At 39.5% G+C, this 72,089-nt stretch overlaps 2 protein-coding genes across 2 annotated transcripts; one reads left to right on the plus strand and one right to left on the minus strand.

The window, feature by feature from the left end:
• The first annotated feature begins 16,285 nt into the window (after nucleotides 1-16,285).
• On the plus strand, nucleotides 16,286-19,234 carry LOC104427511 (leucine-rich repeat receptor-like tyrosine-protein kinase PXC3). The gene is given in 5 exon segments (XM_039305189.1): nucleotides 16,286-16,362; nucleotides 16,488-17,167; nucleotides 17,170-18,024; nucleotides 18,643-18,754; nucleotides 18,991-19,234. Coding segments are annotated over 5 exon segments (1,968 nt in total).
• Nucleotides 19,235-42,821: 23,587 nt separating this feature from the next.
• Nucleotides 42,822-47,630, minus strand: LOC104427489 (disease resistance protein RGA2). The gene is made up of 2 exons (XM_018864872.2): nucleotides 45,121-47,630; nucleotides 42,822-42,982 (listed from the first exon to the last, which is right to left on the minus strand). The coding sequence occupies exon 1, from the start codon at nucleotides 47,569-47,571 to the stop codon at nucleotides 46,477-46,479; it is 1,095 nt and encodes a 364-aa protein (XP_018720417.2). The 5' UTR covers nucleotides 47,572-47,630; the 3' UTR covers nucleotides 42,822-42,982; nucleotides 45,121-46,476.
• Nucleotides 47,631-72,089: the final 24,459 nt, after the last annotated feature.

The following is a 72,089-nucleotide window of genomic DNA, read 5'->3' on the forward strand; positions in this document are numbered from 1 at the left end:
TATCAATATCTTATGTCAAGTCAAATTTGTGTATCCACCTAACTCAAGTTCCTGGTCTCAAAACTGAATTTCAAATTGTAAGTTTCCAAAAAAAAACCTCATGATCAACTTTACTGCATTCCAATACTTTCTACCTGAATTTCACATGTAACAGCCAACACCAACTGCATGTGCCAAGTTTGGCCATACACATATCATCGTATACATCAAACTTCCTACAGCTGAAACATATGGAACATTTTCCATATCTTTCTTCTATTTATTAGTGTAGAACTTTACTTCTATTCAACTTAAAGTGGGTAGCAAGAAGAATACTAACCACTAAAGCTCTGTCCATGTAAAATTTCTGAAAAAAACTTCTCGATGTACTTCTCTTGTGATAAGAACAACTTCTTAGCATCTTTGTCTCGAGAAATTTTAATACTAAGAATCTGCTTCATCAAGCCCAAGTCTTTCATGACAAAAGACTTGCTCAATTATTTATTTGATAACTCGATTTGTGAAACATTCTTACTAACAATTAGCATATCGTCAACATAAAGTAAGAATAATAAGGTCATCATTAGAAAATTTTTAGAGAAACACACAGTTATCCGAGTAAGTTTTCTTAAAACACTACTTCGTCATAAGTGACATAAACTTTTTGCACCAATGTCTCAAGCTTTAGGCCACAAAGACTCTTCTTCAACTTCCACACATGGTCTTCTTTCCCTTTCACTTTGAAATCATCTTATTGTTAAATATATATCTCTCTTCCTCCAATTCATCATCTATGAAGTTTGTTTTGATATCCATATGCTCAATTTCCACGTCTAGGCTAGCCACCAAGCCTAGTACCACACGGATAATACATTTTCACTATTAAAGAAAATATATCATCAAAGTCAACACCATTATTCTAATCGAATCCCTTAATAACCAATCTAGTTTTATATCATGGTTGTGAAATACGTTCATCTTGCTTCAACCTGTATATCCACTTGTTCTTCAAAACTCTTTTGCCTTTAAGCAATTTGATCAGTTCAAAAGTATAATTATCATAAAATGATATTTCATTTTACATAGCAACAAGCCATTTGCTTTTGCACTCATCTTCTATTACTTCTGCATAGCACTCTAGTTCACCTGCATTAGTCAATAATACATACTAATCTTCTAGATATCTAGTGGAAGGTCATCAATCTCTAACGAATCTTCGGACTAGAACATCTACTAGAGCTTCTGGTTGAGGAATGGTATTATTAGTTTCAATATTTTCAGGGACCTATGCATTGTCTAGCACATTCACTTCTTACTGCTCCTCATCAACCTGTGCAAGAATATATGTGAGAAGAACTAATCCAAGTCAACTAAATCAACTCTGATTTCTCAATATTTTGTGTTGTCTGATCTTCCATAAACACATCTTTGTTGCTTACAATTTTCTTCTCAATTGGCTCATAAAACTTGTCATCAAACATATCATATCTATAGCCAATAAATATGCACTGTCGTGGTTTCACATCAAGTTTAGACCTCATTTTTTGGAATATGCACAAATGTTTTACACCCAAAGGCACGCAAATAATCATAAAAAACATTTTTGTTTTTTCAAACTCTACTAGGAACATTAAACTGTAAAAGAACGCATAGAGTAAGATTTAATATGTATGCAATTGTAGTGAAAGTCTCACTCCAAAAGGATTCTAGTAGCTTTAGCTATGAAAGTAAGCAACTTAACTTTTCAACCAGTATCCTATCATTCTCTTAGTTAAACCATTTAATTGAGTTGTCTTGGGAGACGTCTTTTGATGTCAAATGCCCTATCGTTTGCAATATTTATCAAAAAGTCCAATATACTCCCCACATTATTAGTTCTGACGCATTTCAACTTCTTTGCAGTTTGTCTTTTAACTTAAGCTTGAAATTGCTTAAAAACGGCAATGGGTAGATGATAATGTTTTGAATCATATCATTGAGTAAAACAAATGCACGCAATTTAGGGAATAAGCTCGAATAGTTATATGCTCAAAAGATTAGGAATAATAAGTTATTTATGATAAAAATAGATGATGATTTTGAGATATCAAGACAATATTCGTTTGACTTATTATTAAAATTATTTTCAAGAAATTATCAATCAGTTGGCTATGATGAAAATTAAGTTTGATGATGAAATACAAGCACTATGGTTGCTTGATACTTTACTGGACTTATGAGAGATGTTTCAAACGTTTGTGTCTAATTCAGCCTTGCATGGTACGATTACCATGGATTTAACTAGGAGTAGTATTTTGAATAAAGAGATGAGAAGAAAGGCACATGAATCATTCTCTTCACATTATGATACCTTAGTTGTTGAGAAAAGGGGAAGAAATGAGTTTCGAGATTCGATATATAGAGATAAAAGCATAGGCAAATACAATACATTTGGCGATGGTGAGTGCCAATATTGTCATCAAAAGAGACATGCTGTCGGTATAAAATGGAGAAACATAAAGAAAAAGGTAAAGAGAAAAAAAAAAGATAATGACAGCGATTACAATCATGTTATTGCACTTAGAGAAGACTTTTTCATTATCTTTGATGTTGCTACATTGAATTTTCTATGTTATGAGATCATTTAGGCAATTGATAGTAGTGTATCTATTCATGCTACATCTAGTAGAATTTCTTTTCATCGTATAGGTTAGGTGACTTTTGATCTATGAAGATGGGAAATGATAGGCTGGCTAAACTTGTAGGCATTGGTGATGTGTAACTAGAGACCACTAAAAGCATGAGGTTGGAATTGAATAATGTTAAGCATATATCGAATATTCGTTTGAATTTGATTTCCATAGGCAAGTTGGATGATGAGAGGTATTGTAACACCTTTAGTGATAGTTGATGGAAGCTCACTAAAGATTCTTTGGTTATGTTTAGAGGTGCAAAAACATTTTTGTTGTGCATTATGTGGGTAAAGTTATCAATAGACAAAATTAATATAGTAGATAACGAAAAGAAAATTGAATTATGGCACCAGAGACTCAGTCACATCAGTGAGAAAAGGTTTGTCAATATTAGCCAAAAAGAAGCTCCTTCTAGTAATGAAAAGTTCAAAGTTAAAGAAGTATGCTTACTATTTAGTAGGAAGATAAAATAGAGTTGATTATTCAAGCATAATGAGTTTATAATTTGAAAATGAAAGATCCAGAATTTTTCAGCATCAGCTTTATTTCCCAGTTTCTCTTCATCAAGTACGGCAAATAATAATCATTCACATATAAGGTCTTTTATTTTATCTTTCCAAATATGATAATTCAAACCATTCAATGTAAACATTATATTTGTATTCGCTTCAATTGTTTAACACAAGGCAAAAATAAGCAAAGCTTTTATATCACTTTGATGGGAAAACAGTAACAACCAGAACATTATTGGATTAATGCAATGGAATAAAATAATCTCATCATTTGTGTAAACCTAATAGGAACTGATATAGTAGAAAAAATAAATATCAAACACGCAAACACCGGGCGATTTTTTCACATGAAAAACCTCCTCAATGTAAGAAGATAAAAAACCAGGGACTAGAGTCCATAAAAAAATCTCACTATTAACAAAATTGGGTGAACATAGTTCTTCTCTAGTAAATACTAGATGTACATAGTAGCAAAGGCTTCAAGAACATCATTTTTGACAATATGCATAAATTTTACAAGCGATCAATGATAAATCTCACAAAAACGTAGGTTTTGTTCAACCTTTGAAAAACCTTATATGGGGAGCTTTAAACAAAAACCAAACTGTTTGGATTCAAAAGGAGTGTGCCACGGACACGCTAACAAAATTTCAGCTTAATTGAATTACGAATTGACCTCCGATACCAATTTGATGAAAATCAGACTTTACCCTTAACCCAAATTTTTTGCTCTTTCTTTCTCTCTTCTTTCTACATCTCTACTAACATTCTTTGTGGCTACCACATAGAAAACAATGAGAAATCATATTTTTCCATATGATGGTTATATGGAAAAACAGGATTTCTCACTATCGAGTCAAGCCCTTGGGCTTGCAATTTGTTGGGCTTCCTCCACATGGAAGTAAACCTAGCCCACACCTTGTTGTAATGAGAACAACCGCAATGATGAATCAAGAACAATAGCAGCTCAGTGATGCAAATGGGTAGGCAAGTGTAAGATGGAATAGGCATCAAATGGCCAGGGAACGGCATCGTTCATCTCAGGTAAGGAACTTCGCAATGTCATCAAAAGTAGCAGCACGATTGATGGCAAATTTGCTAGCCGCGTCGAAGGAGCTCACGGCCAAGGAGTGCAGATCATGATGGGGGCTCGGCCTTTGGCTAGTTCGGCTGCAGCAACACTCAATCTGAACCGATGTACGCTTGAGCGGAATTTCGCTAATTTGGTGTACCGCCTAGTACGGCCACTATTGCAACTTAAACTTTCAAGGCAAGAACACTTTCCTCTAGTGAGTAGGTTTTGGGGCATTTATTCGTAAAATGATCCGAGCAAGCATCCTCAAAAGAAACAGCTTCAAGAGCGACATCTAGTTGGTGGGTCATGCTTGGTCCATTAATTTTGAACTTGGGTTCTCCCAAACCGATGCCTTGTGCAACATTGGGCATTCGATTTTAATCAATTAAACCTATAAGAATTCTAATTAAGGAGCCACCATTATCCTCTATAGGTTGGTGAGAAACCAAGTACAATGCGGGAGAATATCTTACTATTTATGCAACCAAATACTTTAGACTCGGGGACTTGGTTACATTAGTCCTAAAACTAATGTCATTTCGGTACCTAACTTGATTAAATGCTAACTAACGCCATAGTAGCCTACACCCTAACTATTCTAAGACAAAGGAAATAACATCCAAAATATTAAGGTGCACAACCAAGTATAATCACAAAGAAAAACATGTAAACATCCTAATATTATCCCTAAAAGAAGATGACAATTCAAAATAAAGAATCCATGGTAAAGCTCTTGAAGCTTATCCAATTTTAGATTTAAATTCTTAAGAATTTTCCATTTTCTAATTTTTTTATTCTCTAGAATTTTTTGAATTTTTCATGATTTTTCTGAATTTTTAATATTTCTGATTTTGTAATGAATTTCTGAATTTTCTAAAAATTTATTGATTTTCAGATTTTCTAAATTTTTACTGACTTTTTTTTCAAATTTAAATTATTTTATTAATTTTTAAAGGATTTTATAAATTTTGAGAAATTTTTAGAATTTTTAATGATTTTTATTTTTATTATATCATATTTTTATTTGTTTTTTTTTTTTTTTTTGGTCAAAGTGAAAACGCTTTGATTGATACTAAGTAGGTGGAATACAAGTAGTAGGAAAATCAACACATAGGATAAGAAAAAGTTCGTGCGGAGGATTAGTAACCCAATTACCCGTCAAGGAACCGGAATTGTGTGATTTGGCAATCCAGTCCGCGGCTCGGTTGGACTCACGCGGTTCAAACTGCAAGAAGGCATCCTTCATTTGGCCCGGCCCAGGCTGTCGTGATCAAGGACAAAGGGCCGCGAGGCCCATGGAATTTCTGTGCGGCCCGGAATAGACTCAACAGCGGGGAGGCAATCACTTGAGATGTAGAAAGTTGCTTCAGTTCGTGCGGTTGAAACTGATTATGTCAGACCAGTTCACTTCTCCTTCAGCCACTCGAGCGAACGATGGATGGCTAGGGTTTCGCCCATGTGAGCCGATTGAGCTTGGATTTTCTGCACAAAACCAGCAGTACACACCCCATCAGCTCCTCTACAAATCCCGGCTATGGATCCCTCCGATCTGTTCTCCTGCCATGAACAGTCCACGTTAATCTTCCACGTGCCTGGATCTGGAGGCACCCATGAGTATCGTTCCGAGGTAATTGCTGTCCTTTGTGGTTGCCACTTCTCAAATAGTTGTTGAGCTAGGTGAGCTTCACTGATTATCTTGTTTTGTTCTATTTTCCGGCCTTGAAAGATCAGGCCGTTTCGTGCTTTCCATATGTACCACAGAGTGGTCGCGAAGGTCGCCTTTTGACTTGCTGAGTTGCCGGAGAAGAGGTAATTGCATACCCACTAATCTATTCTTGTAATTGATGTTGGGGAGGTGTTGATTTGATCATTGAAGTTCAGCCATAGTGCGTTTGTCCACCGCACGGGATAAATAGATGCTTGAAGGACTCGGATGCTCGTGACGAAAAAGGCAAGTAGGCTCGGGTAAGATTTTCCTCCCACGGGTTGAGTCTCGTAGGAAGGCCTTCGGTACATAAGCTCTACATGAAGTGCCTGATTACGGGATTAGTATGTAGGTGCCATGTTTCCTTCCATAGTCGGTTGGGGACTTGAAAAGAAGATGATGCCTGTTCTCTGTGTTTGTTTTGGTTGTTGTTAAGTAGTCATGGTACCCATGTTTGATTTTATAGTTCCCAGTGATGCCTGTCCATATTAAGTAGTCGGTCCTGGTGTTTATACGAGTGTTGTTTGCTTTGGATCTCCTCGAGATGTTCTTGTCAAAAAGCTCATTGATGAGTTGATTTTTCCATGTACGCGAGTGTGGATCAATAATCTCGCAACTAGCTTTGGGTCATTTTGATTCGCCGGTCCTCAATTTTGCACGACATGAGCCAACGATCTTCTCTTAAGTTTATAGATTTGCCATCCCCAACCTCCCATTTCAAATCAGGTTCAAGAGCATCTCGGCCAAGTAGGAGGCTCTGCCAACCCCATGATGGTCTGGCGCCCTTAGTAGCAGTCCATAGGCTACCATTAGGAAAGTAGAGGCCTTTAAATATTCTGCTCCATAAGGCCTCTGGAGTTTGATAGAGTCTTCCGGCTTGTTTCCCTAGCATTGCCTTGTTAAGTTCCATTAAATCTCTAAATCCCAATCCACCTTGGTCCTTTCTCATCTTTAAGACATCCAAACTCTTCCAGTGAATACCTCTCTGTACTGCATTCTTCCTCCACCAGAAATCTGAAATTTTCCTTTCAATCGCTCGGCAAATGGATAAAGGTATTTTGAATATATTCATGGCATATTGGGGAAGAGCCTGAACAATAATTTTTATTAGTACTTCTTTCCCGCCTTGAAATTAACTGCTCCTTCCAGCCCTCCAGGTTTCTGTCCACCCGTGCCATAATCCAATTGAACATCTGTTTTTTTGTTGGACCCCAATCTGATGGTATCTCTAAGTATTTTCCAGTTTTTTTCTAAGATAGGAACCCTCAATTCAGATGCTATGTTTCTTTTTAAAACCTGTGGACAACTTTCCCCAAAGAACACCCCAGATTTGTTACGATTAACTGACTGGCCCGTCGCAAAGCAATAGCAATTCAGTAAGTTTGCAAGATTCTGAGCTTCTCTAAGTGTTCCATCCAGAAAGAAAATAGCATCATCCGCAAAAAATAGGTGGGAAAGAGTGGGCCAATGAGAGTTTAATTGATACCTTTTAGGCTACCATCACTAACAGCATTTTGCACCATGTGGGAGAGGACGTTGGCCAAAAGTATGAATAGATAAGGTGAGAGCGGATCGCCTTGTCGTATACCTCTCAATGGAATAAAGGTTTCCCCTACTTCACCATTGATTAAGATTCGAAATTGGGCTAAGGAGATGCAAAATCTAATCAGCTGCACCCATCTATCACAGAAACCCATCTTCTTCATGCAATCACATAGAAAGTCCCACTCTACTCTATCGTATGCGTTCTGCATATCTAGTTTCAGCACAGCCTGAAATTTTCTTCGCCTTTTTCTAACTCGTAGCTGATGGATGACTTCTTGGACTATAAAAATGTTATCTTGTATCTGTCGATTGCTAACAAAAGTACTTTGTTCAGGAGAAATAATAAGATGGAGCCAAGGTTTGAGTCGATTCGCCATGACTTTTGTGATAACTTTATAGCTAAAATTACACAAGCTGATGGGCCTGAATTTTGTTATGCTTTCAGGGTTTGCCACCTTGGGGATGAGTGTAATATGGGTTACGTTTAGTTCTGGATCAAAGGTTCCTTCTCTGAAAAAAGAGTTTACAAGCCGGAATATGTCTTCATGAGTGATATGCCACTACTTTGATAGAATAAGCCACTTAAACCATCTGGTCCTAGGGCTTTAGTTGCCCCCATCTGAAAAACAGCCTGTTGCACTTCTTCCTTTGTGACTAGTCCTATGAGCGCCGCATTCATTTCCTCGGTTACTATGCGTGGACATTGCTCTAAGACTGGCTGATAGTATCGGTACCCCACAGATTGGTATAGATTCTTGTAGTAGCTTGTGATGTGTTGTTTGATAACTCGAGGCTCACGGCTCCATACATTCTCATCAAGTTTAAGCATGTTGATTTTATTTCTTTGTCGCCTCTGAATGGTTGTTGCATGGAAGAATTTCGAGTTCCGATCACCCCACTTCAACCAATTAATTTTGGATCTAATGCCCCAATACATTTCTTCTTGGCGCCATAATGTGCCAATTTTCTAGTTAAATTATAGTATTCCTCTCCCATACTTGTCTGGTCTGCCCTGTTCATTATCTGGATGAGCTGGTTTCTGAGCTAATCAATTTGTTTGGATGCATTTTAAAAAGATCTCATACTCCAATTGCTCAAATCTTGAGTTACTTGCTTTGTTTTTCCTTACCAAGTTTTGGTGCTGCCCGTTTACTGCCTTCCAAGCCTAATCTACTACAACTGCACACTCAGGATGATATACCCAATAAGGCTCAAAGTTGAACAATTTTTTTCTTTTCTGTACAACTGAATTTAAACAAAGCATTAGAGGACCATGATCAGAACCTATGGCTGGATATACAAAAGCTTTAGCATTAGGAAATAGGAGCCTCCATTCTAGGTTGCAAGATGCTTGATCAAGCCTCTTCTTGACTAATTCCTCGCCTTCCCTGTTATTTGTCCACGTAAATGCACACCCCTTACTTTCAATGTCTATTAACGAGCATGAATCAACAAACTCTCGAAACGCTGTCATTCGAACCTTTCACTTTGATCTTCGACCCACCTTCTCCCAATGGTATAATACCTCATTGAAATCTCCTATACATAGCCAAGGTTGTGAGGTGTTTCCATTTCTTGCTCGAAGATAGTTCCAAAGAGAGACTCTTTCTTGGAAATTTGTTAACGCATGCAGCATCGAAATCTTCATTTTAATTCCATTTCCAGCATCTGTGCATGAAATTTCGATCATCTCTTGGCAACTATATTCATTAGAGATTTGCACCGACTCATCCCATAAGAGTACTAGTCCTCCCGCAATACCGATAGGATTAATAGCAAACATAGAAGTAAATCTTAGTCTTTTTTTGATATTTTCCACCACTGGGTATTGATTCTTTGTCTCCATAAGAAAAACCAAATTAGGTCTCTCACGAGCCACTAAGGCTTGTAGGTCTTTGGACTGTCAAGGGAGAGCCTAGACCTTGGCAGTTCCAGCTTAAAACTTTCATGGCTCCTTTGGTGGCTTGTTAGGGCTAGCCACCAAAGCCCCTACGATTCACCTTCCCATACTTGAATTGGTGTATCCATAAGTTGGTCCAGATCCACTAGGGTTGTCAGTGAAACCCTCTTCTCATAGGGAGCAAACCGTTTCAATTATTTGGGTATTGGTTTCATTGGACCAAGTTTCACTACCCCCTGAGTCGCTACACCTGCATCCTATATTTGATATGTCTTTAGAAGATTTGAAGGCTGTTGTGTCCTTTTCCCTTTCTTTTGTGCAATAAGCTCTGTTGAATCTGGTCCTTCTGGTGTTGTTTGTGTCACAGGTTAATAAAGCACAAGGGCTTGACTCTCATCACAAGAACTTTTCCTGTTTGATTCATCACAAGAGGGGATAATAGGGGTTTCGGGAGCCATATCATCTTCTATTAAGGTAAAATCGATGTCGCCGTAGAAAGTATTCTAGCAAGGGCTAAGAGTTTTCACCTCTGCCTTTAACCAAGAACCATAGCGGCCTGGTTTGTCCTGAGGAAGTCTAGATTCTTCATAGGGATATGTTGGACAATAGTTAGCATAGTGGCCTATATAATCGTAGGAATAGCAATAATGTGGGAGTCTCTCGTATTTAAAGTCAATCCACCAGTTGCGATCTCCCATGTGAATGATTGTTCCAGTTTTAAGGGGCTGCATTAGATTCAGCCTCACTTTTGCTTTGCCTATCTTTCGAGAATCATTGTTCCGAGCATCAATTCTAAGTTCCTCTACCTCTCCCATTTTTCCAGCAATCATGCTAATACACTTCTCCGACATTGCAGCCCTTGGAAGCCCCATCAAATGCACCCAGAACAAGCAGGAGTTGAATTCATAACAATGCTTGGGAACGGTAGGGTCTCCTTCCTGTAAGATTAACAGATTATTGGAGTATTCTCTTCTTATCTGCCTCCGATTTAAATATGAAAACAAAGAAACCCTATTCTATCGCCTCGCATCTGACTTCTTCTACCTTCCAAGACTTTTTCATTGTAGCCCAGAATGCTGGAAAATTAGCATTTGGTTTCGAGAACAATTTTCCATATAATAGATGCACATCAGCCTTTTGGTTTACCTCAGGGATGTGATTATTCAACTCCGTGATATCATCCGCAGCCCAGAGATCTCCCATACGTTTACAGAGGGTCAACAAATGGAGCTGGTTTTCACGGCTGCCCTCCATTGCTTCAGCAAGTCTTTCTAGAGAAGAGGGTTTTCGTTGACGACAAGATGGGGGTTCCAAAGATGAGCGGGTTTTGGTTCAGACGATGGTTTTATGGGGAATGAAGGGAGCTCTGTAGATTACACGATCATTGACTGATAAATCTGAGTTATGACAAGTTAGGGTTTGAGGAAGCAATTTGTTCGTTCATTTTTTGTTGTTTTTTTGGGTTGAAAGGAGTAAATGATTGATCAATCAAGTGGGGAAAGTGTAGCAATATCCATTGCGAAGACAGATTCCAAGACTGGAAAGGAAAAAGGATCTATCCCAGGAAGGAGAGAAGGAGACTCACCGTCGGCGAGAGAAGAGGCCACTATCGGGCAGAGAGGACGTAGAGCTTTGCGAGCACATTTATTTATTTATCATCATCGTCGTCATTGTCATATTCGGGAACGGGTTCGACCGGTTTACCCTATTCAACTCGCTGACCCAACCCGTCTACCTAGAGTCGGATTAAAATCGATTTTTAAAAAAAAAAAAAATTAGATTGATTTTTTCTATTTTTTTCTTTCTTTTTCTTTGCTCTCTCTTTTTTTGTCTTTTCCCTATTTTGTCTTTTTCCCCTGCATTTCTTCTCCTTCACCGAATCTTTTTGTTTCTGCAATCTAACGGCACCAAAGTTAACGGTGACGGGCCATCCTCCGCAAGCATCATCGCCGGCACATGCACTGACGCCAAGCCACCACCAATTGGCGGTCACTTGTTCTGAACGACGGCCACCAACTCCGGCTGGTCACTCTGGCAACCTCAAAATTTAACGAAATAAAAACTTACCGATCCTAAATTTCTAAGACCAGCCACCCAGCAAACAAACAGGCATGAAAAATGTTAATATGAGGAAAGAATAGCAGGATGGCCTCAAACCACTGGCTTCGCCGGCGAGGGGGAGGTCTCCGGCAAAGAGCTTTCCTTCTCCAGTGACTTGAAAATATAATAAATATGCCATAACATAGAGAGAAACATGATATCAGACGTAATTCAACAGAATAGGAACAATCAAGCATTAAACTAAACTTCAACATCATGGATCTCGGTACTTCATTCAAGCATTTCGTCAAGCAGCTGATATGCAATTTTAAAGATGTATTCCAGAGCGCTATTTAATGCAATTTTCGAGTCAGGAATGATGTTAAAAGGTTTGAATCAACATATTTCACGTTAAATCGCCTAAGATTATCACCGTCACTTGAAACTTTCAATTCGACTTTGGTGTCCTTGAGTATGACATAATTCATTCAGGCACTATGTCGAACAAATGCCACGCATTGAAGAACACGAGCTTCAGACTTAGATTTGCGACATTCGTTAGTCTAAACATGATATATTAACATCCAAACTATCAGGGATACATCATGGACATAACTCGACTTCGCTTGATTCGTTAGATCCATTGATTCAATTCGGTAATTTGACGCCGCTAGGATAGAACAGAACAGGGCTTGAGCGAGGGGATTTACCTGGTTCAGGAATGGGTCTTAGACGTCGCGCAGTCACTGGCGAAGCTTCGACGGACGACGGACAACTTCTTTCACGTCTAGGGATCGGGTCTACGATCTCCGCTCAGTAGTGGACAGTGTGATGACTGGCGGTCCCGCAAGAGGTTCTCCAATGGCCAAAGCTTCCTCCTCGCGCTGAAGCTCTTCCCGCTCAAAGGAGACGCCACGAGTTTCCAAGAGTCTCCATTGCAAAGCCCTACGAAAAAGAGCTCGTCAGGTATTCTTTGAGGACGAGGCCAGCGACGTCGATGAATGGTTATGAGCGGATGGCGTTCAGGGGTGGCTGAATTTCAGAGGAGAGATCAAAGGTGGACAGGCAGAGGGACGATCGGGAGGACTGTGAGGCGAGAAGAGATGAACAGAGAAGGTGAGATCGTGCTTCGTCTCCAGAGGGCTTCCTCTCAAGCCAGCCTTCTGCCTACCAAAAACCAGTATGGGGCTGGGCTTTCTTTTGTTTGACTCTATGATGGGCCAAGGAGATCCAAAAAGATATGGGCTAAAAAAGAAATAAAGAGATGGGCCAAGGGAATTAAAAGAAATGGATTGGACTAATGGAGGGAGGGGGCTTAGAAGGCTGAAATTGCCAAATGGGCTGGAGAGACCAGCCCACTCGATTTTATTTTGATATCTTTTTTTTTATTAAACTTTTGTTATCTCTTTTTCGCTTTTATTTTTTTATTTTTTATTTTTGCCAAAAAGGACGGTTAACTGGTCGACGTAATTCGGATGTTAACAGTCACGTCGTCCGGAATTCTGCTTGCGCCACAATGGGGGCTTAGCGGACGTAAATTGAAGGGGTAGAGCGACGAAGTGCAGCAGGCTGAAGCAAACGAGACACCAAGGAAGAAGGAGACCACTTTTTTACTTTTTCTTTTCTTTTCCAAGTCAATATTCTCCCTTGTCCTTTCTGTAAGAGATGTCCCCTCTCGACTTCTTATCAAGGTGTCAGAGAGAACAAGCTCTCACTTTTCCTCTGAACACTCTCTTCTCCCTTCCGAGAAACTCGTCTCTCCATATGGCCGAACTCTCCTTCTGTCGATGAATTCTCCCTCTCCGATTATGTGTGCCGCTCACTTCGAAAAAGAACCCCAGGTCAAGTCAAATTCTTTTCTCTCTCTTCTCTACGTGGTTGAATTCTCCCTGTTTATTTTTCTTTCTTTCTTCCCGGGCGCCGAGTCCTCCTCTCTATTTATAGGGGCATATTGATAAGAAATTGTTTTTAAACCTTGTTTTCTGTTTCTTATTTGGACCCCACGACCAGACTTCTTGCTTGAAATATCTTTTGAATCGGTGAATGAATGAGTGAGAGAGTTTCGACATCCGATCTTTGCCTGGGTCCCTAAAATCCACTATATTATTTATAGCCAAACCACGTCTGTACGTGTCAATATCTAGAAGTTCGAACAAAGATAATCCCTGCCCTCTTCTTCAATTTCAGTGAGACATCACTCCCGTTTGAAACTCTAGTCTACAGACCCAATCTTTAGTACTTATGAGAAAGTAATTTGATCTACACTCATCCGCAATATGAATTCTAAATACAATGCAAGTATGGATCATGTGAATGATATTTATATTTGGAGATCAAACAACCCCTAATTTTTTATGCAATTATTGATTAAATATGACAGCCAAAACTTAGGCATCAACAAATTTCCTCTTTTACCGTTGCAAATCTTGTTAGTGATTGTTCAATTGTCCCGATCATTGCGATTATATTGACCTATTGGTCTATAACTATCCAATCTACACTATAATCTTTAGAAAAGGACTTGCTATTTCTTCGCTTCCACTTACGGGAAAGTAGGAAGCAACTATTTGTGTCAATCTTGCTTTTACTCCCCATTACAAGAAAATAGTGCATGTTTAGCATTGCTGCTCGTAGGGGTGTCAATGGGTCGGGTCGAGTTAGGTTTTGTTATTACTCGACTCGACCCGAAACACATTAGATGGTCTAACGTGTTTCGGGTCGGTTCAAGTCGCGTCGGGTCATGTTGCTGGGTTTCCCGCCTTTTTTTTTTTTTTTTTCACCTTTCTTTTCTCTGGGTTCGGGTTGGGATGGTATATAGGTGAGGAAGAGAAGCCATCCCGAACAAATGGCCACCCATTTCCATCAGATGGAAATCTCAACCCATATTCCAAACCAGAGAAGGAATTAGGAAACCTTTAAAAATTAATTTTCAATAATCCAATCAACAACAGATACTTTTTTTTTTGGTCGAACAACAACAGATACTTTGATGTGTTAAAAAATGCAGAGGAATCTGGACGCGAACACAGCTTAAGCGCCTGCAAGGAGTTGACCTCGAAGGAGGTGGCGGTGCAGCACTTGCCTGAGCCGGGCAAGGAACACCAGATCCTTGCCGATGTCAATAACTGCGGCGGAAGTTTTAGCCAAGCAATGGCACGTTCAAATGGCTACCCATTTCCATCAGATGAAAATCTCAACTCATATTCCAAACCAGAGAAGGAATTAGAGACAATTAGAGCCGTGACAGAAGAATCACTGGAAGATGCGGAGTTGCCATGATTGCCACAATTAGAGACTTCTTCTTTGAGAAACAGAGAGCATGTTGAGAGCCCATCTTCTTCTTTGCTCTCTCTCTCCATGTCTCTTTATTTCTGATGAGCAACACGGCCGCGAACGATTGACACGAAAAGGTCTTGGGCCAAGCTGACCACCCCTTGTTTCCCCTTGCAAACGCTACCCCTCCACGACCCTGTCATGGCATGAACAAAGGATGCACGAAACAACCAATATTTCCAGAAGCATATCAAATTTAAGAAGATGTCCCCAGATCTAGTTGAGGCATTTTATCGAACAGTTGGAGCATGCTACCGGAACGAGAGATTTCCGCCTAGACCGAGACTCAAACCTGGACCGGGACTCATGACAAACAGCAAGCATGGACAGGATAGCATCACGTATAAAAGCGAGGCTGGAACTCGCACAAACTGGAGAACGCTAGCCCGGTCTTATGAATTAGAACGTGTTTATGTTTGTTGACTTGTTTGGATTTGGAGTTAACCTGTTTCGGGTCGAACAATGTTCCAACCCTACCCTAAACATATATTCTTTGCTTGTTTTATATCTGTCTCTTAAATAGTATCAAGACCCGAAACAAGTATAATATTTGTTTCATGTTCAGGTCGTGTTCGGATCGGGTCGGGTCGGGTTTTTTTGACACCCCTAGCTGCTTGTCAATTCCATTTTTGGTTCGGGGGCTAGGTGTTTAGGGTTTGGGGTTTGGTTTGATTTACATTATGGCGCCTTGCAAAAGAACTGGATTTTACGTGGGCTACTAATTTTTCGCTGCCCTAGTAATGGGATTTGACTGTGAGCTCTAATTCGTAGCATGACAGCCTGTGCATCAGAAGCAGGGAGAATACACCTCATTTCAGTTCAACGAAGCGACTTCACTTTGAATAAGTTTTTGAAACCAATTTCGTAAGAACAAGCCCAAAAGGCCCAGCCCATCTCTCTCTCGTGCGCTCCGATTGAAACAAAGAACGTCACAAGAGATCCAAAATAATCACGAGCTTTCCCTCTCTAGTTCCACGGCCACTCATTCTCCGGTCACCATCACCTCCGTTGCAGTTCCTCCTCATCGGCCACAGCTCGGTTCACTTCCTAAAAATCCATTTTGGCTTGTTGGTATGGTGTTGAGATATGCCTTTTGAGAATGCTTGATGAGGGAATTCCTTTATATAAGTTTTCTCGAAAAGTCCTTTTTAGTTTTTATGTCCGTGTCCCCATTTATTTTTATTTTTTTTGTTGGAATTTATTTATTTGTTCATGCTCCTTATTATTGTGTAATTTTTGTATTTTTGCGATTTTTCTATCTTTCATATTTTTACAAAAATGGACATTTAGATAGATGGCATTTCAAGTGTCAACACTAAGTTACCCACTTAGGTCTTGAAATGCTAAATGTTCTGCACCTAGGATTCAAAAGGTCTAAGATTCCTCGTCTAAGAATTTGGGATGTTTAAGATTTCTCATCTTGAACTTTGAAATGCCTAAGGTTCCACACGTAGAACTTAAAATGCCCAAGACTACTAATTTTGGACCTTGAAATGTTTAAGGTTCCACATCTAGGACTTAGGAATGAAAGCCGAGCGCTTAAAATCTTCGATAGCACTTGTCATGGGCGAACACTTAAGATTAGATCGTGCAGTACTTAGGCAAGTGTTTAGAGTGAAGTTTTAAGGGAGAAGGTATACTATTGCTCAATTATTGAATAATAAACACTAACACACACGCTCGCGCTTTACACCACAATTAAAACAACGATAACTTTCAAGAAAAGAGACATTCAATGGGCGATTGGAAATGCGAGCAGCCTTACTTATTTTGAAGCAGAAAACAACAATCTATCTGGCAAGATTGTTTCCGACTTTGCTCAATGCAAAAATCTTACCCTTTTAAATTTAGCTTCTAATGGTTTTACAGGATCAGTCCCCGCGCAGCTTGGGATTCTTGGGAATTTGCAGGAATTGATTCTTTCCAGTAACTATCTCTTCGGTGATATTCCCTTGTCGATTCTTGCATGCAAGAACCTAAACAAACTCGATCTTAGTAACAACAGATTTAATGGCACCATTCCTATGGAAATTTGCAACGTGTCAAGGTTGCAGTACTTAGTTCTAGGTCAGAATTCTCTAAAGGGGGAGATACCTCATGAGATTGGAAATTGCGTGAAGCTACTTCAGTTGCATATCGGTAGCAATTATTTGACCGGCAGCATTCCTCCGGAGATCGGTCACCTCAAGAACTTACAGATATCTCTGAATTTAAGCTTTAATCGTCTTCATGGACCACTTCCCACTGAGTTAGGGAAACTGGATAAGCTTGTCTCTCTAGATGTCTCCAACAATCAGCTCTCTAGTGCTATCCCACCTGATTTTAGGGGAATGTTGAGCTTGATAGAGGTAAATTTCTCTAATAATCTTCTCACTGGCCCAGTACCTAATTTCGGGCCTTTCCAGAAGATGCCAATTCGAGCTTTCTTGGAAACAAAGGGCTTTGTGGAGAGCCGTTGACCTTCTCATGTGGAAGCTCTAGTGGGCCTGACCATGAAGGTTACCGTCACAGGGTTTCTTACAGAGTCATACTAGCCGTTGTTGGCTCTGGAATGGCAGTTTTCGTGTCCGTTACTGTAGTTGTTCTTTTATTTATGATGAGGGAGAGGCAAGAAAAGGTGGCTAAAGCTGCAGGGGTTCCAGAGAATGAAACCAGTGATCTCCCAACAATAGTGGCAGGGAATGTCTTTGTCGATAACCTCAAACAGGCCATAGATCTTGATGCCGTCGTCAAAGCCACAATGAAAGATGCCAATAAGCTCAGTTGCGGTACTTTTAGCACAGTTTATAAGGCAATTATGCCTTCGGGGCGGATTCTGTTGGTGAAGAGACTGAAATCTGTTGATCGATCCATAATTCATCATCAAAACAAGATGATTAGAGAGCTAGAAAGGCTTAGCAGACTCTGTCATGATAACCTAATGCAGCCTATTGGGTTTGTGATTTACGAAGATGTTGCCCTTTTGCTGCATCACTACTTACCAAATGGGACTTTAGGGCAGTTACTGCATGAATATACCAAGAAACCTGAGTATGAACCCGACTGGCCTCAAAGACTATCAATTGCTATAGGGGTAGCTGAGGGTTTGGCTTTCCTTCATCATGTTGCAGTGATTCACCTCGATATATCTTCCGGAAATGTATTCTTAGATGCAAATTTCAATGCCGTGGTTGGGGAGGTTGAGATATCTAAGCTCTTAGATCCATCTCGAGGCACTGCAAGTATTAGTGCAGTGGCGGGATCCTTCGGGTATATTTCTCCAGGTATGTTTCTCTGAAAACACTAATGATGTTTGCTTTTTCCTTCTGAATATATATTTCTTGCCCGTGAGGCATGTGTTGTTTAGCCCCCTTTTTGAACTATCTCCATGTTTTATCTATAAGAGTTTTCATAATGTGGACTACATTAATTGATATTGTAATTTACCGTTTTACGGTTACCGTTTTACCGGGTTTGGTCTAAGGTGAGATAGAATGTCTCTTACTTAGTCTAATATGAGACTAGCTAGTGTGGGCTGAGTTGAGCTTGGCCCGTAATGAGGTGTCCGTTGAAAACTCTGTAAATAGTGCTCAAGTCTCTCCTCTGACCCTAATTCTCACATGTATCATCACATAAAGGACGTTTATCTAACGCTAAATGTGAGGGGATCACCTCATTGAGCTGGTGATACGGAGGGCAATAGAGTAGAAGGATTTGATGCGTGAATCCCCTTGATGAGTGGGTAATCCCTTTTCTGCTTCCGCTTTAAGTATGATGGTTCCCAAAATAGGTGCGTTAATCTTTATATTCAATTATGCATGTTTTTCTTCTGGTTATGGAGATCTTGGGATTGCATAATTTGCATCCAACATTATCTACTGACTGTTCACTACAATGCTCAGAGTATGCATATACGATGCAAGTCACTGCACCTAGAAATGTGTATAGTTTTGGTGTAATTTTGCTCAAGATCCTTACGACAAGGGTGCCAATAGGGGTGTGCAATTGGACCAGGTCAACCCGATTCCCGGTTTGGCCCACCCAGAAAACAGGGTCGGGAACCGATTCCGGTTGAAACCGGTCCGAGATCTAGTTCCCAAAGTTCAAACCCTGTTTGAACCAGTCCGGGAATCGGATCGATCGGACCGGTTCGGGAACCGGTTTTTGGGCCCCAAAATTCCAAAAGACCAAAACCCTAGTCGTTTCTTTCTATCTTTAGTCTTTACTCTCACGCCGCTTGTCGCTCTCAGCCTCTCACCTCTGCCAATCCATCCGAGCGCTGCGCTGCTGACGCTGCCTTCACTCGCCCACCTGGTCCCGGCCATCCTCGCCACCCCAGCGCCGTCGGCCTCGGACATAAACGTGACAGCGTTCGATGAGTGTTCTGGATCTCCCTATTTCCACCTTGTTCAAAGATTCGAGCGGCTTTCGGATCCGCCGGAGAACCAATGTTGGCGATTCCTTGCTCTGCATGAGGGTTTTGTGATGGTTTAAACGGTTTTCTTTTCCCCTCTCCTCGTACCTTTCTCCAAACTGGGAATTACTTGTAATTCCGCTTTTCCGTTCTTGAATTTCAAGTCTTGACATTTTTTGACCGTCCATTGGTATTTTTCTTTGATGTTACCTTACGTGAGTCGTCAAAACCCAATCTTTTCCTCTTTTTTCTACAGTTTGCATATCCCTTAGAGTTTTCCCAAATTAATGTATTTTTTCCGAGTGTCAAGCTTGGCTAGATCTGCGAACTTCTGGACTTTGAACTCTTGTCATGGATAAATGTTTTTAAATTTTGTTAAATTGTGCATTAATTGTGGGAATTAGATCATAATGGCTGGAACGGGTTTATTAATTTGTCTTTTCACTTCTTGACAACTACCCTAAGCAGTGACATTGTTCTGAGTTTTTGTTGGGGAGAGTAATATTGCCGATCAAAACTGCTTCCTAATTGGAATTTCCACCAAATGTGATTTCGTGAATTGATTTTTACTATTTAAATGTTATGTCTTGTGATCATTGCGACACAAAAGATTGGAGTGGTATTCTGTGTGTGTGGGTGCCTGCTTTTGTGCATGCATGCGTGCAATCATGATAATTGCGAATTAATCAAGCAAGTTTTTTTCTTTGGATAGATATAATGTAGCAAATTATGTGTTTTTATTTTGGATCATAATGTTTGCTCTCCATTTAGTTTAATGCTGCAAACTTTTTATGCTTTCGTTACGTATGGTGTCTCAAGCATTGAATGATAGCTGAATTATAAGATGGATTGAAGAGAGTTTGTTCCTTGTATCTGGTTGATCTTATTTAGTATGATTTATGCGATATGGTGCCGAATAGGAGGTTAGAATATGGATTCAATGGCTATCAGGTGCCTGCCATGCCTCGGGGTGCCAGATCTGCTAGAGTAAGCTCATTTTGAGTTTCCAGTTGGTACTTCTAGAATTTGTATCCATCTCACACCATCATTCTTGGTTACTGATCTCCGTTAATTCTCTGTTCTTTAAATTCTTTTGTCTGTGTGCAGAGGGCAGTTATGGAAGCAGTTAGTGGTGTTCTTGGCAGTGAGTTATGTCACGCCCCGATCCTCGGGGACGCGCCCATCCTTCTCTCTAGTCGATTATTAAAGTGCGATATCCCAAGACTAATTATCGCCGACCCTTTTATTTTATTATGCATGCGGAAGCAGTTATAAATCCCCAGACAATAAAACAATAGGATAAAAAAGCAGGCCATATTTTTCATATTGAAATTCACAACCACACTTTGATTAACAGCACAATTTATAGTATATTTACAATACTATTTACAGCATAAAAGTCTCACACCTATCTATGCTAAGACAGGGTTTACAAAAGGGATGGGATCTCAGTCAACATCCGGGTTATATTCAAGATCCCTCTCTGGATCGTCTTCTTCTTCAAAAGTCTTTCTCCCCTTCGGGTTCCTCTTCCTTAGCTTCTCCTCGGGTCCCGAAATGGTTATTCAATAACCAATGAGACCACGTCTCGCGAGTCCTACCCCTAAGACTCGATTAGTAAACTAATACGTCATACGGTTGCCTAAGCACAACACGAGTCAGAGGACTTACCTTGGCCTCAGTTCCAACCTGCAATTCAAGGTTAAACATAGATATTCGAACAATTCACGACATCCGATCAAGCACTGGCCAATCGATTAAGTCGATTACATGTCAGTCAGACCCTCTCTAGGTCATTCCCACTCATACCATGATTTCCCAGTGGTGTACTCATTCACCAAATCACATGTGTTTCTCGGGCGTCGTTTTCGCCAATGACATATCGATCACCGACACCGTGCGTTCTTTAAGGCGCCGTTTTCACCAGTGATATCCTCGATCACCGAACCACATGTCCTTTCTAGGGCGCCGTTTTCGCCAAGGTGACATCGGCAATAGACAACATCGTGAGTTCTTTAAGGCGTCGTTTTCACCAGTGATATTTCCATAATCACCGAACCACGTTTGTCTATAAGTCATTTACGTGCATTCTTTAAGGCGTCGTTTTCGCCAGTGATACTTCCAATCACCGAACCACGTATGTCCAATAATATCGTACCTGATTGGTCTCAACCAATAATGTTCTCAGCTCACCATTCTCCCTACTATATAGCCCATTAATGTACTGGCGCTATATATCCATGCTCGGCCATTACCAATCAAATACTCAATAACAAACAATTTAGGACAATTCCTCAAATTTCACATTAATTCAATTCCACACAACGAAGAGCTCAAATAAATAAATGGGCTGCACCACGACAATCAGCACGAAATTCCGGTCACCGGCCATCCTGGTTGAATTTCCGGAAAAATAATTAATTAAATAATTAATTTCGAAAATTAAATAAATAAATAATAATAATCCAATTTAGGCTCGTATTGCCTTATTGGAGCCCGAAACGGGTCGGGTTTAATCCCGAGATGCATTCAATAAATAATAGAGGCTCTCTACTTGCTAATGACTAAGTCTAACCACCTAACATGCATCATTAAGTTACTAAATTAATTATTCTAACCTAATCTAACCACCTAATTGCACTTAATTAAATCTAACCAACCCTAAGCATAATTAGCAAACTAATAAAGCATTAGTGAGTAAAACTCACTTGATCAAAAGCGGGATCGAATCACCACGACGGCGCGACGGCGGCCGAATTCCAAACTTTCGGCGGCGTCGGTGGACACTGAGCCAGGCTCAAAGCCTCACAAGCCTGCAGAAATTTCTGGGCTTAGGCCTGCTGGAATCCTTGGACTGAGCCTGAACTTGGGCTTGAAACAAAGCTGAATTGGGCCTGCCTTTCAAACAACTTGGGCTGAAGCTTGGGCCAAAATTTGCTGGGCTTCAATTTTAATTGATGATGGGCTGAGTTCACAAGGAAATTGCTGGGCCTCAAGATGTCAAACTGCAGGCTGCTTGATGGACCAAAATGCTTATCATTTGGGCTGCGAAGTGGGCTGTTATTGGGCTGCTCGCTTGAGAAGCACGGAGTTCTTGGGTCCATAAAATTTCCATGGAACCGTGGCGTTGAAGCAGCGAGATGGAGTAGCTTCGACTGGGCCGTGAGGGAGTCAACGAAGAGGAGAGCTCCACCGTTCGTTGACGCAGGCGTGAGCTGAAGACGAAGACGCGTGGAGACTTCCTCCTTCGGTGATGTTGGCGAGTTGAAGAGAGGACGCGCGCCGACTTCAATCCCGTGGAGAGCAGGTCGACAAAACTAGCGTCTGCTGACCGAAGAAGTGGACGACGCCTAGCAGAAGACATGGATGGAGGAGAGTTCGCTGGCCTCACTTGACTGACTCGGTGGACGAAGACACGAAGATGGGTGGTCTTCGTTGATGGTCGAGTAGATGGGACGTGGCAGCAGCTGCAAGAAGAAATCGTGGCAGAGATGGAGAGAGCTGCTGCGGGGTCTTCGGTGGCCTAGCGTCGTACGCGTGCGGCTTCACTTCGGTGGGCTTCTTCGGGCGTTTGTTGGGTCAACAAACCGGTGGAGGTGCCCCATGGTTGACCAAACTTGGCAGCAAACGGTAGAGCTGAAGATGCGTGGAGCTGAGGGTTGGTGTTCGAGTGGGCTTGCGGGGCTGCTGAGTGATTTTTCTTCGTTCGGTGAGGGTTAGCGCACGAGCAAAGAGAGCAGATGGCGTGGGTTTCTTGTCTTCTTCAGCTGTGGTGATTGTGCGGCCGTAAACGTCCGAAGGAGGGGGTGGTGCTCGCGCAAAGGAGAAGCCAATGAAGCGTGGGGAGAGAATTAAAGTCAACAAAAATATCCACCTTCAATTAAGGCTTGGTCCCCTTAGTGCCCACACAAATATCTAATGCTCCCAATACTTTCTTGCACTAATATTTATCTAAATTATCCAATTTGAAGCCCCAATTTCTGCCCTTTTTTCCAATTTCGAATTTCACTCAAATAAACTAAATTTTCTTGCTCAATTTCCCAAATTGAGGTCCAATCTCAATGTGAAAAATCCCAAGTGATTTTCTATAAATCCCCGACACATAAAGCGCTCAACCCGAAAGCCCAATTTTCCATCAATTTAGCCAATCTGAATTTCCGCCAAATTTCGCGACGTCCGAAACGGTTTTAGTAAAAATTCCTAAATCTCAGAAAAATCTTTTGAGACAGAGATGACGTTCCTAAAACAGCTTGTGACATCACCGAACTTTCGATTTCTGAAATCGGACTTGAATTGGCGGTTAATTTTCATCCGACGCGTTTTTAGCGTGACCTAGACTATCGGGTAGTTTTCAGAACTTTTCAGGGCAATTGACTCGTGGTCGATTTTCTTCGAGCCACTATGAACCCACTCGACTCATTGTCAACTCTCGCTTGTCGTGAAAATCTCGAGGATCCAAATACGGACACATGGTACCAAAACAATAAGGAAATCAGTCTAAAGCCAATCGACGAGAATTTTCCAATTTAGTGGAGTCACCCACGATCGGCCACACATCTCAGTCGAAGAGACCTATCTCTGATCTCAAATCGATTTTTAAACGTGTCGTAATGGCCTCTAAAGATAGACACGGTCGAGGAAGCGATTCATGATCGAGTTCTCAAGTCTAATTGCTTTAAAATTCCTAATAATTTCCCCAGATAGTCTAGTTATCTCGAGAGTGATCGGCTCTGAGAATAACCCTATAGATGTGTCAATGAAATGCCCGATTTATTCAGTAGAAGACAGGGTTGAAAATTTGGGATGTCACAAGTTACGTGTTGGAGTTCTTCTCCAAGGAAAAAAAAGTCGGAGATGATAGAAATTTTTGCAAAACAGTTCCAATATAAACGGGGTTAACCTTGTTTCCTGGACTGGAAAAACAGGGTGGGCCGGGAACAGGGTCCAATGCAAACAAGGTAGGGAACATGGTCCAAAAAAAGAGAACCGGTTATAACAGGGTCGGGAACAGGGTCCAGATCTAGACCCTACCCACCCTGGACCCGATCACCCCTAGATGCCAATGGATGAGGTCTTCGATGAAGGGGTGGAATTGGTGAAGTGGGTTCACAGTGCTCCGGCAAGAGGGGATACCCCGGAGCAAATTCTCGATGCGAGGCTCAGCACGGTCAGTTTTACTTGGAGAAAGGAGATGCTGGCCGCTTTGAAGATTGCATTGCTCTGCACCGATGGCATCCCAGCGAAACGCCCAAAAATGAAGAAGGTTGTGGAAATGCTTCAAGAGGTAAAGCAGAACTGATCATCTCATACTTTTAATGCCATTGGATCTACGGTCCAGAGTTGGTAATCTTCAGGGCCTAGAAGATTGTAACCGGTGGACGCACAATGCATCTGCTGGAAAATGTATTATTTGAGGGACATGGCAAGTTCACTGCAATGCTCATCATCCATCGACGAGATTTGATCAGGTTTGGAGCTCATGTTGATAACATTCACCAGTAGTGGGAAAAAAAATTGCCTAGAAGGCATCGGTTTTACTGAGCTTCTTATTTTATAGTGGGCCTCCAAATGTAATTTTGATGTTCTCTAGTTGGAACTGTGTTGAGTTCTTTGCTATTATACAAATCATATCTACACTTCAATGGGAGTTTTCTGACCTTGAAGAGGGTTATTAGCTTATTCTGAGTTGAACTCCGAGCGCTTTTCATGGGAGGCATTGGATTTAAGATGCAAAAATGTTGTTTTCGTTCCGAGTTTTCGATCTAAAAGAAGTATTTCACCATTTAGTTCAATTACTAGTATTGAGCAGTCTTGGGCCAATCTTCGCCAGCTTCAGGCTGACATTGCCGACTCAATTCCCCATATCCTACCATACCTGACTCTCGTTTGTGGTGAATGTAATGCTATCACGAGCTTCAATTGCCGAGGTCCGTGACATCGCTACGTCACCCGACGGCAATGAAGTTAGCCTATTATAACAAGAAGCCGCTAAATGTATTGGGTGAGATAACCAGCAGCAGCAGTTGTTGCTGCAGCACTACCGTCGATCGAAGTTTCCAGATTTCCCATTGTCTCCGACGTCCAACTCTAAGAGAACCCGAGAACGGCACGCCACTCTCTCCTAGTCTCTCTTGTCTCATCGTTTAAGGACAGGTACCTCGCCGAACTCCTCAGCTTCTTGGAAGAAGGATCTTGACGATTAATCTTTGACATAATTTCTGCCAACTTATACGAGGGCTTGGTCTTCATTCGCCGGACGTATGAGTCCACATGCGCTCCAAAGATTACTCAAAAGAGAGCTGGGGTGCCAATGTTTGGGAAACCAACGAGTCTAGGGTCCTCTCAAGGGAAAATCTAGAAAATTTCTTTAGCTGATTGATTTCTTAAGTTATTGGAAAATTTCTGATACCGTTGGTAAAAATAGCATGAAAGGTAATTTGATTTTCAAGTAACCTGTTGATAATTTACCAGCTTTCAAATTATATAGTATTTGTAACATACGTATTGCACATGGATTGATTGAGTCACGATTTTAATGGACGACTTTTCATATAAATGAAAAAAGATTATCGATATTAACTTGTGGGCACATCATTTTGTTCCTATCTATTCAATTTATAATAAATAATCCATTGGAAATAAGGAATACATACATCAACAATGGGTAGAAATTTTTCCTTCGATATAGCAATTAAAAAATAATGGGGGCATAAAAAAGTCGAATCTTCAAATCTCATAATGTAAAGACTTGCAACAAAAAATTTGTCAGTACAAAGGTCGCTAAAGATCATGATTTATTTCGTTTGGTCTTGGGAAAATGTCACAAATGGTCCCTATACTATTACTTAATGTGCAATTTGGTCCCTAAACTTTCGATCGGCTCAATTTGGTCCCTAAACTATTGATGAATGCCCGATTTGGTTCCTGAATTTTTATATGCTCAATTTTTTTTTGGTAAGATTTTATATGCTCAATTTGGTCCCCGAACTATTGATAAATGTCCGATTTAGTCCTTCATTATTATTTTCCTCTTTTTTTTTGCTTATAGTAACGAAATTGAAAAAATAAAAAATAAAGTAACAAAAAAAAAGAAAAAATAGTAACGAAAAAAAGAAAAAATAACAAAAATAATAATAATAACGAAAAAAAAAGAAAAAGAAAAGAAAAAAAAGTAACGAAAAAAAATTGTAACGAAAAGGAAAAAAAGAAAAAAAATAGTAATGAAAAAAAGAAAAAAAAAAAGAAAAGTTCAATAGTAACGAAAAAAAGAAAAAAAAAAGAAGGAAAAATAGTAACGAATGACTAAATCGGATATTTATCAATAGTTCAGGGACCAAATTGAGTCGATCGAAAGTTCAGGGACCAAATTGCACATTAAGTAATAGTATAGGGACCATTTGTGACATTTTCCCTTTGATCTTTTTTAAAGTTAGCGTTGGCCGGCAATTGGACGGGACAAAAGTACTTGATATGGGTTCATCATCCTTATAAACTCATTGCAAACTATTCTTGGAATGAATACACCAATTTTGGAGTAATAGAGAGAAAGCTACATGATTGGTCATTGCCAAACTTTTCATAACCACGAATTCGAACAAATGTACATGCGAGACTAACGTTGAGTAGGCTTTGAGCAATTAGTCCTTGTGCATTCATATTCATAAGATCTAGTCTTAGGAGCAGTAGGGGGAATGACATAATTTTCCATGTAGAAATGAAGTACAACAAATTACAAACGGAAAAAATTAATGTGGTTCTTTAAGTACATTATTTCGATTAAATCCTTTAAATAGTCTAGTGAAATAATTATACAATGATCGAGTGACTGACACTAATTTACCAAAATAAGATTCGATAGTGCATCATGATTTCATACATTATCCATAAATGAAAATTAAACCTCGTTCGAAAAGACTTCAAACTCATGTAATGCGCAAGTATGACATTCTTTGTAGAGAAATTTGCATACTAACGCAAGCAAATACTAAAGAACAACACCCATTCAAGATAAAAAGGAAAAAATTACAATATCAATGGCCATCATTTTCATCATTGAAAAAGAAAGAGATTGACGAAGGAATTGGCAGAGTTCACGATCAAATCTTTGCGGAGATCCATAGAGAATGACAAATAGATCATGGAAATTCATCAGTGCAAAAGGAAAAAAAGAGAGAAGGAAATGAGCTTAAGAGCAACTATGCTATGGTATTATGGTTTTTATTGTTGTGTCCTACGAACTTGTAATTTTTTTTATATTCTATTTACCAAGTTATTTTTCATTGGTTAGCTAAATTTTTTTTTTTTTTTATGGATGTAAGATTTCTTTCAATAAAAACTGATGTACAATTTTTTTTTTGTATAACAAAAGATGTAAAGATTTTGGTTCTTATAAGTTTTTCCAATTTTTTTAAAAGAATAATAATAAGTGGGAGCCGTATAGTTTATATGTTGTGTACATACTGGGCAAGCAATTACAGCATATAACAATATTGTACCTTAATCTCCTTTTCTTTTAAAAAACTTCATAGCGAAGAATTAATCATTGTAGAGTGCATTGTGCTTTGCAGCTTGAAAATAATTTTTATGGTCCTCGCTTCATCCGCACGCTTCTTTTGAGCTATTATGCTAGTACATTTTAAAAGAGCATTGTTGATAACTTTTCACTTTCATGTATTGCAGTGTGAGAGTTATGCATTTTATTTGATCGTGGAAAGTAAAAAATTATTTATTAAGTTACTTACCTTTACCAAAAAAAAATTATTTATTAAGAAAGAGCGGTTATGTTGAAAAATATATTACAATTGGTCACAAGAAGTCAAAGTCACCTTCAACAATCGTGAACATATAGATATGTGCAACTAGTTTGATTTAACAAATTAATTGAAGACGTTTTGACATTCTTATAATAAGATTGAGAAAATAATTTTTCTTGGGTGGTAAAGGTAGGTTGAAGTGAATAGGTTTTGTTATGGATGATTTGATATATTATTGTTGTAGAATATTTTCCTAACCAGTTACAAATCACTTGTTTCTAGATATTTGGTGATTATTACAAATGCAGATTTTGAGATTCATCCGTGCCAAAAAACTATTGGCAATTGAGGTTGTAATCAAGGATTTTTTTTTTCTCGAGTTGTTATATCACAATTCAAAGCCCACAAAATTTGGCCGCCTGGGTCTCCTCCCACAGCCCATGTCCGACCAAATTGATTGATGGGTTTTGAAGAGAACGTCGGGGACAAATGAATAATTTCAAGATCCAGCAAAAACGACTAAGATATCGACATGAATTAAGCCTAAAGCGATCCGCCCTAAAAAATCATAACTACCAAAATTTCATCGCTCGATTAACCTCTGACAATTAGTAATATGCTGAAAAATTTAAGGATTTTTCTTCCTAATGGCGGTGTGACCATGCAGATCCATTATCGTGTGGTGGGTCGCTCGAATTTGGTTGGAATTTTAAATTCCGATCCAAGCCATAAAAATCCAAATTTACCCATACATAATTCAATGAAAATAAATAAAAATCCCAAAAATTTCACCAAGGTAGAGATTATAAACATGCTATTATACCAATTGTTAGATTAAATATAAAGTAAAACCTAACGATCCCGATTTATCAATCACGGATAAATTCGTACAAAATTTGGGATTGATTTGCGGAAACATAAAAATCGATATGCCTCTAGCCATTGATGAAAATTTGCAAAAGCGAAAACCTCAAAACCTTGGACGGATTCACGCAGCATGATCGATCTGCAGTATGGGGAACACTAGATCTGTACGTCCTGTTCTACTACCCAATACCCCGCAAACCTGATGGTACGATCAATCTGTAGTATGGGGAACACTAGATCTGTACATCCTATTCTACTAGCCAATACCCCGCAAACTTGATGGTATGATCGATCTGCAATATGGGGAACACTAGATCTATACGTCATGTTCTACTAGCCAATACCCCGCAAACCTGATGGTGTGTTTTATGTAGTGATGGGGTTTGATCTAGACGACCTGGCGTTTTATTCCATTTCTCACGTTACCAATATTTTCCATCAAGGCCGTTATGGTAATATATTAACGGGCAAATATCACGTAATAGATGTGGGTGATAAATTGGGCAATAAATCGAAACTAACTGGAAATACAATATTGGGATCATATTTAGTATAATAGATATATTACAACATCGATATCCCATCCCGATTATGGGAGGGCATGCCATCCAAGCGGGCTCAGTATACTCTGCTATGTCGAAAAATATTGTTTGGTCATTTTTTTTTACTTGCCATTGGAAAAACAGCAGGGGGTATCGAGAGAGCTCATGAACCGCAGATGACGAATGCCAACGTGGTCTTGTATTTGGTAGGTGATACATAATGGCTATAGTAAAAACGTTCCAGATCATTCTATTTTATAAGCAATTGACGGAATATTAAGGTTTTAATATGGTGTGAGTTGACCATCGGCTCTTCTAGTTCATATATGTTAATGGCCAACTTTTTGTTTCCTACTCTCAGGCCGAAAAATGATTTCAACTTCGAAAGATCCCAACTTGGCTAAAATTAAGGACTGAAACCCTCAACCTCATTCTCTTCTACATGATGTCCAATTTAGGCAGTTCTGTGCTCTCTAGAGTAGTCATCAAATCAGTTAAGGAGGTGTTGAACTTATGAGGAACTGCATATATAATCATGAGTTCAAACAAACGTACCTGGGAGACTACCACTGACAGAGGCTTTGAGCAGATAACAGAAACTTTATATTGTTCATGCAATTAACCTTTGTGCATTAATTTTTCATAAGGTCCAATCTTAACAGAAAAAGGAGAAAAAAACAATCCTCCTATTTAGATGTGAAGTATAACAAATTAAAAATTGGAAAATCAATGCGGTTTTCCAAATGCATTGTTTAGAGGAAACTCTTCAATAGTCTTGAGGAAAATTATAAAAAATCAAGTAACTAACTCTAATTTACCAAAAATAAGATTCAGTGATGCGTCATGATGGAACACGCTATCCATGAATGAAGATAAATAATTTTCTAAGGAAATTCAAATATAGATAATACTCCAGTTGGTCTTATACAATATAAATAATGTATTTTCTCCATTGAGAAATTTGTAAACCAAAACAAGCAAATCATAAAGAACAATACTCATTCAAGGAGAGAAAAGAGTAAAATATCAACGGCCATAGTTTCAGTGACATCCCGATTTCGACCCACAAGAAATGACTGTAAATTCGGTGTGCCAGTGGCAAGGATAAGCCATGGATCGTCCTAGGATTCGGCTAAATGCTAAGTATGGATCAATCAAAGGAATAGTCATGGACCAATCCTATGACTATGATCATGGACTCAAGCAGTTCGGTCAATGGATGACTACTTGACTGTCAGAATTGATTGAGAATTGGTCACGACCACCATGAATCGGTCAAAGATCATGGGTCAGTCCAAACGGTCATGCGCCGATCATGGATGATTCCGCTTGGTCATGCGTCGATCGTGGATAACCGTGGTTTGGCTCGATGCGACCGTGTTGGGCATAAGTATGACTGATCTCAAATAGTCACATGGCAATAGGGATTCAACCTGGATGAAGCCTATGACTAATCCAGGATTTGATCCGACTGATCGAAGTCAATCCAAAAGTCGGTCGTTAAGCACATGCCTTAGGCCACCAAATTAACCAAGAATGACAACTTGGCCTACAACAACCACACCAAGGGAGGCTTAGCCACAAACCTCAAGTGTGTTGAAATGGTCGTTAGGGGATGTACACAAAAGGTTCTTGCCCAGTCCTGGTTGCAATTCAAATAGCTTATTTCCCATAGTTGCCATATTATGTAAATATGGACAAAATGGAACTCTCTAGAACACCCTACGTTTTTCAAGAGGTAGGATGACTCATTATTCTACCTAGATTTTTCTAGATTTGGCCATAATTACCAAAGATCCACCTTGGGGATCAAGCAAAGAATCTAAGCCAAGTGTCCCAATGAAAATAAAGACATATTGAGCAAATGATGGCCAGCCTATGGCCTTAATGCTAGCTCATCTTTTTAGAGTGCCACTTGTGCATAATGAAATGTCCCTTTAATAATTAGTAAGGTGCTCTTGTGGCCCAATGAAATGGAGACAAATAAGGCTTTAATTAATGACACTAGGTCATTAGATCTCCACCTCATAAGCCTAGGTGTCCACTCGAAGATTTGGTAATGATGGCTTGAGATTTGTTTTGGAGAAGAGATTGGTAATTCATGCTTAGGTTTCCTCTAGAATCTTAGGCTATAATGACACTAAAATATAGTCTTGGTGAACAAGGCAAGAGTCAACCAATTAGAAGAGGACATGAGGCATCAAAGGGGCTTATGTGTCCCCTAGGACCATAGGCACATCATGAGCCTAAATTGAACCTTGGAGAGCGAGCCTATAGGTGGTCCAATAAGAAGATAACGAGTGTTCTCTTAAAGACCCTAGGCATGCCATCTTGCAAATTAGGCTTGCCACCTCGATGGCATAGCCATGCCACTCTAAGAAACATAATTAGATCAATTGGATGAGTAATGATTAGTTTGGCGTCTATAAATAAGGGAGTCTCCCATTCATTTCCACCACCTTACACCCCTTGCCATTCATGCCCATCTTCCTCCTCCATTTCCTTTCTCTCAGCCTTGCGTCCTCAATCATTCAAGCTAATCTAAGTCAGTCCTTGAGGTTCGTCAAGGTAAGTAAGATTCCCCATTTTCTTCTAAAAAAGTAGATCCCATTGTTGAGGCTAGTAAGTGCTCACCCGTCAAGCCGTGGGTAGTTTGCTATGTCTTTTGTTTAATCTTATTTGTTATGGACATGTCCATGTGCTTGAGTCATGTGTGGTTGGAATGGAATCGAGGTTCATTGGAATGGTTTTATCGCAAGACAAAGTCGCCCAAGCCATAGAGCCTTGATTGTGGCACAAATAGGATGCTAGGTCCAAGTCTCGCTCGGTGTAGGAATCGCCCAAAGCTGCAAGGTCCTAAATCGACATTAAGAAGTGTCGATCTTATGCCTTGATTGGTACAAGGATCACCCAAATCCACGAGCTCTTGGTAAGGCACCAAGCATGCTAATTTCCATAGTCCAAATGGACGTGGGGACTTTATGCTTGGCATTGAATGAAACCACGACCAAGGGTCATTATGGATACATGTGTATTCACATCGGGTCAAAGTCAATGTCCATCAAGCTTGGGATTGTCACTAAAGCGAGGTGTACCTAAGTCTTGAGGTCTTGGATCGGTATTAAGGCGTACCATCCTGAGCCTTGTCCGGTGCGAGGATTGGTGCTAAGTGGTTGATTCATGTTACAGACCAAAAATCGTTTCTGACATACTTAGGGCCTATTAGGCAACATGCCAAACCGTGCCTGATTCTGATTTTTTGTTTCCAAAATCAGTTTGGGACGAGAATCGCGTTTGGTAAAATTTTTGTTCCTAGGAACAAATTTGTTCCCGGGAACAGATTAGGAAGAGAATTGAGAATAAAAAAAAATATGATTCTTTGTCCGAGAATCAAAAAAAGAATCAAAATAGTGAAACTCTCATTCTTCCCTTCCATCATCCCACGATTGCCGTCCGCCACTGTCCACTGTCACCCACCGCCTCCCACGCCGACGTCCGCCACCGGTGGCCGGTGACTAGTCCGGCGAGCTCGCCAGAGGCAAGCCCAACCACTGGCGAGGCTTGGCCTCGCCAGATCTGGGGAGGCCCAACCTCGCCGGTAGTTGGGCGAGGCTCGGCCTCGCTAGATCGGGCGAGGTCGAGCCTGGCGGTGGCGGGCGAGCCTCGCCTAGGCTGCCCGGCGAGGCTCGCCGGCCACCGGCCGAGCTCGCCCGGCCCCTCCGATGGCCGGGTGGCCTCGCTAAGGCCGGGCCAAGCCGAGCCTCGCCCAACCGCCCGGTGAGGCTCGGCCAACGAGGCCGGCGACGCCGGTGAGCGTCGCCGGCCCTTGTCCGCCGATCGCCGATTTGGTGACCGGCCATATGAAGAAGAAGAAGAAGAAGAATAGGAAAAAATGGAAAAAAAAAAAAAAGAAAAGAAAAAAAGCAAAAAAGCAAAAAAAAATTATTTAAAAATCAAAAGAAATTAATTTGGAACACAATTAATTAGCATGGTATCAAATACAATTCTATTCTAGAATAAAAAAAATTGCAGTTACCAAACGCGTTTTTTTATTCAGAATCAGTTCCCGGGAACATAATAAAAAATAATCATTTCTAGTCAGAATCAGCTCACGGGAAAAGAATCGTTACCAAACGCGCCCTTATTAGCGAAGTACGAGAATCAATGACACACACGAATGAATGAGTACACTTTTGGGTCATGCATGTGTCGGCTAAGAGAAAAGATAAAAGCTGGCTTATATGATGCATTTATGCATGCACCTAAAGAGGAAAAAACGTTTGTCGCCGCACAGCGTTGGCGGCGATGCCTCGTTCATTGAACGAGATGCCTCGATTGAGCTGGGATGCTCTAGTTGAGCCGAGATGCCTGGGTTTTGAACTCAAAAGCCTTAGGAAACTAACCCCAAGAACCCTTGGTCGAGCCAAGATGCCCTATTCGAGCTAAGAAGCCCAACAAGGAGCTAGAAGCCCCGGTCGAGTTGGGAGGGCCTGGTCGAGCCAGGATGATGCTAAATGAATTTGCATGAGTGCCAATTATGCATAAGCATGATAGGTTGATTTGTTCATTATTAAGCCGAAGGTAAGCATGCATTGAAGTATATTGTGATGAATGTTAGGAATTTTACTTATTGAGTTTCCCCAAAACTCACTCATTTATCTTTAGTCTTGTAAGCATGGAAGTCTCACGTCAATGTTGAGAGCTATAGTCATGCTAAAAGAGAGAGGAATTCCCTTGGCCTATGTGGAAAATTTGTAGTGTGATGCAAAGAGAAAAGATGGCCCATAGAAAAAGGGCTTGTAAACGTACTGTTATAATATAAACTAGTGTGTTATGTGCGATGTATGTTCCAATCTTCCAGCTGTTGTTTGGCGGGAGTTGTTTATTCACATCTCCGCATGTGCATGATAATAAGATAAAAAGAATTGGGACGGCAATGAGCTTGGGATGTTGCGAAAATAACCCTTGCCCCTTAAGACCTTGGAGATGGAGTTGAGATTGTGACAGTTTCATCCCTGAAAATGAAAGAGATTGCCAAATAATTAGCTACGTGCACTATCGCAACCTAACCTCGGGTGAACCACCGAAGGTTTAGCTAATGGATTACTAAGGGCGCGTTTGGTAACCATTCTGTTCTCGAGAACAATTTCTGATTCTGAAATAGAAAAAGAATAAAAATGCCTTTGGTAACTACATAAAATTTCTATTCCAACTATTTTTCAATTACCTTTTTAGATGAGTGTAAATTTGATATTAAATTCTCATGTACCACTCACCAATATAATTGTCTTCTTATGAGTGAAGAAATCATATTATATTTTCAATTTCAAAAGAATTCGAATTTAGAATTCTATTCCATTCTAAAATTCTATCAAATCATAGAAATTCTATTAATGATTATATTTATACTAAGTAATAAAAATATTAACTAATCAAAATTTTATTAAATAGTAAATAATAAAATATTGTATAAAATATAAATACTAAATAATAAATTAAAATGGAAAATTAAATACGTATACGATATATAGCAAAATTTCAATTCTTACTTCAAATCATCTTTTTTTCCTTTTTTCTTCTTTTCTTTTTTTCCTTCCTTTCTCCCCTCCTTCTCCTTCAAGGTGGCCGGTCGCCCCTTGGGATGACCGGCAACCGGCCGGACGAGGGCCGGTCGGCGACGTTGAGATGATTGACGAATAGCGATGAGGGCCAGCAACCTTATTGGAGCATTGCCAACCCTCGGCGAGGCCGTGCCTCATCGGCCAAGCCTCGCCGGTGGCAAGGCGAGGCTCACCCGACTAGACAAGGCTCGTCGGTGGCTAGGGAGGCCCGAGCGAGGCCCACCTAGCCACCGACGAGATTGCCAAGCCTTGCCGATGGCTGGGCGAGCCTCCGACGAGATCGCCAAGCCTCGCCAAACCTCGCCCTCACTTGGCGAGCCTCCAGCGAGCTCGCCGACAGTGGCGACGGCAATGGCGGTGGCAGCAGCACTTGAAGAACAAGAGAGAGGGAAGAAAAACAAGAAGAAAGAAGAGGAAAAAACAAAAACAAAAACAAAAAATAGGTAGACTTGATTCTAGAATTGCTCCTGGGAACAAAGAATAAACTTTTTTTCTACTTCTCAATTCTATTCCAAATCTACTTCCGGGAACAAAAAAAGAAATTTGTTCTCGAGAACAAAAATTTATCAAACGCATTTCTATTCCAAATCTACTCTCGGAAACAAAAGAATATAAACAAACACCGTTTGGCAAGTTGCCAAACAGGCTAAGCCTTAACTTAATTCTGGCTCTCTCAAGCTCATATCAATTTACGACTTAGGTTCAAATTTTTAACATATAAATGATTTTTCAATTAGGAGTCACCACTAATCAATTTACAATTGGTTGACTAAACACCTAAGTAAAATAATGAGAGAATTATTTTACTCCCATGAAGTAGAGATTTTAAGCACGGGGACTTGGTTACACTATTTTCTCTAATGCTCTTTTGGTACCGTTCTTTTCATGAAAAATATGTTCATCAAATAACTTAAGTTCATTTTATTACTCCCTAACATGTGAGGTAATCATGTACGTAATCCATCAACTTAACACCCAAATAAAATAATCAATAAATTGTAGGACTTACTCCATAGCAACGAAAGCATCTACAATATTAGCTCATAATTCACATTAGCTGTCCTAGATATAATTTCTAATTAACTCAGTCACTTAATCTTTCTTTTTCTTTTTTTTTGGATTTTCTCTTATTTAATGAAACATAATTTTCATGCAATGTAATGATGTATAAAAATGTATCTATACTAACATGACATGCATCATGCAACCTAATATGCAAAATATATGTCATGCGACGTTACTCACATGACTTAATCTAATAACGGGCATATATTAATGCAACTATCCTAATATGTCACCTGACACATGTATGATATTTTTTTATGTTTTTTTGGAGTGAAATTCGAAATTAAAATTACCTAATAATTAAACATGCAATTTTAGTTAAGGAAATCCAACATCCTAAAGCAATTTTTTTTGTATTTTTTATTTTAAAAAAATTTAGAACAAATAAATAACCTAATCTAAACATGCAATCTAGCCTAAAACAAGCAATATTCTAGCAAGAATCGAATCTAATTCAAAGATTTTTTTTTTCTTTGGGTTTTCTTCTGTAAGGAAAGCAATCAAACAACATATAGATTTTTAATTAAATAATGTAATCCACAATCTTACGTTATCTATCTCAATAAGGACACGGAATAAACCAATGATCATATCCAAGTGGTTATGGATATTAATGAAAGGCTTATCGTTCAAATTTGGAAATGGGTAAATCAACGATCGTATCCAAATGGTTATGGATAGGACCCGAGCATTGTATCTCGTAGTTAGACATCAGATGATCATCCAAGTACATCTTAGGATTTTATGGATATTATATTATTTGAATAAATATCTAACAAAATATTCTAACAGCCAACGGAATATATCCACCAATTGCAGATTATATCGAATCACTCAAATAAGACAGTAAAATATTACAAATATACTAAAGATGTGCATCTTACTTAATTTGAGGATTTTATTTCCAAATTCGAACACAACGCAATTGGACTGGAATCGTGTCCTTGATGATGAATGGCGACGACGGGAAGCAGCAGCGACGCACCAGCGGGAGTTGGTGGCGTAGCGGTTCACGGGCTAAGACGACAAGACGCAACTGGAGACGTCGGGGATAGGAGGGTCGATGGAGAGTACGCCGTCTCGACTAGCTTGCTGCAACAAGAAGGAGGAGCGCTTGACCGAATCGTCCATACCTCTCACTGTGTATGTTGGGGTTGACCAAATATATGTGGACAAAGATCTATGCCGTCTCTTCTACTTTGACCATGAAACCCACCACTTGGCTCAGGATTCTCTCTTGCCGATTATGTACCTCCCTTGGCGGGATGCCTTTTCCTTGACCACCGAATGGAAATTTTACTTAACCGGAAAATGTTGGAGATTTGCAAGTCGTCGGTCGTTCTTGACAGCAACAACGGGCTCAAGACCAGCACCCAAAACGGTAGGAAGCTCGTTATGATGGTCTCCGGAGCTGGGAAGCTGGTTCTTGCCGGTGAGGAGTGATCACAGTAACGCTGAGTGTCGTCAAGTGGCTACGGATGATGGAAGGATTCGGCCATGAGGGATCTGGTGTTGACCAAGCGTCGTGGCCGCATGGAGGGTCTCGATTGCGACCCCTTTCTCTTCTTCTCTCTTTTCTCACTCGTGTATCTCTATGTGCTTTGAGAATAGAGTCTGCCGACCTCTCTCTTTGCACTGTATCTTGCTTTTTATAGGGATGGCTTGGGCTCTCAAAGAAAGAAACAAGATCTCCTTTCCTCTTACAATATATCTTCCCTTCGTCTCTTTCCTCCCATTTGTCTTTCGTATTGCAGAGGAAGATATGCGAGTGTAGGAAAGAGATTTTAAGAATAATAAACAAACCACTAAAATTTTCAATTCCCTTTGATATCTCACGGTTTCCTATTGGCAATGGATTTGTTCCCTCAAAATAATATATGAAAATGAGAGGGGGAATCACGCCGATCAAAATCTTTACGATAAGAACACTCATGTAAATTCGGCCATCATGGAAGAATTGCGGGCCTATTCTCATTTTCTGCTTCATGGGCTTGGTCCAGTTAATCTCAAAAACATTCACTTGAGTCCATCTGCCGCCGGTCCAAATTAAAATGTAATTAATGGAAATATGAACTACGTAGTAAATGCTCCTGATGCAATTAATTAATATTTTTACTATGAGTCAGGGTCAATCCCTAATTTTTTATGCAATGAATAAACAACTGGGTCGCCAAAATTTAGGTGTCGACATGCACATCCAATTCTTTGTGAAGTACATGACATGACAAATAGTCATGGGAGTTCACTTGTGTTCACAAGAGGAAAAAATAAAAGGAAATAAGCGTTGAGTATTTATAACATAGTATTACGGAATTATTGTGGTGTCATGCGAATTTGATATCCTTAGATATTCTATATACCAAAATACTTCTCATTTGTTCTGCAAAATCAAATTTTTATATGGGTGTACAATTTCTTTCAATAAAAACTGACATAGATAATAAGTTGGGACATCGGATTAAGTGAATTAATATGACATTTGTGTGATTGTGTAACTATTTAGGTATAGTAGTCAAGCTTGGGAATCATAGAGAAAAAAGGTCTCCAATGTGCAACCCGATCCTTCAAGACATTGGAGTAGCTCCATTACTTGTTTAAACTTTTGAATTACTTGTGTACGAAGATCCAACGAAAAATTGGACCTACCCTTCCGGGTCAACATGAGCTGGCATTTAGTTATTGTCGAGCACTCTAAAAGGCACATATATTGGTCTCCCACAATCCAATTCCAACTTTTGAAGGTGAGTTAGTCAACAAGTACCTTCAAACAAAACTTCAAGATTTTCGCATACTTCGAGTCCCAAAAACTACAGATTTTCAAGTTATTGCATTCCACTTTATTGCAGACTCTTGACATCTAACTTGTTTATGAACGAGTAAGTCATCTCTCGTGATTGCATATGTCGCACGCCATTGTCCGCACTCCGCACATTAAAACCAAATTGGTCTTTATTGATAGAAATTTTGGATAGTCTGTCCCTTATCTCCTTGATTTTATGACTGATTGTCAAGCGAAACATGGTTGGATTAGAGAGAGAAAAAAAAAAAGCGGTGTACCTTCTCGTAGATGACCCCGTAGCAACTTAACACTTGCTTTCTTAAAGCTTCATACTTGAGCTCATTGGACCTGAGTAGGTCCTTAAAAGGCTCACGGAGGAAACAGGTGGGAGAACTGCCCTGGGGTGAGATACCCCGCGCTGTCCTCCTGTTCCCACTCTGTCGAGAAGATAAAGATAGACAGGGGATTAGGGGGCTTCACGGTAGTGAAGGTAGACATCACGTCACGACTTCGATTTTGACTACTATCGGGTAGACAAGTATAGTAGCCTCCCGCGCCTAGAGTGAGTGAGAGTAGGTTAAATGCCCACAGCTGAGTTAACACATCTTACGGCACTGTCCTCAACCACAGGTTAACTCAGTTCCCCCAGTTGAGAATAGTTTTGATTAAGGGAGATAATTCAAGATATCACCTCCCTGAAAATAAAATAAAACAAATTCTACTTGGAGTTTTACAAATATGAAAGTCAACCTTTCAAGTCAATCGAATCTAATATATATAGCTGAAGTCGGAAGAGGAAGAATGTTCACCTATATACTTGCCAAGTGACACTTAACCTTGCTTTTGTGATTACTATGTAGCAAGTGACATTGCATGGCTGTGTCATACTATCCATATTCAACCAATTAGTATTGGTTTGGTGACATGACATTCTCAAATTTCTGTCATTCATTAAACTTAAATTTAAAAATAAATAAAAATAAATGTATCTTCAGATGTACTTGTAAATGTATTAGAACAATAAAGTGAATGATGTTGGACCTGAGCGGTCCTTAAAAGGCCCATGGAGGAAACAAGCGGGAGAACTGCCCTGGGTGAGAGACCTCGCGCTATCCTCCTATTCCCTCTCTATCAAGAATACAAAGATAAACAAGGGATTAGGGGGCCTCATGGTAGTAAAGGTAGACACCACGTCAGGACTTCGGTTCTGGCTATAGTGACCTCCCGCGCCTAACAACACTGCATTAATGGCAGTCAACGTCTCTCTGAGCTCGTTGATCTGGTTCTCGACGCCATAAATTGCCACGACTTCTTGGAGGGTGCGGGAGCAATCCCTCTGCGATGCTAAAAAGGAGTGATTCCGCCATGGGTTTCCAAGGAGGGAATGGGCTAAAATGGTGGGGGAAATTGATTCCTGTCTGTTTAGCTTGTAAAATTTGATGGTCTAAACAAGAATGTCTCAATGTCTACGTTTCATATTAACATTAGTCTCATATAAATTGAAGGGTTCCTGGAACGGGACAGTCATTCCGAAAACGACAAAAGAAAGACGTCAAAACATCTCTACATGACAAAGAAGGAAAACGTCAATAAAGAAAACGACCTGAATATAATACCAGGTAGGTTGCTAATTATTCATGGTCAACGGACATTATAGATGTTCAACGGTCAAGAAATGTGTATCATATATTGCTAATCTTTTATCGCTGATCCATGTTCTTTCGGTAATTACCTGCTCCACTTCTCAGCTATCAACCACCCCCACCAAAAGTAAAAAACAAAAAACAAAAACAAACAAAGCCAATGCCCAAAATAAGCTTAAAAAGAATAGAAAAAGAAAAGACCACCATATTACCAGTCTAGCAATTAGCTGACCCAAAAACAAATTAAACTAGCATTTATCTAGCAACTGATAAATTGCCCAAAGTACAAAATCAAGAAATCCTGGACATTGAAGGGAATAAAACACTAATAAAGGTTTAGATGCTGATGTGAAGCAGCTGCAAGAATTATAACGTTTACTAGGGGGTCGCCCCAGCAGGCGGCAGCCCTTGGCCTGGTTGCGAGGGCTAGTAGGTCCTCACCGCAGGTCAACTAGGGTCACCGGCCCTCGGCCAGGGCTCGGCGACCCTGGCCAACCCTCCCCCGCCTTCCCAACGATTGCAAGGCGGCAGCAGCGCGAGGGCTGAGCCCACAATTGCCGCCGCTTGTTCATCTTCCTCCTCCTTCCCCCTTTTTTAAAATTCTGTTTAAATTTAATTAAATTAATTTTTATATTAATTATTTACCACGTCAGCAACAAAACGACGTCATTTTGGCATTGTCTAGCCACGTTAGCATACAAAATGATGTCATTTTGCACTAGGCTCGCTGGAAAATCACCATGTCAGTGTTTTGGCCTGACTTTCTCCCTGTTGGCACTTAACCGATCCATTTTCTCTGATTTTGACATTTAAGTGTCACTTTCTTAACTTTTGATACTTAAATGTCCCTTTTGTGCTAAATTTTGGCACTCTAAGTGTTCTTGTGTTCATGAAAATGTTTAGATATCAAACTATGCGGATGGAGATGTGAAGGCGAGGCCTCGTGGTGGCAATGGTTGGGTGGCAACGCGGTGGCGGGTGAGCGGCAGATCTATGAGGCTTGAGTCGGGACGTGAAAATGAGGATACAGATAAAGAAAGCAAAAAAGGGAACATTATACTTGACTCAACCAATGATTGTGATGTGTTTTCATAAGAAGATCTAAACATCACAAATTTTCATCCAAACGTTAGAAAGATGGTACAGTCTCATAAAATTTGTTTGCTTCGAATGTTAAATCCATTGATGGATTCTTTGTCAATCTAACTAAACGAGGCTTTATTGTTCGAATTTACTGTCAATTACCCACTTTGTGAAACTGATAAAGCAGGACTCTGCACAAGATCATGCTTTTGGAATAGCAAAGACTCGGCTTCTTTTCGACATGATCTTTGCCAACTTCGTCCTGCGCTTTTTCTTTTCGACATGATACAAAATGCGAAACAGGGTTTCCTTGGGTGCGGCAAATCGTTGTAACCAAGTTCAAGTGCAGGAAGGATATCGTTTTGTCTTTGTTACCGATTCCCACACGCCGCTTTGTCTCTTATCGATGCTCAGTATTGTTTTTTTTTTTTTTGGTTAAGAGATGCTCAGTATTGTTGATCGGTCGCTTCTCGCATGAACTAAGCCCCCAAGAGATTTCACAGCAAGAGGAACTCCTTTGCATTTGTTGGCGATTTTGACTGCAATCTCCAAACGTACATTTTCTTGCTTGCTGTCTAAAAGCAAGAGGGTGTCCCGAGAAGAAGAAGGGCCTTTAAGTTAAATGCTAATACAAATCCATTAGGAAACGGCTTCGCGACTGTAGGTTGTCGCAACTAGAAAATTTCCCTTAGCGCCATCCGTTCATCTCGTTTCCCGTTCTAAGAGTACAACTGTTGTCCTATTCATCATCCAGTACGAGGAAAAGCTTCTCAACGTTTACTAATTATCTTATAGCAGCTAGTACTGTGATCAAGCTTTGCTGATAGGGTCTCTCCAGACTTTGTCAAGAGCACTTTTAGATCCAAATTATCGGAAATGCATATCCATATAACGAAATGCATACTCAAGACCATTTTGTGGCAGTACACGAATTCAACGAGCAAGGTTTTACCCTAACATCCCATTCCAATCATGGGAAGGCATGTGATCCGAGCTAGCAGTGCATTAATTTTTCATAAGATCAGTCTTTACAACAAAGGGGGAAAAATAATCCTCCTATTTAAAAAAATCAATGTGGTTTTCGCTTCAAGGAAACTCTTTACTAGTCTAGAGGAAAAGATTGAATAATTGACTCTAATTTACAAAAAAAAAAAAAAAGATCCATAGATGCGTCATGATTTCATGCACTATCCATAAATGATAGACAAAAAATTGTTCTAAGGAAATTCAAATCTAGATAATGCTCCAATTAGTCATACAATACAAATAAGGTCCTTTCGCCTTAGAGCAATTTGTTATATAAACAGAAGCAAATCATAAAGAACAACACTCATTCAAGGAAAGAAAAAGTACAATATCGACGGCTATGGATTTCATCCCCGAAAATGAAAGAGATTGACAAAGGATTAGTTGAGTGCATGTCCAAATCCTTGTGGAGATCCATATGCTATGGCAGATAGATCATGGGAGTTCACCTATGCTCACAACAAAAAGGAAAGAAATGAGCTTAGAATAGCTATAACACAGTATTATGGCATTCATTGTGGTGCCATGCAAATTTGTCACTCTTAGATATACTATTAGCTAAGATGCTTTTCATTTTTTAGCCAAATTAATTTTTGTATGGGTGCACAATTTCTTTTAATAAAAAACCATATGGAAGTTTTTGTTTTGTATTAAAATGTGTGGAAAATTTGGTGTTTTTGTAAGTGTTTTTGAAATTCTTTTTAAAGAAAATAATATCATAACTCCAAGGGACAAGCATCCGAAATAACATTTGGAATTCATACTCTTTACATGTTGTGTACACACAACATGGGTAAGCACTTACCGGTTTAATGATTCATATTAGTTTTGAACAGTGTGCTAATGATACTCGAACAATGAATCTTAGTTTACCATTATTCGGTTACATCAAAATGGAGAGTCTACATATAGCCCCAAGCTAAAAACCTATCGCAAAGACACTTAGGCTTTTTGTTTATGAAAAAACACATGAGATTTTCACAAATTTAAAAATAATAATATTCTCATAATTTTCTGAAATTTGAATAAAATTTGAAATTTTAGTGAAAAAGAAAAAAAGTAGTTTTCTACTCTTCCTTAATCAGAAAGGAACAAGTTGTAAAAGTTTGGATGAGAACATGCAATGCTATAATTTATTATATAGGGATAGGTGTATTAGAAGTCTTAATGTTTATTATGAAAATGCAACTTAAATTTTAAAACTCTCAAAAAGTACAATTAAGATCTAAAACTTATTAGAAATGTACAATTGAGTTATAAAACTTTCAAAAAGTACAATCAAATCCTACAACCTATCCAATTTATCCATTCAAGTCCTTCAATTGATTGCATTTTTTTGAAAGTTTTAGAATTCGATTAGACTTTCGTGATAACTTTTATGATTTGATTGCACTTTTTGAACGTCTTAGGATTTGATTGAACTTTCATAACAAATTTTAGGACTCGATTGTACTTTTAAACTATTTTAGGACTCGAGTCTACTTTTGTGATAAATTTTGGGACTTGAGTGCACTTTTAAAAATTTTAAAACTTAATTGCACATTTATAACAAATTTGAAAACTTATAGTGCACTAATCTCTTCTATATACTAATCATATTGGGTCAATATGATATGGTTTATTTAGCAGGAAAAAGAAATTGAAAAGTGCCCATAAGTACTTATAGAACTTCACTGAATGCATTTCGAAAATTTATGGCCTTATTGGGTTCTTCAAAGTTTTGAAAGTTTTTTGTTTGCGCTTTCAATTAAGAGTGGAAAAATGTCCAAATATTTCACAATTGCTTTCTGATATGCTTGGGAAACTTCACTAGTCCTTTTAGGACACTTGCAACAGATTCACTGGATAGATTATATATAATCTATCAACTTGAGGTAGAGCAGCTATATTATGTATCTGGAAATATTTCCAAGAAAAAGAAAATGTATACATGCAAGACATTACAACAGATTGCAATTTCCGAGTAAAAGCAGAAAACTTGATTCCATCACGGGGAATTGAATTTTACCTTCAATGGGCCACATGAAACTGGGAAATTGGGATTTGCTAAAAGTAGTCCAATTTTATGGTTAAAGTTGTCGATATTACGGAAGTGCATATTCCATCATTCTCTTATCCTAGTTTTCATCATGTAAGGATGTTTGGAAAAAATTACATATAAGAAGGGACTCTTACAATATATGGCTTTATTACATCTAAGAATGCAAAGACTGCGTTTCAAGGAAGGAAAATCTACAGAAAATAAACTCAAGAAATCTACTAAAATCTATTAATTTTGCCCTAAAATCTCCCTCACGTTTCGAAAATCTGCAAAATATTTAATTTTATCTAAGATTTTAGTAGACTTGTCATGAGTATAACCCTTAGGTATTAGATGCGACATGAAAATTAGTTTAATGTAAATATAGCATGAATGTACCAGTTTGAGAAATTTTTGTAACACAACGAGTAAATGCAGCACGAGTGTACTAATTTGGAATTTTTTATGGCTTTAACCCAAAAAATATTAGAAGGGAATTTCAATATGTATGACTATATTATATCTAAAAATGAAGAGAAATAAAGTAAAAGGTAGATAGATGCGTACCTAATCATCCTTCCATTGTACATTCCTCGAATCAAGTTTGATTCGAGGGATGTGGGCAATTTTTTGCCAGTCCTCGCCAATTTGGGGCTCGCATCTCTTGCTCAGTTCACCACAATGTTCGATGTATAATTCTGTGAGGGTAGTGAGGGATTGGATTCCATGTGGCATGGATGATAAGTTGGGACAGTGTCCCAAATGGAAAAATTTGAGACGTGTATGATTGGGCAGCCATTCGGGTACAGCAGTCAAGCTCGAGCAATTAAAGACACTGAAGGACTCCAAATTGCAGGCCAGTCTTCCAAGACAACAAAGCAACTCCATCACTTGTTCGCACTTTGCTATTACCACCCTACGAAGGCGAGTCAGTCGGCAAGTTCCTTCAAACAACACTCGTAGATTTTGGCAATCATAGAGATTGTCAACCAATGCAGATTTTCCAAGAATTGTATTCTGCTTTCTTGAAAACTACTTTGCTTTGTTGTTACAGTTAAAGCTGTAAGACTTGAGAGTCTTTTCATATTTTTGGGTAAATTGCCTAGCTCTGAGCAACCTCCCAATTTTAATTCTAGTAAACTTTGTAGCTCGCAAATGGTATTTGGAAGCTTCTTCAATCGCTTATTGTTGGTTAGGTCTAACAATCTCAATTGCTTCAAGTTGCATATGGAACTTGGGAGCTCCTCAAAAGTACCAAATGCCAAACCTAGATATCGTAAGGAGTTACATTTGAAGATGCATGTTCTAGCAAATTCACTAGTAATAACTTCAACATGACGCTTGACTTGTATAATTGCACGTAGCTTCTTTGAAGTTGGCTTTCTCAAAAAAGGTAGGACTCCATCAAAATTTGAGATTTCCCTCTAATGTAGTGCGATCGAGTGAAATGTATTGAACTCCTTCTGGAATCTCTGTGTTATCTATGCCGAAAATAAAGCAATCATGTTGTGCCACACTTGCTGCAAGATAATGGACCAAATCGTGCACTCGAAATGTTAACATTCCCATGTATTCCTCAACTTCTTGGATCAAAGATCTCTTCCATAACTCTTTGATGTACTCCTCACCAACATCTTCCAATTCTAGTGTCTCCCTTGTTGAATTGATGAATCCAAGAGAAGTCCATATATCCACAATAAATGTGCTGTAGTGTTTGGCTTCTCTAGGTAAAAGTGAAAATGTTGCAAAACAACGTTTCAAATGGAATGGTAAATGATCATAGCTAAGCTTAAGTACCAGCAAAATGTCCTTTTTCGTTTCCACTAACTTCCATGTTTCACTATCCCTCACACGTGTCCAATGCTTTTCATCATGCTTCGAATACAAAAGGCTCCCTAGAGTTTTCACGAGGAGAGGAACTCCTCAGGATTTTTTGACAATGTCATTTCCAATCTCAAGGAGATTGGGGCGTGATTGCTTTTCCTTTTCGTCGATTGCCCATTTTATGAACAAGGCCATAGAGTCTTTTAGAGAAAGAGCTTCTAGATTATGCGCTGGAAAGGTACCCATCATGGAAGCGACTTCTAAACTGCGTGTTGTCACAATTACCTTGCTTTCGCTAGCTCCATTGCTTAGCAAATCTCTCAATTCTTGCCATCTATTGCGGTCATTGCTCCAAACGTCATCCAAGACAAGTAGATATTTCTTGTCTTTGATAATGCCTAGCAAACGAGTTTGCAACTGCTGAATATTCAAGTTACTTGAGCTTTGACCAGTTGCATCTTTAATAATCTCTTCAATTGTTTTCTTTATATCGAAGTCTTGGGGAACAAGCACCCACATCTGCAATTCAAATTGCTCTTTCACACTGTCGTCATTGTAGATTAATTTAGCGAGGGCTGTCTTGCCGAATCCTCCGAGTCCAACAATGGGAATCACCGAGAGGTTTTTGTCATTTGCTGACTGCAACAACATCTCAATTATCTTTTGTTTATCAATATCTCTTCCGATGACATCTGATTTGTTTACAAATGAGTAAGTCATCTCTCGTGATCGGGTTTGTGCCACATCATTGTCAGTGCTCCGCATAGTAAGATCGAATTGATCTTTCTCAGTTGAAATTCTAGCCAATCTCCCCCGTATCTCCTTGATCTTATCACTGAGTTTTGCACGGAGTATTAGTGGAATAGAGAGGGAAAAGAAGCGGCATACCTTCTCTTTGACGCCCCCATGACGACTTATCACCTGCTTCCTTAAGGCTTCGCACTCGAATTCATCAAGCACGTCCTCTGCATCAAACAACACATCTCGAAGCCGATCTAACCACACTTGCAGACGGTGGTTCTTCGCCTGCTGCTCCTCCGCATCCAACAAGACTGCATTGATGGCAGTCAACGTCTCTTTGAGCTCGCTAATCTGCTTCTCGACACCATAAATGGCGACGGCTTCTTGGAGGACCAGGGAGGCAATCTTCCCAAGCACCCCCTCTGCGATTCCGGAAAGGAGTGATTCTGCCATAGCTTTCCGAGAGAGAGAGAGAGAGAGAGAGAGAGAGAGAGTGGGCTAAAAAGGTGAAGGAAATTGATTTTTGGCTATTTGGCTTGGGAATTTGATGGTCTAAACACAAGTGTCTCGATGCCTCCGTTTCATATATAATACCATGTATCCCATATGTAATGGACGACTCCACGTCAATGATGGGGGCCTACCAAGAGGACTGCAAACAGTAAATATTGCTCGTTGTTGGTCTAGTTATGCGAGCAAAAAAATTATAACAGCTGCGTAATTCCCGCCCCATCTAAAGTCTAAATTGATTTTTCAAGCATTAGTCATTAACATGATACCAAAATAAACAAAAAAAAAAGTATTGTTATCGTTAATGAAATGTTAAAATTAGGAAACACTGGATGAAAACTTCGGACTTTAGGCACAGGTCCAATAATTATTTGTGGAGCTCGGATGGGCCATGCGTGAGAATGGTTAACTCTGCATATACGCTCATCGTCAGCAAAAGTTGGTAGAGCATCTATAAGCACAACGATGTTGTCCTTTGCTCTTTTTTGCACTAAAGTTTTGCTTATAGTTATAGAAATATTTTTCAATACGAATAGATATTTACTTTTTCCTTTTACCTTTATTGGTTGTCTTTCCAATTTTCGAGAGAGAGAGAGAGAGAGAGTCCAACAGTTTTTTCCCCATCCCCCCATTATCAGATATTGGGTCGGCCATTTCATGGTCATCTCATCCTGAAGAAAAAGGCAACGTAAAAAAGGACGATTTGATTATGTTCAAGAAGAGTATTGCTTCTCGTTAGTCTGGTTTCATACTGAGGCTATTAGCATGAAAATTTTTTTAAGGACCTCCGGATCAATTAATCATGTGTAATTTCCTGTACTTTGTTTTTTCTCTTAGATCATTTGACACTTTCTACTCATCCGAACTTGATTACTCAATTATATTTGTGCGGGGAATCAAACTCCCACTTTCTCATCTGAAATTTTCTAATTCAAACAAAAATTCGAGACATAATTATTTTTTTGAAGCTCTTTCTCCATGGTGTGATTCCTTTTAGTCTGGTCCATGTACCTTGATACTTTCTATGATTTGATTCTTTATCTATCTTCAAAAGTAATAATATAAAACTACTTATGGGAATTATGGGTTAAAATCATGACAAGTCCATCTAGTAGAAAGCTTTTTGAGTATGGATCGCTAAAATTGTATTACATAAGAAATTGGTCAATTTGGATTGGGTCCATGTTTGACCCACCCAAATTTGATCTGATACGCAGGTTTGACATGTCTCGACTATTGAGCTCAAATGTTCACATACATATAGTGGCATCTCCTCAGTTTCTCATCAGAAATTTAGCGAGGGAGCTCCGCAATAATGGGATTGAGTTGCAATAACGAAGTTAAATGGAAACCTCTTTTTTGACATTCCTTTTGCCAGATCAAGTGTCAAGAGTCTCATAGTCAACCAATTCTCGGGGAAGCTCGACCCCATGGGCTCGAGAGAAATAAGCAAGTACCTTAACACAAAATTATGTACAACCTACACGAAGATATTTCTCCCATATAAGACGAACGGTTCCATGTCAATGATGATGACAACCCTAATATAATCCTTGCTAAGTTGCTAATGGTTTTGGTGTCAAGAGATATGGACAACAATGTCTAATCAAGGATGTCTGTCTACATTTCGGATTAACATTAATAGCATATAAAATGAAGGATTCCACGTCAATGACGGTAACAACCCGAATATAATACTTGGTAGGTTGCTAATAATTCTTAATCAAGGGATATGGACAAGAATGTCTGAGCAAGAATATCTCAATGTCTATATTTTCCATCGACATTGATCCCATTCCACATCACTGATGGTAACGACCCGTATATAATATTCTGTGGGTTGCTAATAATTCTCAATAAAAGGATATGGACAAGAATGTCCGAGCAAGAATCTCTCACTGTCTACATTTCACATTGACATCGATCCCATATTAAAAGAATAATATAATACCTGGTAGATTGCTAATTATTCTCGATCGAGTAAAAATGGACAAGGATGTCTACATTTCATATTGACACTGATCCCATATCAAATGAATGATCAACGATGGAAACAACCTGAATATCATTAGTAGTGTCTGTAAATGCTAGTACGAACACCTAGAGGGGGGTGAATAGGTGCAAAAACAAATTTTGTAGAGTAAAGTATAAAATTTTACTTTTAACCCAAGTCTGTTTAGCAATAGACTTTCAAAAGGAAATTAGACTCTAATAATCAAATAGAGTTACGATCAAAGTAAAAGAGTTTAGGGAAGAGAATAAGAACACAAGGTTTATAGTGGTTCGGCTTAATCAAGCCTACGTCCACTCTCCCGCACTGACAACCCACTGGCTAAATTTCACTAAGAATCAAAAGAATCGTTATAGTATCACGTCATTGATTCAACAGTGTAGAGACTCTGCTACACTTTCTCAAGGCTTCACAAATGTATAAACTCTCTTTTGAGTGCAAGTTTACGCTCAACAAATGAATTGACAAAGAACAAGGAGATTCAGACTTTGGAATTTATCTATCGCGCACTACATCAAATAACCAGAGCATCTTCCTTATATACTCCTCCATGCCTTATAACCGTTGGCACCTTCCAAAGGAGTTCTTCCAATCTACCCGTTGGACATAATCAATTAGAGAGATCTTGAGTTACTTAAGGAATGTGACAATAACCCACCAATCATACTTGCCCATACAGTCAGGATCTAGGTTTCCATAAATAGAACCTTCCAAGTATGCTTCGCCAATCAACAGATCCAAAATACTCGAATTAATTTCAAGACGAATAATAGATTCCGAGATGCTATCTCTAGCCGTGAGATCTTCTTCAACTGTTCGAATCAAATTTTTAGAGAAATACTCAATTCTGGATAAGTCTTCTCCGTTGGTTTAGAATCTGTCAATGAGGGCAAACTTTGAGTCTTGAGTTTGGCGGTCCAGCGGTCTTCGACTTTGACGAAAGAGTCTGCAAATCTTCGACTAGGGCTGATGGAAACGTTTTGTCAGCTTCAAAACAAATAATGAAGTTTTCTCCAACAATCTCCCCCTTTTTGATGGTGACAAAACTTTCCTGTAGATTTGGATATTTTTGACCTGCAAGTCAATACTTAAGCAAACAAGGATATCTTACAAAAGATAAATGGATTAGTAAAGATAGTATTGAATTTGCATCGACAGGAAATGTGTTAGTCCTGTAAAAACAACTATCTTTGCCATGAATACCATCAACGCTTAAGTACTGCAAGCAAGCAAGCATTAAACATCAAACAATCCAAATCCAAACCAGTTACATCCAAACAACCAAATAAAAGTAAAGTCAAACAAAAACAAATCAAACAGAAGTCAAATGTGCATCCTTCTCCCCCTTTTTGTCAACATTAAAAAGGTAGAGATGAAAAGAGAAAATGATAAAATCATGATTGTTTTGGAATGCGAACAAGCTGGAAATCTCCCATCGACTGAACAATCCCTTCCAACTTTTTCAAATCCTCCTTCAATTGCGCCACTTCTTCACCCTTGGCATTTGCTTGGACTTGAAAAGCAAGGGCCTGAATTTGATCATGCAAAGAAACTGAAGAGGCTTGACTGGCATTCTGCATGTTCTAAATTTTGCATCCCAAGGCATAAATTTGGCATCACATCTCCATAAGAACATCAAGCAGTCTTCAAAAGTCTGCTAAGTTGTTAGTCTGAGTGCTTGGTTCTGCATGTTCGGCTTGAGGAGTATTGGCAGATGATGACATTTCAGCATGGGCACCCAGATTTTGAGATGAAACCTCATGACCTTCCTCAAGGAATTGAGAGGCATAGACATCTTCTGGATCTGTAAGTGAACGGCTAACATCTTCACTAGTAAAAGCGATTGAAGAGGTACCTCTTTTCTCAGCAGCTCCCCCTGTTACAATGCCTTCAGGCGGTGAGAAGTCCTCTTCATGCTCTGTCTCTTCTTGTTCACCTCTGCCCTCTTCTTCTTCTACAGTTCTTTTTTCCTCTACTTCTTTTCTCATCTATTCTCTCTCTCCACTCCTTTGCTCTGACTCTTCTCTGTCTTGATCCTCTCTCTCCTCTGTCTCTGGAATAGAACGATGTAAGTTTCTCAATGCAAGAGCGGAAATGGTGACATCTTCCTCATCTTCTTCATCCTGCAAAATGAGTGCTCTTCTTTTCTTGGATGGAGCTGCCATGGGCTCATTCCCTTTCCGTTTTGCAGCCTAAGAAACTTGGTGAGTCTTGATAGGGTTTTCTCCTTGAATCGCTCCAAAGCCTTGTTCAGCTCCTTTAGACGCATTTTGCAAACCATTTTTAGTCCCACCACCATTTGATCACAGGTTCGAACACATAGAATCTTGGGAGGCTGAATATTCAAGTGTCTAAATAGCTTAGTAACAAGTGCTGAGTAAGGAAGTTGGCCCTTGTCTTTCACCATCGATTTACACATGTGAAACATGATTGTGTGTGGAAGAGAGAACTTTTTGCCAGCGTTGATAGCATACATCAGCTTTGCTTCTGAGTTGGAGACATCAATCTTCGAAGTCGATTTGGGTCTAAGGAAATTGATCACAATCTTATGAAGAAAAATATTTGAGGCATTCATCCTCAAGTATGAAATTCGTCCTTCCGCCATTCCATCCCGAACAAGCTTTACCGTCGCACGACCAACAAACACACTAATTGATTGGAATGCCCTTCTTTCTACTCCAATCACATCAGCCAATGTGTCCATGTCAACGATACAGTCCTGGTCTCGAACACTAAAAGAAAATCTATTCGCATCCAAGAAACTCAGATTAGAATAGAAATAGGCAGTAAGTTCTGGATGTACCTCTGTCGTCTCAGAACAAAATCGTTCAAGTTGAAGTAGAGTGAATTTCTCTTGCAGCTTCACATTCAGAGAATCAAGAAAATCAAAATCCACACTTCTTGGGTTGATCACCCCTCACTTTAGCAACTTAAAGTAAAGTTGATTGTGTTCCTCCGAACAAAACAAATCTGTTCTTTTGCTCCGAATATTCGCCGCAACATCTTTTCTAGGCTTAAAATGAGTGTACATCTTGTCATCATCATTCCCATCAGGTTGACTAAGACCTCCCACACGTGGATCGCTTGGAATATTTGCAAATACTCTTTCTGCCGACCCCGCATGAGCAACTCCCAATCGTTCCATTGTTCGCAAAAAGTGGGTTTCATTTCGATACCCTTTCCCTTTCAAAATTCATCAATATAGTTCAAGGGAGTACCTCCCTTCTTCAAGGCAAGGTAGAGCTTAAAGGTAAAAGCGGGCTTTTGAGTTCTTACAGGTTCTGCCTCTTCAATGATTTCTTCCTCCGCTTGATGATGAATATCCTGAGGTCTAGCTTGAGGAGATTGACGCGATTGAGAATGTTGTGGGCTCTACTGCTATCTTAGAGATTCTTCTTCCTCGGTGATGTCAAAATGCGTAGGACCCCACGCATATGTTGTGGTCCCCTGTTCGCAATCCTTGAAGACTTTCTTTGGAAAGACATTCTCGCAGTCTTTGAGAGATTCCAAACTCGTTTCGCAAGAAAGATGAAAACTTTGAGGATTAAACTAAAGGGTAAAAGAGAGAAGATGATGTTCTGTGCTTTCTTAGGGTTTTGAGAGTAAAGAAAACAAACAGTATATAAAGCAATCAAAGAGAAGTATACGAAACGTCGTAAAAGGAAAAATAGAAAATGCATTTTCAAAAAATAACTTCCTTTTTGAAAATAAATAACTGTCCCTTTAAAAGATAACTTCTTTTTCGAAAAGGGGTGATTGCAATAATCACAAAAATTGGGAAGGATAACATCAATCAATTACAGATTAATAGACAATTGTACCTTTTCGATTTTTTATCCGAGAGATAAATTTCTAAAACAGAAATAACTTACAGTCGATTCTTGATTTTATGAGTCTAAGCATCTTTAGACTTTTTATCCCCGAGTCTAAACTTCTTCAGACTTTAAGATATTGAGTCTGGATCAAATAATCTCGAATTGACTTTTCTCCAGTGGCTTTGTAAAAATGCCCGCTAGCTGATTCTTTGAGTCTATGAATTGAATCAAGATTTCTCCATTTTGAACATGATCTCTAATGAAATGATGTCGAATCTCTATATGCTTTGCTCTTGAATGAAGAATTGGATTCTTGGTGAGATTAATCGCGCTGGTGTTGTCACATTTGATCTCAGTGTATGAATCTTCGATTCCAAAGTTTCTTAACTATTGTTTTATCCACAAGATTTGAGAACAACTTCCAAGAGCCACATACTCTGCTTCTACTGTTGAAAGAGCTACAGTGTTTTGCTTCCTCGAAAACCAAGTTATTGTCCTGTTACCAAGCAATTGACAAGTGCCTGAGGTGCTCTTTCTATCAACTCTGCATCCTGCTAGGTCTGCGTCTAAGTATCCAAGGAGAGTAAAGTCTCATTCTTTAGGATACCAGAGACCCAAATTAGAAGTTGTTGCAACATATTTGATGATGCGTTTCGTAGCACTTAGATGAGATTCTTTGGGATCCGATTGAAATCTAGCACATATACAAACGCTAAACAAAATGTCAGGTCTAGAAGCAGTGAGATAAATAATTGAACCAATGATACTCCTGTATAGTTTCTAATCAACTTTCTTTCATCTTTCATCTTTGTCCAGCTTCGACGAATTTGACATTGGTATATCAGTCTTTTTGCAATTCTCCAAACTGAAATTTTTAACAAGTTCTTTAGCATATTTTTCTAGGTGAATGAAAGTCCCTTCCTTCAATTGTTTTACTTGAAGTCCAAGAAAGAATGATAGTTCACCCATCATGCTCATTTCAAATTCATCCTGCATAGTCTTAGAGAATTTCTTGCATAGATTTTCGTTAGGTGATCCAAAAATAATATCATCAACATAAATTTGAACAAGTAAAAAGTTTTTGCCTTCTCTTTTGATAAATAAGGTAGTGTCTACTTTACTTTTAACAAAGCCATTTTGGATTAAAAATTTACTTAACCTGTCGTATTAAGCTCGAGAAGCTTGCTTTAACCCATATAGCGCCTTTTTCAGTCTGAATACAAAGTCTGGTTTCCTTGGGTCTTCAAAACCGGGAGGTTGTTTCACATAGACTTTCTCTTGGATAAATCCATTTAGGAAAGCACTTTTGACGTCCATTTGGAATAATCTGAAATTCTTATAACAAGCAAAAGCAAGTAATAATATAATTGCTTCTAACCTTGCTACTGGTGCGTAAGTCTCATCATAGTCTATCCCTTCTTCTTGCGTATATCCTTTGGCCACGAGTTTTGCTTTGTTCCTTACGACTTTTCCTTTCTCGTTAATCTTGTTCCTGAAAACCCATTTAGTTCCAATGATAGATTTACCTTTTGGTTTAGGAGTCAATTCCTAGACATCGTTGATACTGAATTGCCTGAGTTCTTCTTGCATAACTTCAATCCAGCTTTCATAAGTTAAGGCTTCCTCTATGCTTTTGGGTTCTATTTTAGAAATAAAAGCCATAGTGCTAGACTCTTCACGCCTTTTGGATCTTGTACGAATCTCTTCATCAATGTCACCAATAATGAGTTCTTTGGAATGACTAGACGTGTGCTTCTAGTTGCTAGTCAGTTTGACAGACTGATCTTTTTCTTCATTTGATTCCTCAACGATCGTTTGTTGCTGATCTTCTAAAGTCTAAGCTACTTCTGGTGATTTAGACTTTGTAGAGTCTGGAGCAGGTTCAGATTCTTCAGGTTGAGTCTGAATCGATTGATTTTGTATAAGGTCTTGAAATTTGACATTCATCGATTCCTCCATCGATTGAGTCTTTTTGTTGTAAACTTTGTAAGCTTTGCTGGTGGTTGAATATCCAAGGAAAATGCCTTCATCTGATTTTTCTTCAAACTTACCAATTTGATCATTTGCATTTTTCAAAATAAAAAATTTGCATCCAAACACATGAAAATAGGAAACAATTGGCTTCTTTCCTTTGAACAACTCATAGAGAGTTTTCTCCAAAATAAAACATTTGCATCCAAACGCATGCTGTAGAAACTGCCTCAGCCCAAAAACGAGAAGAAATGTTGCTTTCAATTAAAAGAGTTCTAGTCATTTCTTGCAACGATATATTCTTCTTGTCCACAACTACATTCTGCTCTGGAGTGTATGGTGAGGAGAACACATGCTGAAAGCCAGATTCATCACCAAATTTAGCAAAATCTTGATTTTCAAACTCACTTCCATGGTCTATTTCTATACTTGAAATAACATACATTTTCTCATTTTGAACTTTCTTAGCAAATTTTATAAAAAAAGAAAAGGTTTCAGACTTACTTGTCAGGAAATATACCCAAGTGAATCGCAAATAATCATCCACTATTGCTAGGCAATATTTCTTACCACCAATGCTCTGAGTCCTAGTTGGTCCGAAAAAATCCATATGTAGGAGCTGCAGTACACGATTAGTGGAAACTTAATTTATTAGTTTGAAGGAATTTCTTGCCTATTTTCCCAACACGCATGGTGTGCATAGATAGGATTTTTGGTATGTCGGGTTGGGTAGTCCACGAACAAGCTTCTTTGCAGAGATCTTGGCTATTGCTTCATGTTGATGTGGCCAAGTTTTCTATGCTAGAGATTAGCTTCTTCTTGAATTGAAATTAGACATTGGGATTCCTTCTTGAAAGTTGATTTTAAAACTTGTGTCGCACGGTTAGTGATACTCAACGAGTTTGGTTGAGTCCTTCTACTAAGGAAACATGACTGATTGTGAGACTTCCAATCTTTACGATTCTGTATCCAACAATTCTGCCTTTGCTATTTCCACCAAAAGAAACTTTTCCACCATTAACTTCCATAAGCTTTATGAAACAACTTGAGTCTTCTGTCATATGTCTTGAGCATCCACTATCCAAGTACCATTTGACCTTTTTCTTGATAGTGACCTACATTCAAAAAAAAAACTCAAGCTTTCTTTGGTACCCATACTTTCTTAGGTCCAATGGAGTTAGTGCAATATATGGTCTTTGCCCAAACCTTCTTAACGGGTTTCCAAATCATAGGACATTTTTCTCAAAATGTTCTGAGATGTTGCACTTAGAATATTTAAAAGTACTGTGGCCTATAGGTTTTACAAAGACTTTTTGGAAATGATTTTTATAAAAATATTTTGTGGGTCTTTGTTTAATTCTTTCCTTTACTTTAGGAAAATCAATTAGAGGAATGGTTTCAGCAGTCATTCCCAAACCTGATTTGTTAAAGTAAGGTCTTTGCACTGAAAGAATCTTTTCTAATTTCTCAGATCCTATAGAAAACCTTTTTGAAATACTTGAAATATCATTTTTCAAAAATGCATTTTCTTAGAAAGTTTGCATTTTCTTTCAAAGTAATAACACTTTTATCTAAATTTTCGACCTTTTCTTTCCAAACAATCTCATGTTGCTTCAGTGCAGAATTTTCCCTTTTTAGTTCGGAAATCCTTTTTAGAGAGGTTTTGAGACTAAGACACAATTCATCAATATATTTAGAGACTTTAGGAGGAATTTTTAAATTACTTACCTCGATTTCACTATCCGAGTCCGAATCTGTCTCGAGTCTAAATCTTATTCGGATTGTTCCATTAGACAAATATTAGCATAATCATCATCACTCTCTCCGCATTTTGTATCACTCCAAGTTTCTGCTTTGAAAGCCTTAATGTATTTCTCAGTTTTCCTTTCTTTCTCTTCAGCAAGGGACAAACTTGGGTCTGATGTGTCCCTTTTTCTTGCATTCAAAACAAATCACATCTTTACTTGGATTCATCGTCCTCTGCTGATTTATTTTGAGACTTTTGAGAACTTTGTTTCTTCCAATTGAATTTTCTTCCTCTTTTGTTCAGTTTTCTAAACTTTCTTATCATAAGAGCAAGCTCTTCATCATCCATACCGTCTTCAGAATCTGTAATGTCAGAGTCATCGTTAGATTTTAAAGCAATATATTTTTTTACCTTTGGGATCTTCATCTTCATTGATTTGCTCCACTTCATAAGACTGAAGAGTGCCAACAAATTCGTCAATGGAGAGTGGCATGATCCTTTGTGTCTCCCTTATTGAGGTCTTTATGTGATTCCAATCTTTGGAAAGTCCACGCAGTAGTTTGTTAACTTTCATGGGTCCAAAGATTGGTTGACATTGATACTCAAGACCATTCACGATTTCTGTAAAACGACTAAACATGTCAGTGATAGATTCTCCTGGTTTCATCTTGAATGTTTCATATTGTCACGCTCCGACCCTCAGGCACGCACACATCCCTTACTTTTGGTCGATTTTAAAATGCGATATCTCAGGACTATGTATCGCCGACCCTTTCATTTTTAATAGCACATGCGGAAGCAATTATAATTCCCCAGACAATAAAGCAATGGGATAGAAAAGCAGGCCATATATTTTTCTTACTGAAAATTCACAACTACATCTTTTTACATGCATCTCATAGTATTCTACAATACTATATATATGCAACTCTGGTCTAACGTCTATTCACATACAAACAAGGTCTGACAAGACAGGACGGGATCTTAGTCCTCATCCAATTTGTACTCGGGGTCATCCTCAAGGTCCTTCTCCACGTACTCCTCTTCAGGTTCCTCAACAGGGATCTCCTCATCAGATTCATGCTCCTTAGGCTCCTCATCCACGTCCTGAAATGGTTATTCAATAACCACTGAGACAACGTCTCAGCAAGTTCTACCCTCTAATACCCGATTAGTAAACTAATACACCTTAGGGCTGCCTATGCACAACATGAGTCAGAGGACTTACCTTAGCCTCAGATTCCCCCTGCATATTAGTACAGATCGAATAGGCACACAAGCAATCGCATCACAGATCGAAGCATCGATCTAATCGACTTAGTCGATTTCACATCAGGAAGACCACTCACGATCATCTCCTTTCAATCATTCAATTCACACATCAAATCAAGGAAATGAATCACATCAAGTCACACTCAGATCGAATCATCGATCAATCGACCTAGTCGATTACAAGCCAGTCGAATCATTTCTAGGTCATTCATCCCACACCAAGCAATTCCTTGGATTTAGTGGCTTTACGGTCCCACCCGACCCTCTCGAGATTTAGTGGCTTTACGGTCCCACCCGACCCTCTCGAGATTTAGTGGCTTTACGGTCCCACCCGACCCTCTCAAGATCTAGTGGCTTTACGGTCCCACCCGACCCTCTCGAGATTTAGTGGCTTTACAGTCCCACCCGACCCTCTCAAGATCTAGTGGCTTTACGGTCCCACCAGACCCTCTCGAGATTTAGTGGCTTTACGGTCCCACCCGACCTTTTTACAATGCCATACTATGTCACCGAGCCACGTGCATTCTCTAGGAAGACATACCGAGTCTCCGAGCGACGTGCATTCTCTAAGGCTACCTTTTCGCCAAGATGACGTATCTAATCACCGAGCCACGTGTCTTTCCTGAGTAACATTCCAATTCACTGGGCCACGTGCATCCTCAAGGTGATTTACCAACTCACTTTCGATACTAACAACCGATACTCGATCAATTCTCAATCACAAGGCCAAAATTGCATTATTTAATAACATACTTAAAAATGCACCATTAAATCAATTCGACACGAATTAAAGCTCAAATAAATAAACGGACTGCTCCACGACAATCAACACGAAATTCCGATCACCGGCCATCCCGGTTGAATTTCTGGAAAATAAATAATTAAATAATTAATTTCGAAAATTAATATTTAATTCCTAAAAATTCCAATTAGGCCCGAATCGCCTAGTTAACACTCGATAAGGGATGGGAAAAATCCCAAGAAGCATCCAATAAATACTACATGCAATTCTCTATCTAATTACACTAATCACACAACTAATATACAAAGCAATTAACTAATAATCACTAATCAATTCTAATCTAACAACCTAATTACACTTAATTAACACTAATCAACCTTTAAGTATAATTAGCGCACTAAGAAGGCATTAGTGAGTAAAACTCACTCAAAACGATGGGCTCAACGTGAGGATCAACTTTCCTCAAAGCGAGCCGAGCATCCGGGCTCGGGAAGGTGGCCAAAACGGGCCAAAACCCCACTGTGATACCCATTTTCTTCATCTCTGTTTGCTGCTGATTGGGGGCAGATCCGGGCTCGAATTGAAGCAACAACAGACCTAGATGGACGGAGAGGTTGAACAAGACTTAGGCAAGACTTCACGGTGGCCGGAGGAGGTCGGGCGGCGACCGTAGGTGGCCGATCCGCGGCCTGAGCTGGTTGAACAGCTCCTTGGGCGCATGAGTAGCGGCCAACAGCGCACGGCCAACAGCGGCACGGGAGGATAGCAACTCAGCAGTGAACGGCGGAGGGCGGTGGCGTCGTGTACGGCGCTAGCTGTTTCGGTGTTCATCCCAAATCTGCTGGGACCTCGAGTAGTGCCAAGGAGAAGAAGAAATTGACACCGGCGGAAGGGGAAGAGGAAGGCGAGAGGGCGTTCAAGCAGCGGCAGAGCACGTGAGCAACGTGCGAGCGGTGACGGTGCTCCGGCGTGACGGCGAGCTGCTGTCTTCGTTCCTGCTTCTGCTCGTTCGACACATGGAGAGGGAGAAGAAAAGAGATGTCGAGAGAGTGAGGGAGCCTAGAGAGAGAGTTAGAGATAAGAGAGAGTGAGAGTTTGAAAAGTCAAAAAGTAGAAAAGGAAAAAGAGAAGCAAAGTTGGAACCGGCAGCAATGGGGCAATTTGCACGAGGGGGAAAAGAAAAAGAGAGGGAGAGAAAGAGAAAAAGGAAAAGAAAGAAAGAAAGAGAGAGAAAGGGGGAAAGGTGTTTGGCCAAATAAGGACAAGGGAAATGATAATAAATTCAAAAGAAAAGAATTTCCTCAATTAGAAAATTCTTATTTCAATTTCTTTTGAGTAAGCTCATAAATTCCCAAAAGAATTTCATATTAGAGTTCTTGATTCCCCTCTTGCATTTTTGCATCCATTTTCCCTCTTTAATTTCTCTCAAATGACTCTCATAAAATCAATTGATATCTCACTTATCAAATTGATTATTTTCTTCATCCAAGAATCCCTCATACTCCTCAATTTCACAATCCCCGGCTTCAACCGAACGAAAACGGCCCTATTTTTCAGTCGAAATTAGAACCCGAAAATCTGGATGTCACACATATTGACCGAGCAGAATATTAATTATGGTTTCTTTCACTCGATCGGTTCCTTCATAGGTGATGTGCAACCTATCCCAGACTTCTTTAGCTGTTTCATAAGAAGATATTCTGTTATATACAGTAGGAGATAATGTACAATATAAGGAATAAATTGATTTTGCATCGAGAGCTTGTCTCTTGGTTATTTCTTCTTGAGTCATCTCGCTGGACTCAACAGCTTCTTTTCCTCTTTCTGAGACTATTGCAGTTTTAGGAATGATTCCTTTGTCTACCACGTCCCATTCCAGAGGATCTTTTAATCTTAGTAATGCATTCATCTTGTTTTTCCATATGCTATATTCCTTTCCATCAAAATAAGAAGGTCTGGTGTTGCTTTGCCCTTCAACCAGACCTGGAGCCAACATACTAGCCATGGATCGTTAACTCTGAAGTAAAAAACTTCAATTTAAATGAGTACATATGCTCTGATACCAATTGTAAATGCTAGTACGAGCACCTAGATGGGGGTGAATAGGTGCAAAAACAAATTTTGTAGAGTAAAGTATAAAATTTTACTTTTAACCCGAGTCTATTTAGCAATAGACTTTCAAAAGGAAATTAGACTCTAATAATCAAATAGAGTTACGATCAAAGTAAAAGAGTTTAGGGAAGAGAATAAGAACACAAGGTTTATAGTGATTCGGCTTAATCCAAGCCTACGTCCACTCTCCCGCACTAACAGCCCACCGGCTGGATTCCACTAAGAATCAAAAGAGTCGTTACAGTGTCACGTCCTTGATTCCACAGTGTAGAGACTCTGCTACACTTCCTCAAGGCTTCACAAATGTATAAACTCTCTTTTTAGTACAAGTTTACGCTCAACAAATGAATTGACAAAGAACAAGAAGCTTTAGACTTTGGAATTTATCTATTGCGCACTACATCAAATAACCAGAGCATCTTCCTTATATACTCCTCCATGCCTTATAACCGTTGGCACCTCCCAAATGAGTTCTTCCAATCTACCCGTTGGACAGAATCAATTAGAAAGATCTTGAGTTACTTAAGGAATGTGACAATAGCCCACCAATCATGCTCATCCATACAGTCAGGATCTAGGTTTCCATAAATAGAACCTTCCAAGTATGATTCGCCAATCAATGGATCCAAAATACCCGAATTAATTTCAAGACGAATAATAGATTCCGAGATGCTATATCCAACCGTGAGATCTTCTTCAACCGTTCGAATCAAATCCTTAGAGAAATACTCAATTCTGGATAAGTCTTCTCTGTCAGTTTAAAATCTGTCAATGAGGGCAGACTTTGAGTCTTGAGTCTGGCGGTTCGGCGGTCTTCAGACTTTGACGAAAGAGTCTGCAAATCTTCAGACTAGACTGATGAAAACGTTTTGTCAGCTTCAAAACAAATAAGGAAGTTTTCTCCAACAGTGTCAAATAAAAAACACTGTCGGTTGCTAATTATTTTCGATTAATGGATATTACATATGGGACAACGGTCAGAATATATATAGTTTATTGCTAAAAAGAAAGAATCTAGCAATTAGCAAAAAGATAAATTACCCAAGCTACAAAATCAAGAAATCAAGGATTGCCTTGCTATTGAATAAAAAACAATCACTAGTAAAGGTTTAGATGTTGATGTAAAGCAGCAGTTACATCAGCAAGAACTGCAATGTTTGCTTGGCTTAGAAAAATTCAGAATAAACAGAGCAACATCAAGAGAAACGAGGGCAAGCTCTCCAAACATTCATTTTACATGCTTGGCCTTTTAGTCAAGAGACGGATAGCCAAGTGAAGTGGGAGAACGGTATCAAACACTTATCTGGAAATAAAAAATAAAAAAATCACGCAGATAAGATAAATGAACCCCCCTCACTCAAATAGCATCAACTGCAGCGATCATCTTCTCTGGATATGCAGGATCTGGGCACCCAACGATGTTGCTGTCCATCTGCCAATGGGTATGACAGGTCGTAGCTAGTTAGGGCAACAAATAAAAACCAACCGAAATGGAAAATCATACACACAGTGATTCAACCATCAGAAACTCCTAAATACATTCGACATGTATCGGTCTTTTTTCTGTGCGTATCGTTTTGGCTCTGGCCTGGTCGTTCAAGAACGAATTCGTTAATGGCAAAGCACTGATCGAAAACGTGTGGGACAATGCTATCTACAACCCAATGATAATAAAAAATCGCTTGATTTCCGTTGTTGACACAACCCCTCATTCCCTTTAAGCTTAAGTATATTAACTATCCACTTGGAGATGAGCTTCTGAGAGGGGCAACCGAGGAGGGCATCCATCAAACTACACGACCAACATCACCTCCGTTAGATTCTCCGAATGTGGTTGCTCGGGGATGAGTCCTGAAGGTATCTTGTTGAACAGAAGATGAGCTGTCTTGTTCTACTTCTATTTGTTCTGCTACCTACGAGGAGAATGTCATGGCCCATGATGTTATAGGGGCGGCATTATAGTGAATACCAGTAGCTAACGATGATTCGCGTGCAATCACGGGATAATTAACTGATCTCGGAAATAATCATAAGATCAATTGCACAAAACAATTTAGTAAACTAAACATGCGTTAAACTCCATGAGTTGATTTACAGACAATTTCTAATGTCCTGATGCCTCCGTTTCATATATAATAGCATGTATCCTACACGTAATGGACGACTCCCCGTCAATGATGGGGGCCCACCAAGAGCAGTGCAAGCAGTAGATATTGCTCAATGTTGGTCTAGGCATGGGAGCAAACAATTTATTACAGCTGCGTAGTTCCCGCCCCATCTATTTCCATTTTTATTGGACTTTTCAGGTAAAGTCTTGATTGAGTTTTCAAGCATTAGTCATTAACATGACATCAAAATAAACAAAATAAGGAGAATCGTTATGATTAATGAAATATAAAATTGGCAAAATTGTATTGCATGAAATGAGTTAATTTACGCTGGGTCTATTTCCGACCTGCCCAAAGATCAAATTGATTAAACACGTTCAACAGGTCTTGATGACTAAGCTCAAGTATTCACATACATATAGTAACAGCTCCTCGGTTTTTACATTAGAAGTCTATCGGGGGGCTCCGCATTAATGAGATTGAATTGCAATATCGAAGTTAAACAAAGACCTTTTTTTTTAACGTTCTTTATACCGGATCAGGTGTTAGACTTTCATGGTCAACTAATATTTGAGGAAGCTCGACCTCATTGGATTTGAGAGACATAAGCAAGCACCTGAACACAAAATTATGTACAGCCTATAGTAAGAAAAAGACAGACACCAAATCATTGACGGCATCAAAAAACAAGCTTGAGAATCAAGCATCACTGTACATTATACAATGGAGCGATTACTTATGGAAAACATCATTGGAAAGTCTCTTAAGGTAGCAGACTAGAAATATCGGGGACTAACCTAAAGTAAACATCATTTCCATAGTGCACAAAAGAACCAGTTCCACAGCAATATCGCAAAATGTTGGCATAATTATTAATTTATTAGACATGTAATGCATTTCCGCGAGAACAGTGCAAAAAATCAAAGCCTAGACTGATGGTGCTTGAAGTTACTATACATCGTGTGATGCACTCCCTGACCTTCGAAAGTAGTAATCTGGAAAACAATAATGAATGATAATTAAGAGAATTCTAAGTGATATAGCTAGTATAAGCACCTAGAGGGGAGTGAATAGGTGTAAAAATAATTTCTCAAGATATGAAAACAATACTTAGACAAACAACAGAAAGGAAGCTCTCCTTTAGTTAATAAATCGAACTATGATCAAAGTAAAGCAGAGAGTAGGGAAGAGAAAATTGAACACAAAGTTTATAGTGGTTCGGCTTATTCAAAGCCTACGTCCACTCTTCTGCACTAACAGCCCACTGGCTGGATTTCACTATGAACAAAAGAGATGTTACAGCACTTTGCTTTCCCTTGATTCCACAAAGTGTAGATATTCTACCACACTTCCTCAAGGTATCTCAAAATATAGACTCTCTTTTGTATACAAGATTTCGCTCAGTAAGTGAATTGACTAAGAATCAAAGAGCTTCAGACTTTGGAATTCTTCTATCGTGCACTCTTCGAACAACTGGAACGTCTTCCTTTTATACTCCTTTGTGCCATCATACCCGTTGGCACTTACCAAAGGAATTCTTCCAATCCTTCCGTTGGACAGAATCAATTAGGAAGATTATTCGAGCTATTAAAGGAACATGTCGATAGCCCATCAATCTTGCTCGCCCATACAATTAGGATCTTGGTTTCCATAAGTAGAACCTTCCAAGAATACTTCGTCAATCATTGGATCTTTAATCATTCTTGATTTGAATAAAGGAATCCGTTATGTCATATCCAGCCAAGAGATCTTCTCCAGTCGATAAGGCCAAATCCTTAATGAAGCAGTTCTGGATAGTCTTTTTTCAACGGATTAGAAACTGTCAATGAGAATAGACTTTGAGTCTTGAGTCTGGTAGTCCTGGAGGTCTTCGGACTTTAATAGAAAGAGTCTACAAAACTTCAGACTAGACTAATAGAAACGTTTTGTCGGCTTCAAAATATTCCAGAAAGATTTCTCCAACAATCTCCCCATTTTTGATGGTGACAAAACTTTTCTGCAGATTTGAATAACTTTGACCTACAAAACATTACTCAAGCAGATATAGATATCTCATCAAGATTAATGGCTTAATGATAACACTAGAATTTGCACCCACAGAAAATAGGTTAGTCTTACATGAGAGTAAAGCCATTCATAAGATATCAATAATACTTAATATAAATAGCAGTCAAATCCAAATCCACGTTCAGTCAATCCTCATCCAGACACAGACACACAAGTCAAACATCAAAACAAACTAAAAATACTAAAAATTCAACAAGTTTAAGTTCAAAGATTTCAAATTTCGCATCTCTCCCTCTTTTTGTCATCATAAAAAAAAGGTTGAGATGGGAATAGAATGGAGTCAAGTTTGCTTGGGAATGCGAACAAGCTGGAAATCTCCCATGGACTGGATGATGCCTTCCAGCTTTTTCTATTCTTCCTTCGGTTGATCCACCTCTTCACCTTTAGCATTGGCTTGAATCAAGAGTAAGGGCTTGGATCTGATCAGACAATGAAACAGAAGAAGCTTGTCTTGCAATCTTCAAGTTCTGAACTTCGCTTTCCAAAGCATATATCTGACCCCGCAATTCCAAATGAACATCAATGATTCTGCGAAAATCTGCTTAGTTATCGATGCAACGTATTGGCTTCGGCACGATCTGATGGAGTAAAGGCAGACGATGGTATATCAGCATAATCACGCAGATTTGGCGACGAAGCACCATGTCCCTCCTCAGGAAATTGAGAGGCATGAATGTCTTCTGGATCTGCTGGAGAGTGGCTAACTCCTTCACTAGTAACAGAATATGAGGACATTCCTCTGTTTTCACCATCTCCCTCTGTTTCCATGGCTTCGGTGGAGAAGAGTTTTCCTCATGCTCTCCTTCCTCTTGATTTTCTCTTTCTTCTTCTTCTTCAAACCTTTCCTCCTCTCGCTTCTTTTTCTTCAGCTTCTTTCTCCTTTTCTTCCTTCTCCTCTCGCTTTCTCTCTCCTCTCGCTTCGTTTCTTCTTCTTTCTCCCGTTCTTCTCTCTCCTCTACTTCTTTCTCCTGTCGTTCCATTGATTCAGGAACAGAACGACTCAGTTTCTTTAATGCTATAGCAGAAATTGTGAGGTCATCATCATCATCTTCATCAGTAATGAGAGCTTTTCTCTTCTTGGATGGAGCAACCATGGGTTCCTTCCCTTTTCTTTTCGCTGCTGAAGAGACTTGATGAGATTTGACAGGGGTTTTCTCCTTAAATTTCTCCAACGCCTTGTCGAGCTCTTTCAGACGCATTTTGGACACCATTTTCAGTCCTACCACCATTTTTTCACAAGGTCGAACACATAGAATTTGTGGAGGCTGAATATTCAAATGTCTGAATATCTTTGACACAAGACCTGGATAAGGAAGTTGGCCCTTGTCCTTCACCACTGCTCTATACATGTGAAACAGAATAGTGTGAGGAAGAGAAACTTTTCCCAAGATTGATGGCATACATCGCCTTTGCTTCGAGTTAGAAACATCAGTCTTGGAAGTTGATTTCGGTCGAGGCAATTGATCACAATCTTGTGAAGCGAGAATGTTGAACGCATGCATCCTTGAGTAGGAAATCATTCCCTCGTCATTCTCTTTAACAAGTTCCAATGTGGCACGAGCTATAGAGACACCGATGGGTTGATATCTCCCTCTCTGAATCCCAATAACATCTGCCAACATATCCACATCCACTACAAAGTCCTGATCTCGGACACTGAAAGAGATTCTATTCGCATCCAAGAAACTAAGATTTGAATAGAAATATGTAGTTAATTGAGCATAGGGTTCTATGGTGTCGGAACAGAACTGTTCAAGTTGAAGAAAATTGAACTTTTCCCTCAAATTGACATTCATAGCATCAAGGAAATCAAAATCCACACTCCTAGGGTTTATCACCCCACGCTTCAACAATTTGGAGTATAGATCCTTCTGTTCCTTCGATCTAAACAACTCTGTTCTTTTTCCTCGAATTTTCGCCGCAACACCCATTTTCGGTTGAAATTGGCTGTACAATCTGTCATCATCATTCCCATCTATCGGATTAAATCCCCCAACACGCAGATCACTTGGGATATTTGCAAGGGTTTTTTCTGCCAACCCCTTAGGAGCAATTTCCAAACTCTCCATTTTTCGCAAAAAGATGTACTCATTCCCATATCCCTTGTCCTTAAGAAACTCATCGATGTAGTTCAATGGAGTACCAATGCTCTTTAACGCACGGTAAAGCTTATAAATAAAAGAGGGCTTTTGAACTCTTACAGATCTCGTGTCTTCAAGGATCTCTTCCTCTTGTTGATGAACAAAGATTCGTGGACTAGATGGTGGAGAATGACGCTGCTGAGAATGTTGTGGGCTCTCACGCCGACTTGGTGACTCCTCTTCCTCGGTGAGATCAAAGTGAGTAGGCCCCTACTCATTCGTCGTGGTCCCCTTTTTGCGATTCTCGAAGACTTTCTTGAAGACGACATCTTTCTCAGTCTTCGAAAGATTCCTTGCTTGACTTTCCCAAGAAAGATGACAAATTTTTCGAAGATTAAATAAGAGGAAAGACAGAATGGAGGATCGAAGCTTTTAGGGTTTTGGAGTTAAGTGAAGAGGAACCGACTGTATATCGTTTAGTTGAAATGGGGGAATGCTAAACGCCGTAAAGGAAGGTTAAAAGATGCCTTTTGAAAAAAAAAAAAAAAACTGCCTTTTTCAAAAATAGATAACCGCCACTAACTCTTTTTGAAAAGGAAAAAATTTCACTTTTCACGGAAATTGAAAATAGCATAAATCAATTATGAGTGGATAATTGATTGTACATTTACGAGATTTAATATAAGAGAAAATAAAATAACTTACAAATCAAGAACCATGATTGTCTCTGAGATCTGCGAGTCTCTAGACTTTAACTTCTTCAAGCTTCAAGATGTTGAGTCTAGAACGGATGATTTCAAATTGATTTTTCTCCAAAGGCTTTGTAAATATATCCGCCGCCTGGTTCTTTGAGTCAACAAACCGAATCGAAACTTCTCCATTTTGAACATGATCTCTAATGAAGTGATGTCGAATCTCTATATGCTTTGCTCTTGAGTGAAGAATTGGATTTTGGTAAGATTGATTACACTTTGGTGTTGTCACAGTTAATCTCCATGCATGAATCTTCAACCCCAAAATCTCTTAATTGTTGTTTTATCCACAGAAATTGTGAACAACAACTTCCAAGAGCTACATACTCTGCTTCTGCTGTAGAAAGAGCTATTGTATTTTGCTTCCTTGAAAACCAAGACACCGTCCCCGCTTCCAAGTAACCGATGTTACGAGGTGCTCTTTCTATCAACTCGCAACCGGCTAGATCTGCGTCTCGAATATCCAAGGAGAGTAAAGTCTCCTTTTTAGGATACCAAAGGCCGATGCTTGAAGTTGAAGCAATGTATTTGATAATACGCTTTGCAGCACTTAGATGAGATTCTTTAGGGTCTCGCTTGAAATCTGCACAAATGCAAACACTAAACAAAATGTCGGGTCTAGAAGATAAGATAAAGAAGTGAACCGATGATACTCTGTATAGCTTCTAGTCAACTTTCTTTCCTCCTTCATCTTTCTCTATCTTCAAGGAACTTGACATTGGTATATCAGTCTTTTTGCAATTTTCCAGTCCAAACTTTTTGACGAGATCATTAGCATATTTTTCTTGATGAATAAAAGTCTCTTCCTTCAATTGTTTCACTTGAAGTCCAAGAAAGAAGGTTAGTTCACCCATCATGCTCATTTCAAATTCACCTCGCATAGACTTAGAGAATTTCTTGCACAAACTTTCATTAGAGGATCCAAAAATGATATCATCAACATATATTTGAACAAGCAGAAAACTTTTGCTTTCTCTTTTGATAAACAGTAGTGTCTACTTTACCTTTTTCAAAGCCATTTTGAATTAAAACTTACTCAGCTGTCGTACCAAGCTCGAGGTGCTTGCTTTAATACATACAAGGCTTTTTTCAGTATGAATACTGAGTCTGGCTTCCTTGGGTCTTCAAACCCAGGTGGTTGTTCCACATAGACTTTCTCATGGATAAATCCATTCAGGAAAGCACTTTTGACGTCCATTTGGAATAACCTGAAATTCTTATAATAAGCAAAAGCAAGTAATAATCGAATTGCTTCTAACTTTGCTACTGGTGCGTAAGTCTCGTCATAGTCTATCCCTTCTTCTTGCGTATATCCCTTGGCCACGAGTCTTGCTTTGTTTCTTATGACTTTTCCTTTTTCGTTCATCTTGTTTCTGAAAACCCATTTAGCTCCAATAATAGATTTACCTTTTGGTTTGGGAGTCAACTCCCAGACATTATTAATACTGAATTGTCTGAGTTCTTCTTGCATAGCTTTAATCCAGCTTTCATCAGATAAAGCTTCTTCTATGCTTTTTGGTTCTATTTCAGAAGTAAGAGCCACAACACTAGACTCTTCGCGCATTTTGGATCTTGTGCGAATTCCTTCATTAATGTCACCAATAATGAGGTCTTTGGGATGACTGGACTTATGCTTCCAGTTACTGGTTGATTTGTCAGGTTGATGATCACTTCCTTTGTGACATCCTGAAATTCGACCCCATTTCGATAAAGTGAAATGTGCATATCGTCGGCGTGCCTATGGTCCTTTTTCTCTGAGCTGATCACTCACGAGTTAGCTAACCTATTGGGTGAGGCCGTCAAGGGATATAACCGCGGTAAAATCCCTAAAAGCTACCTAATTTGTTGGATTGGACTAAAATCGCGTCCGGTCGATTTTAATCATGAAATTTAATTCGGTTTTGGGAATCGAATATTCGGGCGTGTCACAATTCATTTTTAGGACCGTCTCATCGTCTATCAATTTATTGCCGAGTCCGAAATTTCAAGAAAGAAATTATCGGAGGAAAAATCGAAGACCGGAAGAAAATAAAAAGGGAATGAGAAAAGGAAAATAATAGAAATAAGAAAATTGGGTTTTCTTATTAAAGTATTATTTCCTTTCCCTTTTTCTTTTCTCTCTTTCTCTCTCTCTCTCCTCTCTCCCCTCCCCTTCGTGCGTAGCCCTTCCCCACCGCCTACTCTCTCTTCTTTTTCTTTTTTTGACCAGTCAAACCCCCTTATCCCTTCTCTCTCTCTCCTCTCTCTTCTCTCTTCTCCCCCACGTGACCGAGCCCTTCTTCTCCTTCTTTCTTCTTCGCGGAAGCAACAACCGTGAAGCTGAAGAAGATCGGGAAGCAGCGGCCAGCCGCCCATTGCCGCCGCACCGAGCCGAACCGCCCGTGTGCCCGCCGCCGCCGCTGCACCGCCAGCTCTGTTCCCTCGCACCGGCGACCTCCCGAACGAACCAGCCTCTGCCGCTCGGTTCCGCCCCGACCAGCCCACCGTCCGGCCACCTCCGGCCACCGCCTAGCCCCGGACTTCCCGGCGTTCCCCTTGCTCTCCGCCGGCCTTCCCTCGCCGTTTTGGCCGCCGGATCTGCTCCGACCAGCCAAAGGCGAAACCCACGAAATGGGTTTCCAGCTGGTTCGGGCCCGTTTTGGGCCGTTTCCGCCCTGATACGCGAGTTGCTTTGGGAAGTATCGTTCTCGCGTCGCCGCCGTCGGATTGATCCGATTTGCGCGCGATTTGGTGAGTAATCTCACTAATCTTGGATTAGTTGGCTAATTATGCTTAAGGTTGGTTTAGATTTAATTAATTATGTTTAGGTTGTTAGATTAGAATAAATTAGCAATTATTAGTCAATTGTGATGCGATTTAAATAAATCGATTATGTAATTAGCAAGTAGACGTGGTCTACTAATTATTGGAAGTGCTTTGGGATTTTTCCCGACCCTTAGTGGGCTCCAATTAGGCTTTTCGAGCCTAAGTGGATTTTTTAGTATTTAAATATTAATTTTCGGAATTAAATTAAATAATTATTTATTTTCCGAAAATTCAACTGAGATGGCCCGGGACCGGAATATTGTGCTGATGACCGTGGTGAAGTCCGTTTATTTAATCGGGCTTTATTTTTGAGCTAAATTGAATTTTTAATATTAATTATTTAATTTTCGAAATTAATTATTTTTCAGAAATTAAGATTTTGATGGCCGACGACCGAAATCTCGTGCTGATCGTCGTGGCGCAATCCGTTTATTTATTTGAGCTCCACGTTGCGTGGAATTAAATAAATTGTGATATTTTTGGGGATTTACCCTAAATTGATTGGAATTGATTGAGATTGAATCATTGATTGGTAAATGGCCAAGTATGTTTATTCATCGTTTGCAATGCTTTGTTGAGTTGTAAAGTGAGTAGAATTGTGAGAGTGATTTGAATATACTCTTGGCTGAGATCCATCAGGTATGTTAATATCGTGTGAAGATTGAGTGAGTTGATAAGTATGTGGGGATTCATCCCAAGATTGATCAATGTCGGTATTCAATTAGAATTTGACTATGAGAGGTTGTGAGTTGAACCTCAGAAGCCGCCGAAGTATGGCTATGCCAGTTGGGCCGAGATTTGCCACCGAATTTGGAGTCGGTCGCGCCTGATAAGGCCGTAATTTGCCACCTATTAAAGGTCGCGCCTGATAAGGCCGTAAATTGCCACCTATTAAAGGTCGCGCCTGATAAGGCCGTAATCTGCCACCCGATATGGGTCGCGCCTGATAAGGCCGTAATCTGCCACCCGATATGGGTC

This window comes from Eucalyptus grandis, chromosome 11 (genome assembly GCF_016545825.1).
Source record: "Eucalyptus grandis isolate ANBG69807.140 chromosome 11, ASM1654582v1, whole genome shotgun sequence".
Classification (NCBI taxonomy): domain Eukaryota; kingdom Viridiplantae; phylum Streptophyta; class Magnoliopsida; order Myrtales; family Myrtaceae; genus Eucalyptus; species Eucalyptus grandis.

What these genes read in the sequence shown, in the direction of transcription:
- LOC104427489 (XM_018864872.2), bottom strand. Translation starts at nt 47,571, where the DNA reads ATGGCAGAATCACTCCTTTCCGGAATCGCAGAGGGGGTGCTTGGGAAG.